The sequence below is a fragment of the Neofelis nebulosa genome, chromosome 2 (genome assembly GCF_028018385.1).
Source record: "Neofelis nebulosa isolate mNeoNeb1 chromosome 2, mNeoNeb1.pri, whole genome shotgun sequence".
Classification (NCBI taxonomy): Eukaryota; Metazoa; Chordata; class Mammalia; order Carnivora; family Felidae; genus Neofelis; species Neofelis nebulosa.
Genome location: NC_080783.1, coordinates 135378150 through 135450238, shown reverse-complemented (window position 1 = coordinate 135450238; position 72089 = coordinate 135378150). Strand labels below are relative to the sequence as shown.

Genomic DNA, 72089 nt, shown 5'->3' with positions numbered 1-72089 from the left:
AGACCATGGAACATGCCTCACATACACAAGACAAAACCATGGCAGCACCCGGAAGTACACAATGGAGAGCTACCACACTCATTAGAAACCATGCACTATAGGTGTTTATTAGATACTTTTTATTACATCAAGGAAACTCCATTCTATTCTTTGTATAGCACTTTTTCTCCAAGATGGATCAAGGAAAGCAATGATGCAAAATAATGACCAGGAATAAAAAATGGGACATTATTGCATATCCTGCAGTATCAGAAAAGATGATGATAGGATATTATAAACACTTTATGGAAAATCTGAAAACTTGAATGGAATGGAGACACTCTTAGAAAATTACCATTTACCAAAATGAACATAAAAAAATAGAAAATGAGTAGTTGTGTAACTGTTTAAAAAATTGAAAAGATAACTTAAAAACTTTCCATAGAGAAAGTATCATGCCTAGATTACTTAATTATTGAATTCCGTCAAGCTTTTGGGACACAAGTAACTTCTATCTTTTACAAACTTTCCAGAGACTAGAAATACTAGTCTCATTGTATACGAGACAGCCAGCATTAACCCCATTCTCTTTTTTCAATTCTTCCTCATACACATGATACATATATCATAGTTTTAATAAAAAATCTGAAGGACAAGAAAATAAAATAGGCAAAAATCTCCTATAAATGTAGATCAAAATATCCTAAATAAAATATTAGTAAATCTAATACTGTGATAAATAAAAGGGATAGTATATTGTGACCAAGTTGAATTTATTTCAGGACTATGTGGTTGATATAGAAAATTAATGACATTTATTACATTTGCAGAGTGAAAATGGGAAAATACTCTATGGTAGTTTTAATAGATAAACAGAGAAATTTTTCAAAATTCAGTATTTTCATTAAATTAAAAAAACGACCTCAGCAAAGTAGGAATGGAATGGTAATTCTTTTATTTGATAAAAAGTATTTAATAAACACCTACAGCATATCATTCTTAATATTTAGTCGTTTGATGCTAGAGCTTTGTAGAATTTTCCCGTTTCTCTTTTTTAAGTTTATTTATTTATTTTTGAGAGAGAGAGAGAGAGAGAGAGAGAGAGAGAGAGAGAGAGAGACTCCTAAGCAGGCTCTGCATCATGAGCACAGAGCCTGATACAGGGCTCAAACTCATGAGCTATGAAATCATGACCTGAGCCGAAATCAAGAGTCAGATACTTAACCGACTGAGCCACCCAGGCGTCTCTTCCTGTGAGTTTCAAAGCAAGACAAGGTGGCTCATTCTCACTAACTGTATAGGATATTTTTTTCTTGGAGGTTTTATCTGGTACAATAAAACAAAAACAAAAAACTAAAAAACAAAATCATCAAAACAACAAAAGTTATATGCATTTGAAAAAAAACAACCCCAAAATTTGTATTATTCTTGGATGATACAATGTTATATGCAGAAAATGTGAGACAATCTACAGAGAAATAATTAGAATTAATGATCATTTGGCAACGTAATATACAAAAGTACTTATACACACTACTGGCAGTCAGAAACTGAAGTTTAAATAAGATACTTGGTTAAAATGTCAAGTACCTTGAAGTAAACCTACAAATAAAACTATGAAACTTTATTAAAATAAACTGAAAACACTGAAATAAATGGAAAGATAGACACTGTTCATGGATTTTAAGATTCAAATTTGCCAAAATGTTACTTTTCCCTAAATCAATTTATAGATTTAATTCAGATCCAATAAAAATTCCACTGGTTTTTTGTTTTTGTTTTTATAGATTGTGAAATCTTGATTCTAAAGTTTATATGGAACTACAGTACAAAGATTAAAGAATAGCCAAGTTAATATAAATCTACATTAAGTTATACTGTGTACTGTTAGCACAAGGGGAATGAATAGAATAGAGTATCTAGCAAGAAACCAGGCATATATAGACACTTAATTTATGATACAGTGACATGCAGAGCAGTGAGGGAAAGGCTAGTATTGTCAATAAATGGCATTGGGACAGTTGGACATCTTTATTGTAGAAAATGAAATTGGATTTCCTGTCACACCTAACACAGAAATCAATTCCAGGTGGATTATGGACTTACATATAAAAATCAAAACAATAAAACTTGTACCAGATAATAAGGAGAATATCTTCATGACCTTCGGTAGGAAATAATTTCTTAAACATGACACAAAGTTCTTAAATATAAACATTAACTAAAAGAAGATCGATAAAGTTGGTTTCATTAAATTTAAGACGTTCTGTTCATTGACATACACCATTAAGATAATGAAAAGGCAACCACAAAGAGGGAGAACATATTTGCAACAATTGTAACCAAAATATTCAGAATACATAGAGAATTATTACAAATAATTTTTACAAAAAAAAAAAAGACTATCAATCCAATAGAAACATGGGCAAGAGACTTCACAGATGAGGAAATCTAAATAACCAATGTACATTTTAAATGGTGTTTGGTGCACCTGGGGGGCTCAGTCAGTTAGTGTCTGACTCTCGGTTTCGACTCAGGTCATGATCTCATGGTGTGGGGTTCTGGTGCCGCATAGGACTCGGTGCTGACAGCGTAGAGCCTGCTTGGGATTCTCTGTCTCCCTCTCTCTTGGCCCCTCACCCACTTGTGCTGTTTCTGTCTCTCTCAAAATAAATAAATAAACTTTAAAAAGTTAATAAGTAAAATGGTGTTCAGCTCCACTGGTAAGCAAATAAAACCTGTCAAAACTTCAGTGAAAAACAATTGCATATCTACCAGATTGGAGAAAATTTGAAAGTAGGACAATTCCAAAGCAAGAACATGGAGAAATAAAGGATTCCAAAAACTGGTGGCATTGAACATCGATCCACACACTTTGGCAAATGCTTTGGCATTATCCGGCATGTGCAGATGTACACAAGCAGAAATTCCTCTCTCAGAGAGATATTTGCTATTAACTGAAATGCATACTTATGGGCACTATGGTACATTTGCCAAGAATGTGCAATGCTGCTTATAACAGCCCCACATAGGATCCTGCCCAAGTGTCCAACAACAAAATAAACAAACAAATTGCTTATTCATGTAATGGGATAACATTTAGCACAGAAAACTTAAAAACTACAGCTATGTGCAACATATAAAAATTCTAAAAACATGTCAACAAAAGAAATGAGACAAAAATGGACAAAAGTAAACAATTTTTTTTGTAAACCAAATTGATTAGAGATTCCTGCTTTTGTGGCACAATTATAGAGCAAAGCAAGGATGAATTATAATAGGATACTAGGTAACCCAGAGTGGGGCTGCGCTTGAGATCAGGAAGGGACATGATAGAGGCATTTTCTGACACTGATGATGCTCAATATTTTGAGTTTGGTGAATGTTACACAAGGATCCATTTTGCTATAATTGTTAAATGGTGCAGTTTCTTATAATTTATTAAAGTGTATAGCAATATTTCATATATTTTATGCATGTCATATTTCACAATTAAGAAATATTTAAGTAGCTGTGGGATATTGAGGGTATACAAAGAAGGGAAGGGTCAAATGTATGGGAGGAAGGGATGAGGAAAGTCCTCTTAGGAGGTTTCCCCTGAGTTGAGATTTGGAAGTGGCTTAAGGAAAAGGACCTCAGTTTTTAATCCCAGTCATAAATGCTTATTTGTTTGTTAAAATGTCCAGATTGAAAGGACTTGTTCAACTCGGCTATATCTGGAGGTACAAGTTGGGGTGGTGAGATGCTGGTGATAAATACCCTGGCTAAAACATTCAACCAGTATAAGGTCCATAGGCAACAGATACAGTTAAGTGTTGTCCTGGGCAATATGGTTTAGTTGCATGACAATTATTAATCTATTCATTCAAAAAGTTATTTTCTGAACATCCACTATGTGCCATGCACTATTCAAGGTTCTGGGGATATAATGGTATATGAGACTAATGTGGTTTCATTGACCATGATTAGCATGGGTTATTGTGGGCATCTGCCTATTGCCCAGGGTAGGTTGAGTGATTTGTGATCCTAGAATCACTGTAGAGTAGAAGTGTGCTTCTTAATCTCCTCCAAAGTTGCCCAAATAAAATATGTTCTTTGATGTAAGGTCTATTAGATCAAATGGGTTTTCCTCAGCCCAGCACATGCTATCTGAAGCTTCGCCTTGTCCCAGATTTGCAGCCACAGAGCTCAGCTGAGATTGGCCAATGCTTTTAGTTTGGGAGTTTGGGGAAATAAGGTAATACTTATACATAGTACTTCTCCTATGTAAGTACTTAGATTTATCCACCACTTTACATTCCTTTAGATTTTAACTTTACCTTCAGCAGAGTTCACTGGGACCACAATAGAGGGATTTTTTTTTGTTTGTTTGTAATGGCTTTCTTTACAGAGGATAATTTCAAAAAATAGTGAAAAGTAAAATGAAACTAATCTGAAGACCAACTCTGAAGTAACTGCTGTTTTAAACTGTTGCTTTCATTCTAGAAGTTAGAAAGTGAATTCTCAGAACATTTTACCCTCCAATAGTATAACATTTGTTGTATGTTGGACTTTATCAGATAGACCTGAGGAAGATTCTGAGGTAGAATTCTTGAACAGAAATTGTTTTTGCACATTTAGGTTAAAATATGGATGGTCCTCAACTTATGGTTTGACTTATCATTTAAAACATTTTTTAATGTTTATTTATTCTTGAAAGAGAGAGACATAGAACATGAGTGGGGGAGGGGCAGAGAGAGAGAGAGAGAGAGAGAGAGAGAGAGAGACGGAGACACACGAATCTGAAGCAGGCTCCAGGCTCTGAGCAGTCAGCACAGAGCCCAACGCGGGGCTCAAACCCACAAACTGTGAGATCATGACCTGAGCCGAAGTCGGACACTCAACCAGATGAGCCACTCAGGAGCCCCTGACTCCTCATTTTTTGACTTTACAATGGTATGAAAGCAATGTGCATTCAGTAGAAGCCATTCTTTGAATTTTGATCTTTTTCCAGGCTAGTGATATGTGGTACGGTACTCTCTCATGATGCTGGGCAGTGGCAGTGAGCCACAGCTCCCAGTCAGCCACACAATCACGAGGGTAAGCCACGAGTACACTGAGAACCATTCTGTACCTGTGTAGCCATTCTGTTTCTCACTTTCAGTACAGGAGTCAATAAGTTACATGAAGTCTCCAACACTTTATTATAAAATAGAATTTGTGTCAGATGATGTTTCCTGATTAGAAGCTAATGTAAGGGTTTTGAGCATGTTTAAGGTAGGCTAGGTTAAGCTATGATGTTCCATAGGTTAGGTCTACAATTTTCAACTTTCAGTATTTTCAACTTACGATGAGCTTATCAAGATGTAACTCCATCATAAGTTGAGAAAGATCTATACATGTATATAATGCATGATATGTCTTTACTTCATATTTCAATGATGTACACTAATTCTTTATTTTAGTTTCAGTAACTTTGGCTTTTATCTGATCAAAAACAGGCCTCTTAGTTTGGTATACTGCTGACCTTCCCAGAATTTGATTGACAAGACAACTGATTCCTTCAGTTTCATGGCATATTCATTTCTCAAAGGTTACAAATACCCTTATCGTATTGGACCATATGTATTAACTAGAAGTGGCAATTTCTGAATTATTTGTCCTGCTATGGCTGTTTGTCTCAGCCTTAAAAGAAAGATCTTTTTCCAAAACCAATGGCTATTTTGTCTCAGCATTCTCTTGAAAGAAAGATCTTTTTCCAAAACTCCTTCTAAGAGACTGTAAACATACTAGCTAATTCAACAGATATTTACTGAGTGCCTGCTGTGTTCCAGACACTATGCTAGTTTTGCAAAAAAAAAAAAAAGACAGGCAAGTAAGATGCAACACCTGACTCCAGGACTTCACAATTAGTTGGGAGATTGACAGACAGAAATTGTCAACAGTGATGCGGTGTGATAAATGTGATGGTTGGAAGAGAATGCTGGTAAGAAAATAGGAAAAACATTTAGCTTAGGTAGGAAGCAAAAATGAAGGTGTTTCTAAGTGGATGTGACCTGAGATGAGAACCAAAGATGGTTTAGGTCTGAGTCACTCAGGTAAAGTTGATAGGATGAATAGTGACCTGGGTGGAAGGAACAGAAGTCGTAAGACCCAGTGTGTGGAGGATGTGGTGAAGTCGGGACTGCAAGTCGTTTATGGTGGCTGAAGTGGCTGTGAAGTATGAAGTGGACAGGGAGCGAGACTAAAGGGGCTGGTAGAATCCAGGAAATCCAGGTAATTAAGGGCCTTATATACCATTCTGATGAATGTTAACCTTATCCTGAAGATATCAGACAATGCCATGAAACAGTATTAAGTAGAGAAGTGAGAAAACATTTGTATTTTAGACAGACTTCTCTGGTGGTGATTTGGAGAACAGCTAATAGAGTGAAAATCTGGTGTTTGGGGATAAGGCCATCTGACCAGAAACAAGGTTAAAACACTAAACTGAAGAAATTAAGTAGCATAGGGAGTTAATTTTATCCCAACTATCTACATAGTTCAGATTTATCTTTGAAAAATCTTCAGACCAGGGGCGCCTTGATTTTGGCTCAGGTCATGATCCCAGGGTCACAGGATTGAGCCCCATGTTGAGCTCTGTGCTGAGCATGAAGCCTCTTTGAGATTCTCTCTCTCTCTCTCTCTCTCTCTCTCTCTCTCTCTCTCTCTCTCTCTCTCCCTGTCTCCCTCTCCCTCTCTCTCCCCCTCTGCCCCTCTCCCGCTCTCGTGTGTGCACATGTTCACACAAACATGCACTCTCTATCTCTCTCTCCGTCCCTTGAATAAAAAAAAAAAGAAAAATTTCCAGGTTATTGCTAACTCAATTTGCCTATAAAAGGTCAGCAGAATTTATGTAAATGAAACAAGATATATTCCTTCTTTGAATAGGGTACAAGATTTCAAAGACAAAAAATCTATAATGCTTTTCTAAGAATGTGAGATATAATGAGAAAAAACACAATGTCAAGAAAGCCCTGGCTTAAATTATTAATAAGCAAAGGTTAGGTGTTAATACAACCTGAATATTGTTTCAACAGTCACCAATATTTGGTAGCTAGTGATTTGTTCAATATTTTTCCAAAGATGAGTTAATGGCAATTTTGTAGATTATGGCAGGTGTTGAATCAGTTCAATCAGATTATGGCAGGTGTTCAATGTTGCAGGTGAGCAACATATAATGTTTCTGGTTCTGTTAGAAATAATGTAGGAAGAGTGAGAAGTTAAGTGAATCTTCAAAATATTCTATTAAAAGAGAGGACTTGAGGAAAGATTCAAGGAGAAGAATTTATGTGTATTTTCAGCTTTAGATATATTTGTAAATTAAAAGAGGGAAAGAAATATATATTGCTTATATATATAATATAGAAAGCAATATATATATATATATTTATAAATTAAGAGGGAAACAATATATATTGCTTTACATATATATTTATAATTATAATATAATTAATAATATATTTATAATTATAATATAATTATGTATATAATATAAATATACTATATATAATATAGTATATAAAGCAATATATATATAATATATATATAATATATATTATATATATAACAGATCTCCAAAGACAAGTTCCAATGTTTCCTCCTACTCGAGAACCATTAACTATTAACACTACATTTCATGGTGATAGCTTAGGTTGAGATACCTAAAAGCATGTATATCTTAATTTTAAAAAATGTTTATTTATTTTGAGAGAGAGAGAGAGAGAGAGAGAGATAGTAAGCAGGGGAGGGGCAGAGAGAGAGAGGGAGACAGAAATCCAAACAGGCTCTGCACTGCCAGTGCAGAACCCAACACAGGGCTTGAACCCACGAACCATGAGGTGATGACCTGAGCTGACATCAAGAGTCAGATGCTTAGCCAACTGAGCCACCCAGACACCCCAAAACATGTATGTTTTAAATGGGTGTCCTAATATTATATCTCTCATTATAAAACACAGAAAATATCAGGATTGTTTGTGAAGGCCTAGATATCACATATCTATGTTTAAGCCCCGTGTTGTCCAGCTCAACTAGTCAAAGCTGGAAAGAACCAAATGCGAGACGTCTTATTTTGAACAAACACTTGACGTTGCTATCAGATAAAATTACAAGCTAGAATTCTATACAAAGTCACATTGTAATTAAGCTGTTCTAATTGAATACTTTATCTTTTTTAATAGTTACCCTTGCCTTCAGTTTATTAGTAAACATTATCTAATAAAGTACTCTATTATATAGGAAAGTTTGAGCAAAAGGGAAATTGTTTGGGGAAATGAGTAAGCAATGAATAGAATCTGAAGTGAAATGTTGTCTTGTGGCAGCCAGGCAATTATGTTCCTTCACAGAGTAAGTGCTTAGTATCCATTTTGTTCATGTAGAGGACATCTCTAGTGATTCAGAGGAGATAGAGAAGCAGTTCTTGGGTCGCTCCAGTTCCCTATAAAATGCTGAATTGAAAAGATTAATAAACACATAGTTGGATATTTATAGAATGAAGTGATTTTATTTCCACTGCTGGTGATAAGGTGATGAGTGAATGAATGGGCTGTACTTTGGATATATGGTTTTTGGCCTTCGAAAGACTACCTTAGGGTCAACTCTGTTACATTCTGCTTGACTGGGCTTTCGTGTAAGGAGATAGACCAGTCCCTTGACTATAATGATTTGCTTCCCCAGTTTATGTATCAGACAAAGTATGTGGCTTCTCAGAAAGTGGCCTTTATTTCCATCTCAGGAATCAGATGACCTTCTTACACAAACAAAAATCAGGATATGTGTTTTGAAAAGTAAGAATGTATTTAATACTACAATAGAAGTTGCTAGATAATAATTACCTATTGATGTGCAACAAATTATCCCAGAACTTAGTGGCTTACAACAGCAAACATTTATTATCTCAATGCTTATGTGGGTCAGGAATCTGGGTGTGGTGTGGACGAGTGTCTCTTGTTCAGGGTCTCTCACGAGGCTGAAGTGAGGGTGGTCAAGGTCAGTTATCTTCCAAGTTCACACAAGTGGTTTTTGGATGGACTCAGTTCCTACTGGGTTGTTGGACAGAAGGCTTAAGCTCCTTGCCATATGAGACTCCACAGGGCAACTCACAACATGGTCCCTGGCTTCTTCAGAGTGAATGAGCAAAAGAATGAGGGAGTGCCGCCAAAGATGGATGGCCTAATCCCAGAAATGATATCCCATTACTTGTGCTATAGCATAGTTGTTAGAAACCACTTACTAGGTGCAGCCCACACTCCAGAAGAGGGGTACTCAGAGGCATGAATACTAGGGTAAAGGGATCCTTGGGGTCATCTTAGAGGCTGCCTTCTGCAAACTAGAAACCTGGCAAGTATGAGTTCTTCTTTAAGTCCCCCTCTCTTAGTCAAATTCCTGCAGCCAAGATTCTCGATATTCTTTTTTCATTAGGATCCCTGTCCTGAATCTTCCAATATTTTCACTTTTTATTAGGGGTGTTTCACCTAGATTGTTTTTGAGTATCTGCTCCTTAAAGCCATTAGCAGTGCCTAAAATTAGACTGTTATGACCTCAGAGATGAGTATACTAGCTATGGCCTATGTTCTCTTGACCCAGCAATTTTGAGGATTCAGAAAAGCTTTAGAACCACCTTAGAATGTTTAAACATTCATTATCAATTTTAAATTCAGAGGATATGGAATGTGGTTGAGACTCCAGGACAGAGGATTTGGAAGATTTAACCCCGGCTTTGTTTGACTTCTAGGCAAAACTCATTGTCCTTCAGCCTCACATTACTGTTGTTCTTGACCTGCTTTATGGCAGGATTGCACATGAAGAGGAAAAATGTCTTGGACCTGCTACCACCCAGGCTATTACATCTTTCTGATAAATACCAGGCTGCAGTAACTTGTGAACATTAATCTCATTACGTTTGGGTAATTAATTGCTGAGTCTCGCTGCTTTCTTTTGAGAAAGGGCCAGTATATAAAACACATTTTGTAAATAAAAATATGTCTGCTGCATCTGCTTTGAGAATAAATGCTGCAATTTGGCAATGTGGTCTAAGTTTGTCTATTCTGTTATGAATAGAGCAAGGTCAACGGTTTAATTAGTTCAGCATTTATCAAGCACCAGGGCCGTCAAGCACGATGCCAGGGCCGGGAGTATGAGGATGAGTTATACACATTCCTGCCCTTGTAGAGTTCTCAGTCTGTTGGGAGGAACGATCAGGTAAACCAATAATAACAACATAATGTGATAAAATAGAGCTGCACATGGAGAGCAAAGAGGGCATACAGAGGGCGTGTCTAACTCTGCCTGGGGATTTGTGTTCTAGAGCATCCCTTGGAATATAAACCTCAGAATATGTGATGTGTTCAGGAGGAGAAGCAGGTATGCTTGTAGGCTGTGCAGGCCTATCTTCAGGGGGAAAGGAGAATTATGTCTTCACTGAATTTTCCAGTGTTTTGTAATTACTAAGGTATTATCTCTAGAAGGTGGAAAATAGTTTAATTTTACTTTGGTGATTGTGTCTTTGAAATCAACTTCTACGTGGGAAATGGCAAATTGAGCCTTTCCAAGAAACTATTAGCCAAGAAGCTCTTTCACGGGAGATGCTTTATTTACATCTCTGAAGGGGGTCCTAAAAGAGGGCAGAGGGTAGGTATGAGGACTATTTTGTGTTTAGCAGCATGCACAGTGATGTCAACTGCCTCACAATTTAATGCATTCACGTGTGCCTATAAAGTTTGTATTGACTTTCATGAAAAATAACAGTTATACTAGTATGAGTATAGTGTTATCGCTATGAGTACAGTGCTAGCGTTAGTTTCATAGGACTGCCAAACAAAGTACCATGTACTGAGTGGCTTAAAACAGGGTGTTAACAGAGCCATCCTTCTTCTGAGGTTTCTAGGGGAGAATCCTTCCTTGCCACTTCCAGCTTCTGGTGGCTCCCTGGTGTCTCTTGGTTTGTAAAGCATCACTCCGGTCTCTACCTCCATATTTCCATGGCCTTCTTCCAACCCTGTGTCTCTGTATTTTCTCCTCTTGTTATAAAGGCACCAGTCATTGGATGTAGGACTCACTCTAAATCCAAGATGATTTTGTTCTTGAGGTTATTAATTAATTTTATATCTGCAAAGATTCTTTCAAAATAAGGTCACATTCTCGATTCTGAATGGGTATGAAGTCTGGGGATCACTATTCAACTCAGTATAACTAGATTTATGGAAAAAGCAGAAGACATGTTTGTAGCTCAAGGCTAAAAGCATTATCCTTTTTCACACTTAAAAAAATGTGTATTTTTTCATATTGTTTTATACCTGGTGGTAAAAAGAAAACAAAATAGGGAAAGGCAGACTTTAAGGGCGGTTAGGAAAGATCATATAGAGGCAAGGAGATTTAACATGTGGAAGAATGTAAAATGCTTAGTACTGAAATATAAAGCACGGACTTAGCCTAACTAAGTTAGGGTGATATGGGGATTTTTGGATGTTGTCCATCCAAAAATGTTTACAGATGTTTAGAATGAAAGTCAGCAATTTGATTCAAACAGGTAAGTTAGATTACATAGGGATGGGAGGGTAAGGGCCATTGAACTTTCCTAAACCATTGAAACTCTCTGTATTGACTTGGCCTTTTGAAAGTCTGTCCAATTTTTTCTAAGACATAAGTCTAATATGCCATCTGCTCAGTCTTATTTATACCCATATTTAATTAAATCAAACCAAATCAACAATTAGTTATTGAATAACTGCTTGCAAGGGAAGACACTATATTGTGTATAAAGAAATAGGAAATGCAGTCCTTTCTTTAAGAAGCTTAGCTGTAGAGATAATCTAAATACAAATGGAAAGGTAAATGGAGATATAAGCAGTAAATAGCTACGTTAAGGCCTTTATTGCAGTTCAGAGGAATGAAAGCTACTGTGGGTATTTTGAGAAGGAGTTTAATGCAGGAAGTTGGAGGCTCATATAAATAGTGGGAGGGCTAAGGGGTGCTGGCTTTTAGCACACCTGGAGGTGAAGGGGCTGCAGGAAACTACTGCTGAGGAGCTCAGCTGTCTGCAACTTTGGAGTGGTAGGAGTGGCAGGTCTCAGCATTCTCAGTGGTAGGTTTTTATTCATGTGGGGTTCTGAGTCTGCTGGGGGAAATAATCAGGTAAACCAAGAATCAGATACAATGCAATAAGTGATATGATAGAGTTATGTACAGGGTGCAAAAGGGGCCCAGGGAAGGGAGCACCGCTGGCCAAACGCCACATTTGCCAGCCAAGAGTACCCACTCATCTACCTGTAGATGCTGCAGGGGAATGAGGACCCATTCAAATCTGCCTTCTGGTTCTGTCCCTTATTGGTAGAATCCAATGAATCCTGCTGAAAAGAGCCTGGATGTGTAATTTCCAGGATTTCATCCTCTTCTGTAGAGGAGAGGGCTTAGAAGGGCAGTGGTGTTTCTGAGAGTCAACAGAAACGTCTGCTACAGTGGCCAAGAAAAGCAACCTGGAAGAAGGACATAATGGGAGGCTTGAGGAAAGGTGAGATTTGGATTAAAAAGGAAGAATGAATGTATACAATTTAGGTGGAACTGGGGCTGCAGGTATCCCAGAATGTGGTCAGGGCACAGCGATTATGAGAAATTGACTGGAGTGATATGGGGAATATGAGTGAATGACAAAGTTGTAAATGTAGGTTGGATCAGATCAGGGAAAACTCAATGCTGGGTTTGGGGTATTGAAATTGATTTTAAGTCAGTGGAGTCCAGTTTGTGGGCCTGAGATCTCTGGGGACTCTGGAGTAATTACTGTAAGAGGCTCTCTGATCCATGTCTATAGCAAGCATAACCTGGACACTGAATAGATGGGTCTATTACATGTATCTGAGCTACTATTTGTACTGGACTATGAGTCATGTGAAAAATACAAATTAATTGTATATGTCTAACTGATAGCATTTTATTGTCTATATTTTCACTTAAAGGGGTTAATAGTAAAACTATTATCATGAGGTGATCTGTACAAAATTGTTGATATTGTCAAGGGGCTTTCATACTTCAGAAGTTTAGGATCACTATTCTAGGTGATACGAATCCATTGAAAGCTTTTGAGCAGCGTAAAGACAAAGTGAAATGATGGTTTAGGGAAATCAATCTGATCGCGCACCATAGATTTCAAAGTGGAGACTAAAGGCCACTAAACCAATAAGAAACCTCCTGTGGAAGTTCAGTTTGGGAAAACCAGTGAGCTGAGAATAAGCAATTCCTAAGCATGATGTGATGTGTGACAGTGGGTACACATTAAGAATGGTGCACCCACCATAGATTTATTACTTCTCAGCTACAAATCCACACTGTAGTGTCTGCTCCATGAGAGAGGAGCTGACTCTGTTTGCCAGCTGACAAGGTGTTACGATTTGTCAGCGAAGGGTGCTGTAGGGACACCAGAGGAAGGACTACCTTTTATTGGTCCCAGTGTGTGTCTCGCTCTGGATTCCTGCGGCACACATGGCTTCTCCAAGGTCTGGCTTTTGTCAGTGTGCAACGTCTCTAGCACCTGGTTCCTGTAGCATGAGTTCCTATAGCATGGTTCTTTTTTTTTTTTTTTTTTTTTTTTGAAGAGAGAGAGGGTGCGCAAGTGAGTGAGGGGCAGAGAGAGAGAGAGAGCAAGAGAGAGACAAGCATGGCTCACTGATGCAGGACTTGAACTCATGAACTGTGAGATCATGACTTGAGCTGAAGTCAGATGCTTAACCGACTAAGCTACCCAGGTACCCGCAATGGCATGGTTCCCTAGGCACCCCTTCAGGTGGCTTTGCAGCACAGCCACCAGTGAAGAACTACCATGAGGATGCTTTCTCTCAAAAACTTCAGAGCGCAATATTCCAGCAAATTCTGCTGGCACAGCACTTCAGCAACTTCTCTACCATCCAACGAGCCGTGACTGCACCTTCTCCAGTGAGGTTTGGATCAGCTCTGGTGGGGAAAATTCTTCAGCGGCGCTAGGTTAGCCCTAAGGGTAGTGACTGCTTCTTTATCTGCTCTGTTTTCCTTAGTGTTTCTTTCTTCTTATTAGTCAATACCCTCTTGAATTTAATAAACATTTATATTAAGTGTCCCCAAATTCCTGTATTTCTGTCTCCTGCTCTGTCCCTGACTGATGTAAATGGTAACTAATTTTGCTGGACACCCGTAATTAAGCAACATCTTTCACACCACTCTTTATTTGAAAATACAAAAAGCTATGTGTTGTAGTCCAATAAGGTCATGTTATTAGCCATATATTTCTTGCTGCTGGGGAGCAGTAAAAGCAGTATCATATAAGCTTTTTGAAGGCTGCAAACATGATGAGTTTCTTGAACAAGTTCCTTATAAATAGAAAGGAACAAATTAACATTGTTTTTGAAATCTTTTCTATGGTTGATAGCAGGGTGATAGGAATTTTATTTATTAATTCTTCTAGTCATTAATCCATGTCTTCTCAGTTATATTGTGGCACTTTTTATTGTTATTGCAGAAATCCATCTGGGATTATGATGCTCAGGATTTCATCATTAAAACATATTTTTATACCCTCCTACTTTGGAATTTTAGCAGCAAGGTATCAGGTATTGTATTTTCATATGTTTGATGACATTTATTTATACCTTATGGTCTCAGAAGGCCAAGAGACTTCTGAGTTTAACTCATTCACAGATTTGCACTTAAATACATACTTCTGCTTGAAAATTCCTGTGTAGCTGAGGCTTGTATAGATTGAAAAACACTACATATGAATATATATTGAAAATATCAGTAAATTGAGGTGAGTGTGTGTGTGTGTTGGGTGGAGGCTGTTTCTTTTGTTACCTGTTACTTTGATGACTAAAAATAGTCCAGATCACAAATTAGCAAACTTAGCAACATTATGCTTTTATTATGAAATAAAATGATACCAGTTCTCTTATGAGGATGAAGGCATGTACATATTATCAAACTTATACAGGTATCTCCTGCTTTCTGAAAGTTCATTGTTGCTCTACTTTGCTTTTATGAAAGACCTTCATTAGTATGGTAGTGGCTTTTTTCATAAAAGCAAAAATCCTCTTCAGATTTCTTTCAGTTAGAGAACACAGGTGCCAATCAATGTAGATCTTCCGTAAAAGGAAAGCGGCTTCACCTAAGGTGCGGAGGGGCACCTGTAGTTAACTGGTGTTCATTCTTTCCCAAGACACCATTCTATACTAGGCCGGATAAAATTGAAATGTGTTTTTTGGCCCTGCCTTTGAAAGGGCTATATACCAGTTTCAGAACTTTAGAAAATCTAAGGAATGCCTGAGTGGGATTTTCAAGACTGACAATATAGAATTCGAGGACGCTTCACCTTGCTGTGTCAGATCTGTTATGTTGGTGATGTTACCCAGCATGTTTGCTAGATGGCGCTAGAGTTCATGCCTCTTATCGAGACTTGATTTCACAAGTCCTCTGTCTAAATGTAGAGGAGTTCCTTAGTTTTACAGTCATTATTGTAGGATTTGAAAACTTATCACCTTAAAAATATTATCCACAGAGTGTTACTTTGTCTAACATCATTTAACATGCTATATTCCTTTATTCTTTACATTAAAAGATCTGACAATACAATATAAAAACGCTTTCTTTGAATATTCATGTTAAGAGGGAGGCCTAAACATGTCCAAAAGGAGCTTTTTCAGAAAATAGTGAAAATTGAGCTTTCTGTATGGTTTATACTTGAAATTGAGTTGGGGAATTAAATAGTTACATGCTTATTTTAAACTTAAAAATATCAATTTTTTGCATCAATTATTTTAATGTTTTAGTTGAAAGGCCCCTATAATCCATATATGCATATAAACACATATAGGGGGATTAGAAATGAAGAAAGAAATTAATTTTAAGGTGTAGTTTTTGTGTAGTCATAAATAAATGCCACATTTTTGAAGAGGCAATACCTTACATTTGTTATTTTCTTCATGTTTCGATTTAAAATTATATTATAAAGATATATATATATATATAAAATAAGTCCCCTGCCCATTTATTTCATTTTCCCTCAGCTAGGCTGACTTTGTAGAGGTAACTGCTGTTAACAATTTGATGTCTGTTCTTTAATAAGTTTTTTTGAACAAGACATAAATATATGTTTTTTCATATTTGTGGATTATCTCTCTATATCTTTATAGGTTATCTCTGATCTGTCTATAATACAGTTTTAATCTTAGAATACCCAACTTTAACCTTTGTATACCCAGTCTTGCACAAAAATATTCAAACAAGAGAACATTCCCAACACATCATAAAATTTCTTTCAAAAACTTTTTCCCCTAAGTCTTTATTGTCAATATTGTTCTCACTTACAGTAATAATTTAAAGACTCACTCCATTCTTACCCCAAGCTTTCTAAATTTTTCCACGCAATTCACTCAAGACCAACCCTCTTCTCTGTCTTTTCTCCTCTCTCTGCTGTAGTTCTGTATTATGTCAGTAATTTTTTTTTCTCTTTGTTCAACGTCTAGATTTTACAAAACAAATTAGAGTCTTCTAGCTGACTGAGGAAACAAGTCAGTCATTTTCATCTCTCTTGTAATAGAGACGAAAAGGGTAACATATGGTTAACATTATACCATCTTTTCTTTTTATCCCTCTCAACACACACACACATATATGTGCACACACACTGATGCTCACATATCCAGATTTCTTGATCTTTTTTAGTTACATAAATGAAAAATCATACTACACATATTGTTTTGCATTTTGCTTTTTCTGCTCAACAATTTATTATGGACATTTTTAAATGTCCATATATATACATCTACTTAGAAAACAAGATCATTCCTTAACAAACTAATCCATAGTATTCCATGCATTGGTAAGTATGGATGCACTTTATGTAACTGTTTCCCTACTGGTATTTGAGTAATCTCTAATTTTATGGTATTATTCTAAGAATACTCTGCTAGACACATTTATGTATTTTCAAAGACACATAATTGGAATGGCTGGTGTGTAAATTTAAAACGTAATTGACGATGCCGTATTGCTTTCCTAAAAGGTCCTACTGATTTATGTGCCCATCAGTAATGCACAAGCATGTTCATTTTCCAGTTGTCTTGCAAACACCGCTTAGCATCAATTCGTAACATTTTCCAATATGAATATTAAAGTTATCTTATTAAATATTTTCCACCTTTTAATCAAATTAATGAATGTATACATTTTATAAAGTAAAATAGGACCATAAATTTATATTTAAAAAAAGCATTTTGGGGGCACCTGGCTAGCTCAGTCGGTTAAGTGTCTGACTTTGGCTCAGGTCATGATCTCGCGGTTTGCGGTTTGTGGGTTCGTGCCCCTCATCGGGTTATGTGCTGACAGCTCAGAGCCTGGAGACTGCTTCATATTCTGTCTCCCTAGCTCTCTGCCCCTCCCCCCACTCACGCTCTGTCTCTCCCTCTCAAAAATAAATAAACATTAAAAAAATTTTAAAATAAAATCATTTCTTCCCCCGTTCTTGTTCTGACATTCCCGCTAGTCAAATGTTGAATCTCCTAGATTGACTTTTACTTGGATAGGCCAGATTTTGCTATGATAAATTTCTGTTGTGAAGTCTCAGTGCTTAAGCCAACAACTGTTTGTTTCATATTCATGTTCAAAGCGAGCTGAGTGAAATTAGATCTGCTCCACATAGTCACACACGTGTCCAGCTGATGGAGGCTCCACCACTTGCTGTCGGTTGGTTATTTTGACAGGAAAGAGGGTGGAGAACTTTCTCTCTCAGCCTAGAGGTAACACATGTCACTCTGCTCACATTTCATTGGCCTGAACTAGTCACATGATCCTGCCTTTTCCCAAGGATTCTGGGCACATAGTGGAATATTTAATGAGTGTAACTATCTTTGCCACAAACCTAGAGGGCTCTCATCCTTTCTATCTAGTTTTTCAAGTCTGATGTTTCTTATGATATAGCCAAAATTTAATCTTTCCGCCTTGAAAAACTAGTTCTTCTAAATTTTTCAGTCACATTTTTAATTTCTAAGAATTCTTTTCTTTCATGGTCTTTGTTTTTTTTTTTAACATTTTCTTCTGATTTCATGAATTAAATTTTTTTTCTTATTTCTCAGATTTTAATTTTGGTTTTAACTTCTTTGCTTTTTGCCACCTACCGTGACATTGCCATTGTTTCTTCAAATTCCCCCTTTCTGGTTTGTGGTGGGGGTGGGTTGATGGCGGTTTTTCTTTCCTATGGGAGGCTTTTCTAAAGTGGTGATTCTTGACTCTTTGTATCTAAGTCACTACAAAGATGATTAAAGTCTCCATGCAGCTGGGTGGGAGGGCTGGTGAAGGGGCTTGCTAAATGATGTGCAGGGCAGTCAGATGTGGGATATGTGTGGGAACCCCTGAATATTAAAGCTCTGTATTTGTGTGTCTTTTTTCTCTTGAACTTCTCAGTTCCTCCAGAAGACACTCTTCTAATCCCTGAATGTTTGAAGTGAAAAAGCCTGCCTCCAGTGTTCTGGTAGTTAATTGAAGAAAAAGAGAATGCAAACCTCTCATTCAGTACAAATAGTTTCACTTGACTGTCCTATTTTTAGTCTAGGATTGTGGCAGAATGACCAACTTGCCACCAATATTCATGCTTTCATATCCATGGTATATGGAGTTATTATTAGAAACAGCTTCCCAGCCAGACCTATATTTTCCAGCCCCTGTTATATCTAGGCACCTAGTCCATACAACTCCGCATGGGAGATGCTTTATACTCGTTCTTTTTTTAGTTGCTTGTAGTGGAGCTAAACCTCAGTCAAACTTTCAAATTTACATTTTGAAGATGGCAGTGTTTGCACTTGGACGCCTAGCTGACTCTGCAGAAGGTGTATTTATTAGTTTCTCGTTGCTGCTATAACAAATGACTGCAAATTTAGTGGCTTCAAACACTACAGATTTCTTATCTTACAGTTGTAAAGGTCAGGTGTCTAAAATGGGTCAGTAGGGCTATGTTTCTCTTAAAGGCCCTAGGGGGAGAATCTGTTTCCTTCTTTTTCAGCTTCTAGAATTCCTAGGCTCATAGCCCTTTGCTTGGTGACCTCTGTTTCTGTTGTCACATCTCCTTCTCTCACTCTGATCCCCCCTGCCTCCTTCTTATAAAGACCCTTGTGATTACACTGGGCTGACCCGAATACCAGAATACCCTCTTCATTTCAAGATTTTTAAATTGGTATTATCTACAGAGTCCCTTTTGCCGTGTAGGGTAACCTATGCATAGGTTTTGGGGATTAAAATGTCGATGTGTTTAGAAGGTTGTTAGTCTGACTCCCGCAGAACAGGCCTGTCTTCTTCACCGTTTATGCACTAACTCCTGTTACATGAGCAAAAAAAACAAGACAAAAAATCCCAACCAACCAACCAAACAAACAAAAAAAACCCAACATCTATCATGTAAAAGTAACAAAACTGGGGTAATTATCTGCTGTAGCTTTTTAGCAATATGTTAACAAATACAGAATTGATGTGGGGTTATATCATAACCAAAACTTAAAATAGTAACATTGAGTTGGGGGTTCAATAGTGAATGGTGAGAAAACACAGATTTTGTGAAACTCTTATCTGTGATAACATGGAAGGCAGTCAGACGCAACTCCTACTGAGTCCATAACTCTGGTGAGAATGGCTGGGAGGAGCAAGAATATTAGTGTGCGTTGATCATTTATTGATGCATTTAGCACAGTGTTTAAAGAAAGAAATGAGGGGGCGCCTGGGTGGCGCAGTCGGTTAAGCGTCCGACTTCAGCCAGGTCACGATCTCGCGGTCCGTGAGTTCGAGCCCCGCGTCAGGCTCTGGGCTGATGGCTCGGAGCCTGGAGCCTGTTTCCGATTCTGTGTCTCCCTCTCTCTCTGCCCCTCCCCCGTTCATGCTCTGTCTCTCTCTGTCCCAAAAATAAATAAAAAACGTTGAAAAAAAAAATTAAAAAAAAAAAAGAAAGAAATGAGTTTTGTGCAGAATTAAAGAGATTAGACAAAGTTCAGAAATTTGTGGACTTTCAGACGTAAAAGAGGCAACTGCTTCTAGACACGAGACTTTAGGAAATAAAGACTACAAAAGACTTTGAATGGCAAAAAAACCCATTAAGAGTTCCCAGTTAAACAAATGATTCATCCTGGCAGCAACTATCACATTAAGGATATTACTTTCCCTTTATTTCACATGGCCTCAAGGTAGATCCCATTAAGTTGGTAGAGAAAGAGAAATAGTCCTGAGAAGCAACAAATTATAGGAGGCTTGGATTTATGACTTTGGGGGTGGTTATGGGCACTAGGAATTGATCCGAAACAAATAGATCAGAAGTCTGTTAAGATTTTTGGAGAATTGTATAACTTAAGAAACTCTTATCTTGGCCTAAAAAAAGCATGTGTTGGTAAAACAACCACAGAAACCCCAATATTTCACCTCAGACTGAGAAACTGATGCCCAAAGTACATAATTCCTAGCGTCTTTATTTGTATTCACTTGCCTTTGCATGCTACCCATCTTCCTTTGACACCGGTTCCAGTTAGTTTCCTGAGTTAAGGAGATTCAATTGCACTAAACAACTTTTTATTTGGCAAAAAATTACAACAGGCCAGACAAATATAAAACCTTACACTCCATTATATCTAAAAATGTAGGTTCCTCTTTAGCTCCTATGAAAGGTTCCTATGGAGACCTTTCATAGAAGCTAGACTTTGCTACAGAACTTCCATAGAATTAGAGCTTGGAAAGAGCTACAGAACAGATGGTATGTGTTCAGAGGTTGTCTCGCTTTTTCAGACTTTATAAGAAATATGTGCCACTTAGGACGACTCTACGTACTTTTTTGCTTTAGAGTTACCTGATCTCTGTAAGACAGATTTCATCACCTGGCACAGGACCACTCCCAATGAGCGAGTGCTACTAAAACATTGCCATACTATATGACAACGCCATAAGGTATTGGGCCAAAAATAGATTAATGGTGGATTCCTAGTGACTGGGATTGGACTTGTGTTCTAAAAGTTACTGATTATACCCACAAATTTTGTATAAAACTCTCATCATGAGTATCTGATGACCACTTTCAGAGTATTCCCTGACATTACACAAGGTCCGTCTGGCCCACTGGTTTCTCTACTCAGAAAAAAAGAGAGTTGTTTAGATAGTTAAACTTAAAAATAAGAAAAATTGGAGCCTAGTTTACATTCACACTGTTAATCATTGAAAGATAATTTTGGACAGTTTTCTCCTACCCCCAACCCTCTTCAATTTATATTTTACAAAAGCCCCCAAAGATGTAAATAATCCTACATGCAGTGGTTCAAAGTATAGCAGAGGGGCTAGACAATGTAACTGAGGCTTGAAACCTACAGGAGAGTCTCCTGAAATTAGACAGGTGGTGGTCCAAAATGTTTAGGATACTGGCGTCTAGAGGTGGAATGTATGTTATCTTAGGAGAAAAATGTATTTACATTCTGACAGACCTCTCTCTAGGGTCTTTTATATTACTAAAAATATCCAGGAAGCCAAGAAATGATGACATCAGGTAATTTGGCTTTTACTTCCATATCTGGTTTTGTGGGCTTTTTGGTTTGGGGATGGGATCTTTCTCTTGGTATAATTTGGGCAGTCTTGGCTCCTGCATTATTAGTGAATTACACATTCTGATTACTATCCTTCAGCTAGTATTTGTCTGTTTTCAATGCACAAATGTATGGTTTTCAGAGCCTTAAATGCTGTGGAAAAGTCAATGTCCCAGCAAATGATCCAATTAATGCATTGTCCAGCAAAATAATAAGAAAATCTGACATTTATTAGTGTTGGAATGACTACCATAAGAAGTTCTACACAACCAAAACATGTCCTTCAACCATGTAGAACTGGATTAATCATGTGTTTATATGATAATGCTTTATCCTTTATCTCAGGAGGCAGAATGATCTAAAAGGGGACTATATTAGTTCTCTATTGCTATGTAACAATATTGCTATAAACTTAGAGGCTTAAACAAACACACACTTATTACCTCAGCTTCATTGGGTAAGGAATTTAGGAATGGCTTAGTTGGGCCCGTAGTACTTCAGAGTTTCACAGCATTGTAATCAATGTTTCAGCTGGGGCTGCAGTCTCATGTGAGGCTTGACCATGGAAGAACCCATTTCTGAACTCACATGATTGTTGACAGAATTCAGTTCCTGGTGGGTAGTTGGATTGAGGTCCTCAGTTTTGCTGCCTGCCCTCTGGGGGCCCTTGTCTCAGGTCCTTGCTGAGTGGGTTTCTCAACATGGTGGCCTGCTTCCTAAAAGCCAGTAAGGAAGAAAATCTAGCAAGAGGGATGTTATAATATTTTTTTTTAAGTTTTTAAAAAAAATATTTATTTATTAAATTTTTTTATACATTTATTTTTTTTTGATAGAGACAGAGCACAAGTGGGGAGGGGCAGAGAGAGAAGGAGACACAGAATCTGAAGCAGGCTCCAGGCTCTGAGCTGTCAGCACAGAGCCGGAGGCAGGGCTCGAACTCATGAGCTGTAAGATCACGACCTGAGCCAAAGTCAGACGCTTAACCAACTGAGCCACCTAGGTGCCCCCAATCTATTTATTTTGAGAGAGAGAGAGAGCACGCATGCAAGCAGGGAAGGGGCAGAGAGAATCCTAAGCAGAATCCATGCTGTCAGCACATAGCCTGATGCAGGGCTCAAACCCATGAACAATGAGATCATGACCTGAGCTGACACCAAGAGTTGGAAGCTTAACCAACTGAGCCACCCAGGTGCCCAGGATATTATAATCTTATGTAACATAATCACATACATCCCATTGCATTTGCATATTCATTTGATTAGGGGAAAATCATAGGTCATGCCCACACTCAGGAAGAAGAGATCATAAAGGCATGAATACCAGTAGTTAGGGATCATTGAGACCACCTCATAAAACCCAGGGGATGAGAATTAGAACCAATTAATGTCCTGTTTCTGTGTCAACTTAGACTATGACTGAGGATACTTCCTGCCCATGTTTAAGCCATAATAGGACTGGAAATATTTTTCTGCTTCTACCTTACATAAAACTGAGAACAAGTAAAAGTAATTTAACTACTTGATTCAGGAACTACTTGCTCCCGGAAGTTAAAACTCTGAGCCAACTTACTTACCAAAACCAGCAGTTTGTTTATCATGACTCTTAATTACAACCCTCACCTCTTTCTGCCCATGCATCTGGAACTATTATGCCATAAATGTCATTATGTCTCTCTTACTACCAACCAGATTCTATCAAGGTGTGGTTTGCCTTACAGCAGAAAGCCTAATAAACTTAGCTTTGTTTGATCATCTTTGTTCTGGTGGTCTTTTTTGAAGGGTTAATAATCAACATTATAACTTATGGTTGTTTTGGTGTCAAATGTAGTATGTATCCCTTGTATTCTAAGAAAAAGACTAATATCAAAGCAATTTTATTTAGTCATACCTTAAAGATAAGGCCTTCTCTTCATGTTATCTTAGACCTTCAGGGTGACTAAGTTCCCTATCTTCTGTTTTGGGAGGAAAGCTTATGAATATTCTGAGATGGGGCATTGCCCTCATAGGAGAGGAATTAGGTCAGTGTCTTGGAATTCTTCCACATTGGTTGTCTGATAAAAGAAAGATCTTCTCATGACTGAGGTCCTTTGTGGGTGGCAACGAGGAGAACTGACTCAGCTCTCACACAGCCTCCCTTGCTGAGAGTGAACTGTGTCCCCGCTCCAGCAGGTGCTTGGTCTTTCACTTTCCTTTTCTTAGAGTAATGGGTCTTGCCCTTCTGTGGTCAACTTTTTATCTAGTGCCTCAGACATAAAAGATGTCATTTGGAAAGAGGCATCGGACTACTTTTGCTTGTCTCAGAGTAGCAATGGTGTTTAATAGTCAGATGTTTCTGATGATGCAATGAGTCACTCAGGACTAGCTGTCTAAGTTGGGAAGCAGGATGGGGGACAAGGGAAGAGGCTCCAGGAGGAATGTGCACATTAACATTTCAAAATATTTGACCACACTATTTCCTCTCTACTACACTCCTCCCTCTTTATCGTGGCTGAGCATGTACATTTGAAGTCATGTAAGTTAAATAAATGTTCCATATGACTGTGTAGTTTCTTATTTTTTAACTTGAAGACAAATTTTTATTTTTTAAATTTTTATTAAAAATTTTTTTAAGTTTATTTATTTATTTTGCGGGGGAGTGGAGAGAGAGGGAGAGAGAGAATCTCAAGTGGACTCCGTGCTGACGGTGCAGAGCCTGATGCAGGGCTCAAACCCACAAACTGCTAGATCATAACCTTAGCTGAAACCAAGGTCTGGATGTTAACCAACTGAGCCACCCAGGCACGCCTGCAGAAAAATTTTTAAACAAACTGCTTACTTAAAAAAAATTTTTTTAACGTTTATTTATTTTTGAGACAGAGAGAGACAGAGGGCAAGAGATAGAGGGGCAGAGAGAGAGGGAGACACAGAATCTGAAACAGGCTCCAGACTCTCAACTGTCAGCACAGAGCCCGACACGGGGCTCTAACCCCCGAACCGTGAGATCATGACCTGAGCCAAAGTCAGACGCTCAACCGACTGAGCCACCCAGGTGCCCCAACAAACTTCTTATTTTAGAACAATGTTAGGTGTATAGAGAAAGGGTGACACTAATACTGAGAGTTCCATTTATTCCAGACCCAGTTTTCCTTATTATACATTATTATTATGTGAAGTCCATACTTTATTCAGATTTCCTTAGTTTCTCCCTACTGTACCTTTTCTGTTTTGGTGCCCCATCCAGGGTACCACATTGTACTTTGTCATCATGTCCCCATCTTCCTTGTTTTTGATGATCTTGACAGTTTTCAGGAGTAGTTGTCAGGTATTTTCTAGAATATTCCTCAATAGGGGTTTGTCTGGGGTTTTTGTCACAATTAGACTGGGCTTATGAATGTTTTAGAGGAAGACCATAGAAGTAAAATGCCACTTTTAATCATTGAATGAGACAACTGTGTTTGTCAGTTTTCTCTGTTGTAAAGTTACTCTCCCTCATATTTCTATACTGGTTTTTATTTTGTTTTGTTTTGTTTTGTTTTTTGTTTTTTTGAGAGAGAGCACAGGTGGGAGAGAGGGGCAGAGGGAGAGAGAAAGAGAATATCAAGCAGGCTCCACACTCAGGGCAGGGACTGACATGGGGCTTGAACCCATGACCCTGGGATCATGACCTGAGCTGAAATCAAGAATCAGACACTCAACCCACTGAGTCACCCAGGCACCCCTATGCTGTCCTTTTTGGAAAGAAGTCAGTATGCTTAGTCCATTCCAAAAGGATGAGGATTTATGTTCCATCTCCTTAAGGAATACTTACATAAATTATTTGGAATTCTTCTGTCTCTTCTTGCTCATTTATTTATTTATTGAATTAATCATTTATTTCTGTCAGTATGACTCAGGGATATTTATTTTATACTTTGGGTTATCATCCAATGCTACTTAACTCATTTTGTTGCTCAAATGGTTTCAACTTTGGTCATTAGGAACTCTTTCAGTTGACTCTTGTGTCCCTTTGACATACTCCACTATTTTCTTTTTTAAAGCACTTCCTTATTTTCTGCTACTACAAACTACGAAATGCTCCAGGCTCATCTTGTATACTTCCTGTATTTTCTTTTTAATTAAAAAAAAAAAAAAGATACTTGAAAGAGCTATCAAATGAGAGAAATTCAGAAATGCTCATTTTGCCCCAACTAAACTATTTACCTTAATACATATACTTTTTCTTGTAGAAATTTTCCTATTCTCTCCATCTTAAACCATTATAATGTGAAATCATTGGTAACATCATAAAAATAATATGATAAATCAAATTCAATTAACTTCAGAATTTAGGAAACTTGGTGGATCTGAAATAGTTTCGTGTTGGCTATTGGTGAAGTTGACCAAGCAACTAGCTTTGAGTACTTAAAGTAGTCTGTTCCTGACTATTCATACCCTGATCCCCTGTAACTTTTGGCATAAGGTTTCTACTTTCATATGTACCTAAACTTTCTTGCCAGGCAAACAGGTAGCCTAGGGCTCTGAGTGGCCTGCAGTATTGGGAGAGATGGCTTCTTCTGCTTGAAGGCATGAAACCATGGGAAATTAAAGTCACCATTCTGGGAAGAGACTGGATTAAGATGCTATGTAGGACAAAGAATCAAATCTAAAAAGCAAGACTTCATTCTAAATCAAAATATTTGCAGCAAAACAGTGCAGAAAATAAGGTAGTTCTGGAAGTGAGGACTGGAGATACTCTCAGTCCAACAGTGTGAAGGGACAAAACCTTTTATCAGGTGCTTGATGCCAGGAGATAACTGTTAGAAGAAATAGCCTAGAAATAGCCTGGTTTCAGATCTGGCTATTTCTCTTACTAATTATGCATTGTTGGGAATTCTATATACCCTCTCTGAGCCTCAGTTTTCTCAAATGTAAAAATGAAGCAAATACTGATACCTACCTCATTACATTGTTAAGATAATTAAATGAGATAATATGAAGAACGCTTAACAAGATATTGGACACCTAGGAAGATTTCAGTAAGTCAGCCATTGTTTTATTGTATATTATGTAGAGTCGTAAGTCTCTTCCAACTAGCCCTTTGTATGATATAGCTCATTAAAAGAAATTGAAGGTGCGAAGATACAAAGGAACAGTTAGCTGAGAGTGCTAAGTAGCTTTTAGCATCTTTTCCATTTCCTACAACTTAGGTCTTGTTTATATGTTGAAAATAAGATGGAGATTCCATCATTCTTTAGTTAATTGATCAGTGTAGATAGGTATACTAGTTTTAGCAGGTTTTTCTGTAGTTGATTTATCTTATATATTATAAAACTTATCTAATTTTAATTTTTAGTTGATATTTTCTTCATTAGAAAGTTTCCTGTTTTCTTTATTAGAATGGTATTTCTTAAAGAAAGAAACATGGATTAAGGTAACATGAAAAATAATGGAGTGTACAAAGGACATTTAGTTTACTAAGCATTTTCATATAAATTACCTCAAGAGAAGCATCTTGGATATATGAGATCCAATGAGTGAAAGAGTGAAACTTCCTTGTTACATTCCTGATAGCAGCCTAGCTACAAAATACAGAGTTTAATTGTGAATAACCTTTGTGTATTTAGTCAGGGTTCCCTATATATGTGTATGAATATATATGGAGAGAAGGAGAGGGAGAGATGTATTATAAGCAGTTGGCTCACATGGTTATGGAGGCTGAGAGGTCCAGACCCAGGAGAGCCATCTTTTATTCTATTTAGGCCTTTAAAACATTGCATAAGACCTGCCCACACTGGGAAAGGCAATCTGCTTTACTCAATGTATGGATTCAAATGTTAATTTCATCCGGAAACATCCTCATACACACACTCAGAAATTACGTGTAACCAAATATCTGGCCACCTTGTGGCCCAGTCAAATTAACACATTAAATCAACCATCAAACTCAAGCACCAGCTCTTTCATGCTAGTGCTTTCAACAGAGCTTACTTAGCCTCGAATCTCAAGAGATCAAGGAAATAATCTGTGGCAAGATGGTAAAGTACTATCATTTGTAAAGGAAAAAACAAATACATAAGCAGTCAACAATTGAAATATCGATGAAGACATGTGACCCTTCAAAGTCCTGCTTTGGTTTAGCACAACCCTTTTTCATTATGGGTAGAGAACATACCAACCAAGGCAGCTGACACTTGGTTGACATGGTGCAGGGTTTTGGACAGTATCCTCAATTTCCTCCTGGGGAGTTATGATTGTAAAGTGGGATCCAAAGAATCTTATATAATATGATTTTGGAGTACAATCAATTAATATCAGCTAGGTCTCATATTTCTTCTAGTTTCATTATCTCCCCCACCCCCGATCCCAGGATCCTTCTGTTAATTAGGATAATATAACTCCAGTATGGCTTAAGGACCCTAAGATTTCATGCCTATTTCTTCTCAGTGACTCCGAAATCTGTATCTCCATCTTGGACATCACTTCTCAGCTCAAGACTCTATACCCAATATCTGACCCTTTCTTGTCACATTCACTATGCATCATGTAGGTAATGCAGTGATCCTCAATGAAACTGAATTCTTGATTAGGAAGCTCCTAAAGCTATTGTATAAAGTTCCAGGCAGTTCTAGAACACAAGAGACAGAAACTGCCCAAAACTTTGCCTGTGCTTTGGATACTTGAGATTCCTTTAGAGACAACTGTATTTGTGTTCTGGGAAAATGAAGCACAAGTACTGAGCACTTTTAGATATGGTGTTGGATGTGCCCTAATGCAAGCCCCTAGTGATCCCCTCCTCTTGAGTGTGCATGGAGACTGTGACTTGATTGTAACCAGTAGAATATGGCAAAAGTGATGGGAGTTAATTGTATTTCATTCTTTATGAGTCCATTTCAATAGAGTCTGCTGGCCTGGAGGAAATAACTGCCATGTTGTGGGTCACTTGTGGAGAGGGTCACATAGTAGGGAGCTGTGAGTTGCCTCTAGAACTAGAGGGGGACTTCCAGATGATAGCCAGTAAGAAATGGACGTTCAGTCCTACAAGAGCAAGAAAATGAAATCTGCCAACAACCTGAGAGAGCTTTGAAGTAAATTCCTCATTCAAGCCTCTAGATGAAGATATAGTCCCACCCATACCTTGGTTGCATCCTTGTGAGTGTCTGATGGAAGAACCCAGCTAAGCCATGCTGGACTCTTGATGACACATGAAAGCTGTGAGATAGTAGGTGTGTGTTGTTTGAAGTTGCTAAGTTTATGGTCATTTTGTTACTCATCACTAGAAAACCAATACACACATGTAGCTCTAAAGAAATTTCCTATCTTATGTTCCTGAGAAGATTAAAAAAAAAATTTATTGACTTATGAATGCACATCACAAAAATACAGTTCAGTAAAGTTATGCAAACTGAACACATCAGCACCCAAATCCAGAAATGGAACATTACCAGTCCTCCAAAATCCCTTGAGGAAGATTGGAATGCCAGGAACTAACTGGATGCAGGTGTTTCAGATGGAGAAGTTAAGTGCTGTGTGTATCGATGTTAATTGGGTAAAACTTTTAGTCATCTGTGTCTATGGAGTTTATATTTAGGGAAGATATTTTATAATCTGTATTTATTTTTGAGAGATCACAAGGGGGGCAGGGGGAGAGAGACGGGGAGAGAGGATCTGAAGTGGGCTTTGTGCTGACAGGCTGACAGCAGTGAGCGCAAACCAGGAGATCACGACCTGAACAGAAGTTGGAGGCTCAATCGATTGAGCCACCCAGGTGCCCCAAGGAAGATTTTTTTTTAAATGAAGATGTAGACTGTGTTGAATCTGAAAGTTGATGCTTGTTTTTGGGAGCTGTATGTGTTTGAGGAGCACTGATTTTAGAGTCTGTATACTCTTCCTTCATCTCTGTAATGCTTTATTAGCATGCCATCCACTTTCTTAGTCATTATTTCATTGTATTCTCCCAACAGCCCTGCTAACTAGGTTTGTCAGATATTCACCCTGTAAGTGAGCCTCAGTTATTCCTTAGTGCTTAAACATGTTTGGTATGAATCTCAAAGTCAGTACTGATTCCCACTTGGGAGGTGGGGACATAGGTTAGGTTGGTTTAGGCTGACAGATTGATACCCATACTGCGTATGTTAAATGTTTTGACTACCACTCTTTTTCTACCTAGAATAAATACCTAGAATAAAATAATTTCAATCTGAACGAGTCCGCGGAGATGATGTATTTCACTTGTTTTCAGTAGTGTTCCCCAGATTTCATGGAGGAAGCAGTGGTAACAATGAAGGTGAAATGGGAGGTAAAAGAGAAGGTTGGAGAGAAGAAAACACCACACTCCATTCAGCTTCAACTTGAGCCATTTCAGTCTTGGCTCTTTTAAATATTGGTTTTGGGTAAGTTTTTACATGAAATAAAGGATTCTGCTCCTTTAAAAAAATCGAAAACCACTTAAGTATTGTAGCTGTACCATCTTCCAAATTAAGAAATTGAAACTTACAAAGGTTAAGTGACTATGAGAAAAATTACACAATTATATCATTAGATTGTAGCAAAGTTTGGATACGAACTCAGGTTTTTGAATCTCAGACTTTTTCACGTGCTCCATCTTTGATGCCTAGAGAGCACAGGATAAAGAACTATAAACATATAAACATATATGTAAGCATATATAAACGTAAGTCTAATATTATCTTAATATGTTTCTTCATGAACAGGTATGCATATTTGCAAATTATTTGTTTATAGTGACCCTTAATTCGTGAAGAATTGACATGGCTTACAACAACAAATTAGGAATTTGTGGGAGGGAAAGAAAGATGGACGTAAAGGCACAAAATACCAGTACTAAGGTCTAGATGGTTGTACGGGTGGGCTATGGGTGGACTGTGAGCTTGGTAGAGGTCCGTGCCTAGGAAACCAATTCTGCACAACCTAGATTGGGTTTCTGGCATCTGGAAAACACATGAGATCAACAACTGACAGAAAAACACTTTCAGAATCTGGACAAACAAAAGTAACTGCTCCAGACTGTCAGCTCTTACCGTTCTTGATGTGCATAAGGCTTACTTATTTCCCTTTGCTCTAACATACTCAGACTCCAAGTGCCTGAACATAATGTGGAGAGTTAAAATAGGAGTGCCTCAATTCCCAAAGTGCCTTACATCTGTCAGTTTAAGAGGAAACCATGGTATTGCTTTAATGTGTGTGTGAGTGTGTGTATGCGCCCGCACACACTTTTATTAAACATATGCTTCCAGCCACATTCCACTTGGCAATATCACAAGTACATAATAGCTACAAGCTGTAAAGAAAAAAATAAAAGAGAACTTAACCAGTGTTTTTAAAAATAAGATAAATACGACCTCCCCAGCTACTTTAAGCATTCATTTACACTTTCTTTGAGTGTGCACACTAGCTTTTCTTCTGTCTCCAAGTCTCTATTTATTCACTCCTGCCCAAAGATGAATATTGCAATTGTACATGGTGCAAACATTGGAAATCTGTGTTTACGTTTGTGTTTCCAACTGAATATGCTAATGGTGTTTAATCAGCAGTGATGTTGCTTTATATCAATGTTTTGTGCCACGTACAGCCTCAGTGATAATGTTGTGATAACCAAAATTTTCCCCACATCAAAACTTGGAGACCATCCCAGTTTTTTTTGAACAGCCATTTGATTTCAAAATGTGATGAAATCCTTTAATCGTCTTCAGGATTATTTCTGTGTTTTCAGGAAGCATTCAATATCCCCTTAGTTTCAGTAAGGGGTGGAGGTGGGGCTTGAAACAGATTTGCCCTTGCAGCAGTTCAGAGATTTTGGTATTCCAAACAAGCTCACCAGTTGTCTCAGAGGACCTGCAGGAGGAGGCTCCAAGGTTGGTGATGCCGTAGAAGGAAATGGCTGCAGGCTACTTGGAGTGCGATTTGGGATACTCTGTGGTGAAATCCAGCAGCACACTGGCCAGAAAAACAAGAATCCAGGGGCAGTTGAGTGCGATGGAGGTGGGAAATGACAAGCTTTTAGTCACAAATTTACAGAACATATTTCTAATCCTCTAATAATCTAGCTAAGGCATGAGAGGGCCTGCACAAGATTTGATGAGTGTCTGACCCTAGGCAAAGAGCTACTCTGAAGATAAAGTATGTACTTTTTTTTTTTTTTTTTTGGCAAATATATTCCCTTATTCAATCTGGGCCACAAAGACAGAAGGTACACAGAGTTTTTTTCTTTTGTATCCTAATGCAAACCAAAAGAACAACAGCAAATTATTTAAGGTCTATCAGTAAATGCAGTAAAGGGTCATACTCTTGAGTCTTAAGACACACACATATCCCTCTCCTCTCAAAAAAAAAAAAAAAAAAAAAAAAGGGAAGAATAGCAACCCCAAACCCCAAACTTCCTTTTATAGAGTAGAAGTATTTCTTATTCTTTGTGTATGTTCAAAGTTGGGACTGCTTTTTTTTTCCCCCCCTCAGTGAGTCTGTGAGAACCCTGCTGGGCTTTTGTTAACAGAAACATGACATACCTTTTAAGGAATACTGTCATCTGGAAAACAACCCACCCTTTGCATTTTAACCTTGTTAAATTGTATCCAGATTCTCTTTAGTGCTGCTTCTCTCACAGGACATAAAACATTTTGGTTCTTAAACACTTATGAGAGGTACACTGCTTGAGATGTACAGATAGCTTTCATTAGCACTAATGGGAGCTATGCTTCTGCAGGAGAGAATAGAGCCCGAAGATTTTAAATTATGCTTGATGCAGATCTTCCAAATGGAATAAATTACGAGGGATGCTTAGGGGGAAAAGGTCTAAATATCCCCTAAAGCCATAGTTTAATAGCAAAGCAATACTTCTGAGTAACGGAAGTGAAGTCAACAGTAATGGCTTTGCGCCTATCACCATGCTAAGTAGCTGATATTGACTCTTGAAAATTCTTTATTGGATTAGTACTGCACTTGAATTCCATTATTTTCCAAAGGACCTGAGAGATAGTTGTCTGTCTTGAATAGTCCACTAAAATGGATTCAGTTCAGTGCAGTTTTCAAGGCCATTTATCTTAAAATCAGTAAGTTTCCAATTGGCGAGCATAATACCAAGATCTTTATTTTTGTTTCTTAATGACCCATTCTGAAAATAGTGCTCCCTGAATCTTTCTTTTTGGGGCATATCTTTTATTTTGTTTTTTTAAAAATGTCTACATTTCATTTTTCTTTGAGAACTATTGCCCACATCCCTGAAATCACTGGAATTGTTTCCTATATTGTTCATTTTGTGACATATCTCCTGTCTTCTTATTTTAAAATTTGTCACATTTTCTTTTATTTGAGACTTTTTGTTTTGTGAATTATTACCTCCCTCCCACCCCCAAAATAACTGAAAAATTGGAGGTTTTTTTGTTGTTTTTAAATTTTATTATTTACCTTTTTTCAATATATGAAGTTTATTGTCAAATTGGTTTCCATACAACACCCAGTGCTCATCCGAAAAGGTGCCCTCCTCAATACCCATCACCCACCCTCCCCTCCCTCCCACCCCTCATCAACCCTCAGTTTGTTCTCAGTTTTTAAGAGTCTCTTATGCTTTGGCTCTCTCCCACTCTAACCTCTTTTTTTTTTTTTTTTCCTCCCCCCCCCCCCCCCCATGGGTTTCTGTTAAGTTTCTCAGGATCCACATAAGAGTGAAAACATATGGTATCTGTCTTTCTCTGTATGACTTATTTCACTTAGCATCACACTCTCCAGTTGCATCCACGTTTCTACAAAGGGCCATATTTCATTCTTTCTCATTTCCATGTAGTACTCCATTGTGTATATAAACCACGATTTCTTTATCCATTCATCAGTTGATGGACATTTAGGCTCTTTCCATAATTTGGCTATTGTTGAGAGTGCTGCTATAAACATTGGGGTACAAGTGCCCCTATGCATCAGTACTCCTGTATCCCTTGGATAAATTCCTAGCAGTGCTATTGCTGGGTCATAGGGTAGGTCTATTTTTAATTTTCTGAGGAACCTCCACACTGTTTTCCAGAGTGGCTGCACCAATTTGCATTCCCACCAACAGTGCAAGAGGGTTCCCGTTTCTCCACATCCTCTCCAGCATCTATAGTCTCCTGATTTGTTCATTTTGGCCACTCTGACTGGCGTGAGGTGATATCTGAGTGTGGTTTTGATTTGTATTTCCCTGATGAGGAGCGACGTTGAGCATCTTTTCATGTGCCTGTTGGCCATCCGGATGTCTTCTTTAGAGAAGTGTTTATTCATGTTTTTTGCCCATTTCTTCACTGGGTTATTTGTTTTTCGGGTGTGGAGTTTGGTGAGCTCTTTATAGCTTTTGGATACTAGCCCTTTGTCCGATATGTCATTTGCAAATATCTTTTCCTATTCCGTTGGTTGCCTTTTAGTTTTGTTGGTTGTTTCCTTTGCTGTGCAGAAGCTTTTTATCTTCATAAGGTCCCAGTAGTTCATTTTTGCTTTTAATTCCCTTGCCTTTGGGGATGTGCCGAGTAAGAGATTGCTACGGCTGAGGTCAGAGAGGTCTTTTCCTGCTTTCTCCTCTAGGGTTTTGATGGTTTCCTGTCTCACATTCAGGTCCTTTATCCATTTTGAGTTTATTTTTGTGAATGGTGTGAGAAAGTGGTCTAGTTTCAACCTTCTGCATGTTGCCGTCCAGTTCTCCCAGCACCATTTGTTAAAGAGACTGTCTTTTTTCCATTGGATGTTCTTTCCTGCTTTGTCAAAGATGAGTTGGCCATACGTTTGTGGGTCTAGTTCTGGGGTTTCTTTTCTATTCCATTGGTCTATGTGTCTGTTTTTGTGCCAATACCATGCTGTCTTGATGATGACAGCTTTGTAGTAGAGGCTAAAGTCTGGGATTGTGATGCCTCCTGCTTTGGTCTTCTTCTTCAAAATTACTTTGGCTATTTGGGGCCTTTTGTGGTTCCATATGACTTTTAGGATTGCTTGTTCTAGTTTCGAGAAGAATGCTGGTGCAATTTTGATTGGGATTGCATTGAATGTGTAGATAGCTTTGGGTAGTATTGACATTTTGACAATATTTATTCTTCCAATTCATGAGCACGGAATGTTTTTCCATTTCTTTATATCTTCTTCAATTTCCTTCATAAGCTTTCTATAGTTTTCAGCATACAAATCTTTTACATCTTTGGTTAGATTTATTCCTAGGTATTTTATGCTTCTTGGTGCAATTGTGAATGGGATCAGTTTCTTTATTTGTCTTTCTTTTGCTTCATTATTAGTGTATAAGAATGCAACTAATTTCTGTACATTGATTTTGTATCCTGCAACTTTGCTAAATTCATGCATCAGTTCTAGCAAACTTCTGGTGGAGTCTATCGGATTTTCCATGTATAATATCATGTCATCTGCAAAAAGTGAAAGCTTGACTTCATCTTTGCCAATATTGATGCCTTCGATTTCCTTTTGTTGTCTGATTGCTGATGCTAGAACTTCCAACACTATGTTAAACAACAGTGGTGAGAGTGGACATCCCTGTCGTGTTCCTGATCTCAGGGAAAAAGCTCTCAGTTTTTCCCCATTGAGGATGATGTTAGCTGTGGGCTTTTCATAAATGGCTTTTATGATCTTTAAGTATGTTCCTTGGAGGAGTTTTTTTCTATGACCCAAAGAGTCATTTCCTTTATTTCATTTCCTGTGACAGCACTGTCTTCACTTGAAAATTTTCTTTTGTCTTCCAGGGGAAATCAAGCATTATTTTAAATCAGTATTGATGACTTTTATGGGTAGGAAAAGGGTAGGGCATAGGGGTAGTGAGAGGAAGACAAGATACCATGCACCAGGAGAAGACGAGGTGACCGACAAAAGACCAAATTGGCTGGTGAATTCATTGTGATTCACATCACCTCTGAGATGTTCAGTATCCCAGCATTCACAGGACTCACATAAGTAATGCCAATCAAACTTAAAAAGACTGAAGTAGAGAACCCAGATAGACAAGTCATGAATATACAATGGGAGATACTATTTTCTAGAGTGGGATGGTGGTGCCTGCTCTTCAGGACACTTCTTTCACCTCTGGAATCAATGTAACCAGAAGCCAAACGAATAACCAGAAAGTTGTTCAGTAAGCACGAAATCAGCATAGAGGAAGAGGAAATAAAGGAAAATGAAGGATAATTCATCCAAGTCAGTTGATGCCCAGTGAATCATACCTTCTCTACAATAGGGTAATCTATGTGAGGGGTTCACATGCTCTGTATTCCTGATCACTCTCCCCAGGGTAGTCTGGAAACTACTACCTATCTCGGGGATGTTGGTTTCTATTTTTTTCTTCCATCTGACCATCTTCCTGTGGTTTATTCAGTCTTTCTTCTTTTTTTAAATACTCAGTCTTTCTTTAGACATGGTACAAATTCAATTGCAATGGCTCTTGCTTGTCAAATTACAGTTACTTTGATTTCACTTTTGAGCTTTTCTAAATTATTTTTTAAACATTTATTTATTTATTTTTGAGAGAGAGAGAGAGAGAGAGAGAGAGAGAAGAGGGTGGAGGGGCAGAGAGAGAGGGAGAGAGAATCCCAAGCAGGCTCTGCACTGTCAACACAGAGTCTGACAGGGGGCTCGAACTTACAAGCTGTGAGATCATGACCCAAGCTGAAATCAAGAGTCAGACACTTAACCACCTGAGCCACCCAGGAACCCCTAAATTTTTGAGATTAGTTAAAATCTATAGTGAGTGCAACCATCATATGTGCATTTTTCTAGTTCAGAGGCATATTCATTTTCTTCAGTTTTAAGTTCACGGAAAGAGAATGCCTCTCTGTTAATCACTGTATACTGCCACACATCTGCATTATGATACTCTAATAATTTTTTTGAGTGCCTATGATGGACTGGATACTCTGCTGGTGTTCTACCAAGTTCTAAAAGCAGTCTATTTTTATAGGTTAGGAAACCGTGGGTCACAAGAGGCTAAGAAACTTTCCCCCAAACCTTATAGGTATGCAAGAGTGAGAGTTGGGATTCACAGCCAGTTCTTTCTGGCTCTTTTCACTGTGTCCCTCAGCCTCCCATACTTTGTTTTTGATGTTTTGTTTGAAATGACTAAAATGGAAAATGGCATGAAAGGTGGAAGAAGATACCGCTTTACTGTTTTCTTTTTAGGTCTTTTTTGGGAAACCAATGTCATCTATTCCCTGAGCCTTACATTTATTTTAATTGTGTCTAGGATTTGGTTAGTATCCATGTCTGCAATCAAAGAAAACACAATGGAAAAATTCTGAAAAGGTGAGGATGCAAGTTGCATATTTCCAGGTGAAGGAGGCCAATCTGGAAAGGCCACAAGCCAAATGATTCCAACTATATAACATTCTTGAAAAAGCAAAATTATGGAGACAGAAAACGATCAGCGGTTGCCAGGGGCAAGTGGGGGAGGAAGGGGTGAAGAGGCAGGTAATTTTTAGGGCAGTGAAACTGCTCTGTATGATAATATCATGGTAGATTCATGTCATTATGCATTTGTCAAAATCTATAAAATGTACAATACCAAGAGTAAGCTCTAATGCAAACTACAGACTTCGGATGATAATGATGTAACAATACAGGCTCATAAATTGTGACAAATGTACCATTCTGGTGGGGATGTTGATAAAGGGTGAGGTTCTGCATATATAGGGACAGGAGGTATATGGGAACTCTCGGTACCTTCTGCTCAATTTTGCTGTGAACCCAAAACTGCTCTAAAAATAGAAGTTATTTTTAAAAAGTGCAGTGGAAAGTAGCAAGAGGAAGTGGGTGTTCTTTGGAAATGTTGCCTGCTCCCTCTTTAAGTAGATGTAGCACATTCAGTTACACAATCACTTCTCTACCCTCATGAGCTTCCTTTCTCTTCTTCCACTCACCCATCCTCATCCATTTTCCTCACAAAACCTTCAGCAGAGAGTAAAGCATCTTTGTGTGCGTTTGTGTGTTGATCTGCGGTTGTGGAAAGGAAGGGAAATATGATTAGTGTTTGGTCTGAATGAAGAAAGAATCGTTCTGGTTTCTCCCCTCTCTCCACGTCAAGGTTGCCTTGGTAGAATTGGAGATCGTGAGGATGAATTGGAGGGGCTAGTAGCATAAAAATAAAATTCTTGAAATAACTGTGAAGAGCTACTTTCTTGTCACCTGGTATTTTTCTATCTCATAGTATCTGTTATATTTCATAAGCATTAATCATCAAGAAATACAACTCCTAGGAAGGTTTTTTTTTAATCCCCCAAATAACTCAGTCCTAGAGTTTAAAGGCTCTATGTGACATTTTATATGTCAAAGATTGCCGCTTCAAAAATCCATCAAATCAGACAGCTCACACTGTTACTGGAAAGGAACATTCGAATACGTGAGCAAGCTTAATGGCCTCTGCTGCCTTTTAAGAATATAAATGGACAATTCTTCACATGCACAGTGCTAAAATTAAATTAGCAGCATGGGATGGCAAATGGGAAAATAATGACATGAAACACCCAGGGTGCCTGCTACTTGCTCAGTGGGGAGGTGAAGACTCCATAGGAGGCAGAAAGAAAAAAAAAATAGGCTGGGCCATCTAGAGCATGTTCTATGGTTGGCATGGGCGAGGCAGTTGGGCAGCACTGACAGCTGGCCTGCAAGTTGAAGAGGATGGGAGAGTAGGAGGAACAGGCAGGCTTGACTTCAAGCTGTTTTGTGTGCATATGGCCACAAGCTGGCTCCCTGTCAATCTACTGCCCACACCCTCCTCTCTTCATCCTGAGTAAGTATCCATTTTGGAATGTAGTCTGTCAGCCAAAGCCACTGGACATTAAGTAGTTGATCTGCTCAGACAGAATTTGTTCCAACTATAGAAAAAAAAAAAAAAGGCAAAGGATATAGTGCTCTGGCGGTTTTTCCTTTATTGAGATACTATATTTCAGTCTTGTAATAAAACTGACCTCTTAGGTCAAGGCTGGTGAGGGACATTCCAGGATAGACAAGGATGGATTTCAGGAGAGACCTAGAATTTAAATCCATTTTAAATCTGAATTTAAATCTACCCAATCCATTTTAAACTAATTGTTTGCTGCTATTTTGTTAAAGATTATTTCTGAAAGCTATTGAGGAACACTGGGAATCACTAGGAATTCTATCTATCTCTGTGATACTATTTTAACTATGCATAGAATAGTTTCTTAACACTTTAAAAAGAATAGTTGAAGAAGTAAAAAAAAAATAATTGTTCAAATGGGATTTAACTAAACAGCTACAGACATCTGTACTCCATGAGAAGTATTAGAAAATTTTGTGCACGTGTGTATATGCATGTGTAAGTATGTGTGTGTATTTGTTTTTGGTGGAATGATTGAAAAAGAAGCATGCCAAATAAATAAGGTATTTATGTTGGTGACCTGTTTTTTTTTTTTTAATTTTAAATTCCAATATAGTTAACATACAGTGTTATATTAGTTTCTGGTGGACTGTTTGTTGAAAGGATAATGGCTGTGCACATGTTTGGTAGAAGGCTGTCAACATTTTTACTTGTGGTAATAAGACCACAGATTTGTACATTTTAAAAACATGGCTTTTTTTTCTTTTAATTTTTTTTTTTCAACGTTTTTTATTTATTTTTGGGACAGAGAGAGACAGAGCATGAACGGGGGAGGGGCAGAGAGAGAGGGAGACACAGAATCGGAAACAGTCTCCAGGCTCCGAGCCATCAGCCCAGAGCCTGACGCAGGGCTCGAACTCACGGACCGCGAGATCGTGACCTGGCTGAAGTCGGACGCTCAACCGACTGCGCCACCCAGGCGCCCCTAAAAACATGGCTTTTATCATCTTCTCAGGATCCACATGAAGGAAAAAATTGGGATCATTCACCAGTCATAAGCCAAGTGACTATTCATCTCAGTTCTGAATATATCGGTTTTACAAATTCTCTTTTACACAGGAATGCTACCCAAGAGCAACCCTAACTTTTCCCCGCCACACACTTCCAGAAATTCTTTTGAGATCCATAGAAAAGGGCCTTCTGTATTTACAAATAAACAAATTTACAATATATATTGGAGAAACAATTCAAGCATATATTTTGAAAATAGGGGGAATAACAGTAAGCAACGGTAAATTATGAATCTAACTGGAAATAGATATATATTTTAAAACCAGAGGATCACAGTAAACAGGTGCACTTGGTAAGAGAGGGCATGACAATATCAGAAGTTCAAAAGGAGAATGGTATTAAAATTGTAAATCATTAAAGATAACTTTTATTATTTGAACTTTTAAGTTTCATAATATGTAGCATAAGGTGGGGATGTGCATTTATGTGGATTTCCCTTAAACCACCACACTGAACATTTTTAGGCTGGCATAATTTAACTTTATAATTTAAAATAATTTGGTTTATTTTTCTCCCTGTTTCAGATCAATGGATCAACATTACTGCATTTATTTTAAATGGTGGCATGGGGAGCTCAGGTGATCTGTTAGCTGGTTCCAGAAAGAGTATTAGACTTTGAGAGAAGCTATGAATAAAAACTCCATTCTGTTGCCTCAGTGATTAGCTAAGCCATATTGTAATCTCATGGTTTACTACATGTGGGGCTGAGTGCTTACTGCTTAAAAAAATGAGAGTGACTAAAATGTCTTTAGACAAGAACTGATTGGAGGGCACTTGTTGGGATGAGCACATTATGTAAGTGCTGAATCACTAAATTCTACTCCTGAAACCATTATTACACTATATGTTAACTAACTTGGGTTTAAATAAAATGAAAAAATAATAAAAGAACTGATATTTTCAAACATTGTGATCTAATATTTACAAAGTGTTGGACATCCAGGAGGTGGTAGTAGTGAGTAATGATTAAGAGTATGGACACAACCCAGGCCGAGAAGATTGATTACCTTTCCAAAACAGGAGTAACCTAAGTGGTTCAGATGTGGCAGATACACGAAGGCATCTAAACAAATGAGAGACATTTTTCACAGACTGATAATGTTAAAGTCAGCTGGAGGAGACTACATCTCCTCAAACCCTAGATTGTGTCTTTGATTCATTGGAACAATATGACTATTGTAAAATATGACATCATGGAGACATTTTCTGAAATCTGCAAGAGAGGGGTAAGGCATGATAATAGGATTAGTCAGGCCAGATTAGTCTCATATTGGCCTTACTGGAGTGACTGGTGCAATTTAATTCAATATTGTCAAATGGTCAATCTGATTACACTTGAGTGTGTGTGTGTGTGTGTGTGTGTGTGTGTGTGTGTTGCAGGAGCATTTGAAGGGAGATGCTGGCCAATGTATTTATGGGAATTAGCTGGCAGGTAAAAACACTAAAGGAGAGGATTATATGTGATTGTATGTGTGTTAGTTATCTGTTGCTGTGTAACACATTGCCACCAAATTTAGAAGGTTATAAACAACCTTAACCATTTAGTATCTATCACCTTTTCTGTGGGCTAGAAGTATGGGAACAACTTGACCAAACCGTTGTGGCTTGAAGATTCTCATGAGATAGCAGTCAGATGTCAGGTGAGACTACTGGGATATGAAGACTTGACTGAGGCTGTAACATCCTCTACAAAGGTAACTAACTCCTATGATTGGCAAATTGGAGCTGACTATTGGTGGAAGTTCTCAATTCCTCTCCCGGAGTGCCTTTCCATGTGGCTCGTTGACTGTCCTTATGATATGGTGGCTGGGTTCCACCAAAGTGAGCCAATCAAAGAAACTGAAGCTTCAATACCATTGGTAGCCGATCGTTGGAAGTCACACTGTCATGTCTGCCTGTACTTTAGTTATCACATAAGCCAGCTCTGATTCGTATAGAAGGAGACTAATATACAGCATGAATACAGAAAGTGAGGATAATCAGGGGCCATTTTGGAGGCTGGCTGTCACAATCCATTAAGAGAAATTCCCTTTCCTTTTTCAAGTAATTGGGATAGAACATGTTTTCACTAGGAAGTCCTTGTGAATACTTGTCATCAGACTGTGATGTTGAATCACGATATTTATTATATGCAGGAGTACTGACAGAAAGTAGAAGTACATTGGAATTACCCTGTGGAGTAATTATGGTAGAATTGCTATCAAATAGTGGTAAGAGAGAGAAAAAAATCTGTCCCCCAGTCAGATTATCACATTAAAAGAACAAACTGAACACAAGCAAACAAAGCAAAAAAACATAATGACTCTGGAATGGCTAAAAAAAAAAACAAAAAAAAAAAAACTGGGCTAACTTTTTGTATTAGAGACCAATCTGAAAAACCTGTCCTTTTTTGAAAAATATATATTTTCTACCTCAAAAGAGAAAGGAAGAAGCATATAGTCTGCGAACATTCAAGAACATGACACAAGTGGATTGCCAAGAGGCTCTCTTCTGTTTTCTGCCAAGTACCTCAGTGATTGAACTGTACTCCTCATTTGAGTTTACTGTATTATTGAAACTGTCATGTTGTGTTAAATGGAACCATTTGTTTCTCCACACTGGCTGATGAGTGTTTTAGGTTGGCATTGTACTTGGCTGGCCTATATTCCAGTGTACGATGACTAATTAGCCTGAACTTGAGTGACAGAGTTGGGAAGGGAGTAGTGAGTGGTTAGCGAGATGTCAATCCACTATTGCCAACTCCTACCTCAAAATTTCTTGTTCTAGGTCTCCATTTATCATCCACGTCAACTTTTCTGCTCGTTGGCTCCTGCTTGACATCTAAATCACAATTTGGGTGACCAAAGGCATTCTGACACGTAAACATTCCTTTGACCAAGTTGAGTATGTAATAAAAATAAGTCCCATAAGGGATTCTAGCCGCTGTGATTGATTGGAAACTATTCTAGGGCTGCAAAACTTGTGGCATTCAAAATAATTTTTAATATGGGAGGACTTCAGAAATGTTGTAAGAGAACTCTGCAAATTCAAGTTGTATTGATTCATGGGTGAATAACAAACCCAAGCACCATAGTATTTTCTTCCTCTCTAGATCTGTGCTGTAATGATATCCAAGTTTCAAAATATTACTTGTCTTGTAATCTACCCAGATTCTTGGCATTTTAGCGGCTGTGGCCTAGATTCGCATTGCCCATCCTAATATCCATCTCCTCTTCTTAGAACTCTAAGGCACGTGATTGTCTGGAATAAGGACAACATTTGCAGTTAGATATGGTCGTATGCCTAAAGGTCTAGCCAAAGGCATATAAATGGAAGTGCATGACAGTTTCTGGGAAACTTCTGTAAGATAGATTGTAGGTGTGCTTTAAACCTGCTTCCCCCTTACTTGCTTCCTTCTGTTTAGAACTCAGATGTGATGGTTGGAGCACCATGTTGGACCAAGTATAAGTAATCATGAAATGGAACTGAAAGCAGTCCAAGTCCCAGGTGATGAGGAAGCCACCATATCAGCTCTTGCTTGCCTATCCTGGACGTCACGTGAGAAGGAAATTTCTATTTGGTGAAGGTAAGTTACTTTGGTAGAGCTCCATTGCGGGATCTTTATGAAGTCTTAGATTTAAAAGTGGTCTTCTACTATACTGGTAAACATGTGGCATTGCCAGTCCCTTTGTAAGCTGTGTAGAAATAACAATGGCACTTTCCATGTGATAGTCAGAGATACATCGCTTTAGTAGCATCGCAGGGGAGAATCACAGTACCTCAATGCAGTATGCCTACACAGAAGCTCCAGATGCTGTCACTTCTGTTGCCAAGAAAGCAGCTGCCTCTCCTGATTCCCTGTTGGTTCCAGTGCACATTCCTGGGTGATTCATCTTGGGACACATGTGTTCATTCTGTGCCAGAATGAGGAACACCAATTTCAACTTTTGCAATTCATTAATGTTTTCACACATGTGAGGTCATGGAAAGTTTTTGTAATGGCTGTTTTATGGCATTATGACTTCAGTGATAAAATACTAATTTTTTTTCATATTAGAGGATAAAAAATATGAGAAATTTAGCGTCCTATATGTGGCCAAATGAGTCCAAATTTTTTGCAAATAAAAGATAGAAAACAGACTTGGAAATAAATATTCAAAACATGAAACCTGTAATTATTTAACTCACAAGCTGTAATCCTTTCTGAATTAAAGCTCTGGCTTAATATGCATGTTTCAATAGTATCATACCCTTTAAAGTGAATTCATCCACAGTTTGATTAAAGAATTACATTCGTGTTAACTGTGGCTATTTTTGTAAAGTAATTATGGAATACTTATTATGAATAAAACACTGAATTATACCCTATGAAGGGGGGAGCACAAGTGTCTAAAGTAGAGAAAACAGCATGAATATGTCTTACTTAGTATGGTATTAACGGTATACACATATCGTAATTCATTGAAGACCTGAAGGAAATGTGCTGAACTTTTAGCATTAGTTTTGAGTATTGTGCAGGGTATTTGGTGAATCTTTAGTATCCCTTGGTAGCTTCAATAGGTGTTTGGTAAAAAGCTATGTTTTTCAAAATCATGGCTATTATTTGATTATTCATGTTTTCATCACTAGACACTGCATATATGATGTATCTTATAATCTCTTCTAATTAAAGAAATGCTGCTACTGTAAACATGGCTGGCAACTCCCTTTATGTGCACGTTTTGCAAGTGTGAAGAATGGCTGTTCATTTGCAGCTGTAATCAGTTCACTGAAAACATTTGTTTCTCTATAACTGACAGTTCTGAAGCCTGTGTTAAAATAGAGTCAAAGTCGTTCCTTAACAGAAGTGCAAGAGACAGTTTTCTACTGTTTCCTATTATCTCTCAAATGTGTTTTCTACTCAGCTTACATGTTCTATACAGGTTTGCAAGAGAGCAGCCGCTTGGGAATCCTGATGCCGAGAGTGATAATAATGCCTATTAGACGTCAGGTATTTTACATATATTTTTTGTAAACTTCATAATAATTTAAAGGGCAGTTATCATAGCTCCCATTTTATTAATGATAAAACTAAGACACAGAGGGGCGCCTGGCTGGCTCAGTCAGTTAAGTGTCCGACTCTTGGTTTCAGCCTCAGGTCATGATCTCAGGATTCATGGGATTGAGTTCTGCATAGGGCTCTCACTGACAGCGCAGAGCCTGCTTGGGATTCTCTCTCTCTCTCTCTCTCTCTCTCTCTCTCTCTCTCTCTCTCTCTCTCCCCTCACACACACACACACACACACACACACACTCTCTCTCTCTCTCTCAAAATAAATAAACTTAAAAAAAAAACAAACCTGAGACCCAGAGATTTAAGTTAACCTTTTAAGATCAAAATACTAATTAACGGAAAACGTTGGTTTGAACTCAAGTCTGTCAGCAGCAAAATTGTGGTTTCCACTGTATGATACTACTTTCCATGTGATACTAGACTTTCACTATTACAGTCCCTTTACAGCAGTTGGGATATTGGAATGAATCTGCTTCATTTTTAGTGGGTTGAAATATTTCATGACTTTGTTGTGAAGCCCAGTTGATTTACTGCTTAATGTCAGGTAGTGTCCACTGACAACACAGGTGAAATTACCTAAGAAGCCAAACATACACACCATGATTATGACCGTTTACCATCTCTTTTCCCCAACGATGCTTTTATTGTTAAAGAGCATGTGCTGAAATGTGATGTTTTAAAATTAAGCTCATTGAGGAGAGATATATATATATATATACATACATATATATACTATTTCTAGGAATAATTTATTTCTAGGAATTCCTGGTGATGATATTTTAGGGAGTCTCAATTAAGAGAAGAGGATGAATATCCTAGTCAATGGATGCAAACAGTCCTGTAGAGATGGGTGAAAATGACCACATGATAATAGACTGTCAGGGGGATGGTTTGTAATGCATGAACTGGTTTGTGGCGCAGGCCGTTCAGCCGGTAATGAGGCAGCAGATACTGCCTGTGGCTTGCACGTTTAAAGCTTTCTGCCTAATTTGCAGAATATTAAAGGGAAAACCTGGTAGAATGTTAGAATAGTATTCCTTTAAAGGCAAACCCCAAAGAAGTCAGATCTACTGCCTGTTCCTCAAGGTATGATTCAGGCCTGTTTAGAGACACGCCCTTTCCAGGCCCCAATTCATTGTATTGTGTTGCAAATATAAGGCAAACTCCCACTACCAGAGAGCAAACTTCACCCAAAGGCTCCATTTCTCTCTCTTGTATAAAGCCTAAACCTTTTGATACCTCCCTGAGGCTTTTAAACACAGTTAAACAGGTGATCTCATGGTTCCTGAGTTCAAGCCCCCACGTCGAACTCTGTGCTTACAGCTCAGAGCCTGGAGCCTGCTTCAGATTCTGTGTCTCCCTCTCTCTCTCTGCCCCTCCCCCACAAATGCTCTGTCTCTCCCTGTCCCCAAAATAAACAAACACTAAAAAAAAATTTTTTTTAAATAAATAAACAACAGTTAAGCATGGCAATGTTGGGAATGGGTTGTCCAATGAGATACTTAGAGATGACAAAATCCTGGGATCCTAGAATTGCTTGAGCTCGGAAAAAGCATCTGAAAGACTGACAGTTTTACATACATAGATTTTTAAATCTCACATTTTGTAAGAGACAAGCCATTTAGCTCTTGTTTTATCGCCAGCAATTTGAAGCTATCATTGAGACAGAAAATATGACCTGTGAAGTTTCATGGCATATGTAAAACCTTTCCCATTTTTCAAGTTACTCTCATTTGCTTAGTCATTTACTGAAATAAGATTTCTTGTGAGATAAAACACCACAACCACCACCTACACAAACAAATAAATCAATAACTAACTCTTCCCTCAAATACCTTATCACAAGAAATTCATTTGCTTCTTTCACAAATCAATTATTTGTATATTTGGAACTTGATGTCTTTGCAAGTTAATAATTGGTTGTTTAAATCAGGAGTAACTGCATTTGAACAAAGTTATTCCCATATTGGACCCATTCTTTTTTGAAGTTGGAACTTCAGCAGTAAGGAGTTGATTATTCTTTGTTTGTATTTTGCTATTGTTAAATAATTTAAACAAGGAAGCCTTTGGATTGAGATGGCTTTAAGGTCCTAGCAGCCTACATGCATAAATGAAAATCTAAGACTGTAAATGCCTCAAGGTTATGAATTTGAAACCTAAGGACAACCAATCATAACCAACTGAGACGTTAAACTACAGCCAGTCAAGAATTTCCTTACTTTGCTTCTACCTTTGCTATAAAGTCTCTCCCCCAGCTGCTGTCAGTGGATCCACCCTAACCACTTCTGATTTGTTGCTGCACTGATTCAAATAGATTTTTGCTTAAATAACCCTTAAAATTTTTGACATGCCTCAGTTTCTCTTTTAACAGTATGAACTGTTTCCCACTTCCCACTCCCCAGTCGGGTTAAGAAGGCGTTTGCAAAATCATATATTCTTAGAATTTCCCCATGATTTTGAACAACGATTCTGAGTAAGAGATGAATTCTTGTGCTGTGTAAGGTAATAATGATACTTACCCTATGGCACTGACATAAGGATAAAGTGAGTTAGTATGGGTGAAGTGCTTTTTAAAAGAGTTCCTGACACATAATAGGTGCTCAGTGTAAGGTGGTTATAATTATTGCCTCATTGCTTTAGTCCTGATCATCATCACCTTTCACCTAAATAACAGCAATAACCTATTAATTTTTTTTTTTGCCATCAATCTTATCTCCCTCTAGCCTTTTTCCACAGAACAAGCCAGAATTATCCTTTTTGAGGTACAAATATGCTGCTCCCATTGCTTTACTTTAGTAGCTGCCTGTTACTCACAAGATATAATCTAAACTCTTTACTATTACAGTCTGGTTTCTCCTTAGTTCTCTTGCCTTATCTTGTAATCCCTCAACCTCAAAATCCACATCTTTTCATTTTATTTGTAAACCCAATGTTTAAAAAAAATGAATTAGAAGCTTCAACTTGGTTTTCTTTTATTAATAATCAATTCATAAATTAGTGGATTAAAATTTCCCCTGCAATTCACTCCATTTATAAGTTGAGTTATTTTATATTCCCTTGAGTGTTTCAAACCACATTAAAAATTTTTAAATCTCTTGATCTTAGGCACCTTAAAAAACAAGTAAATGTGCTTTTTTTAATAATGGTAAAAAATACATAACATAAAACTTGCATTTTTACCATTTTTAAGTGCACAGTTAATTCAGGGTCCTTAAGTGCATTCACACTGTTGTCCAGATATACTTTTAACTAGAGCTTTAAAAATAGTCTAAGGGCTTAAGCATATTTTGTAAGTTTGGTTAAATCAAACTTATAAATGTTGAAAATTGGGTCTCCAAAAAATTCATATTCTGTCCACAATTTAGTTATTTTATATCCTTTATGTTAAAATAAAGATACCAATTAGATATTTCAATGTGAAATCACAAGACTTTTATGTCATGTTCTCTTAAACATTTGGAACATAAAAAATACATTAAAGAAAACATTTCAAAAATTTACTTGTGAAAATGGGTAAGGTTTTATTACCATCTTGATGCAAAGGAACAGCATCCTAGTAGGCCAATTAAAATAGTCATCTTCTGCAGGCACATCATACAGGAAATGAGAATAGTCACATAACCGTTAGACTTGTCAAGAAAAAAAATTCAAAGATTTGGAAATGGGCAAGAGAGATGATTGCCCTTTTAAAGGAATGTTAGGGATTTCCTTCAGAGATTATCTGACATTATAGGGCTATGCACCTTTGATTGTTTCTCTGTGACAATTTCAAAACCATAGGGGTAGAAATTAAGTTATAGACAACTGGTATTTCTCAAGTGATTCTCATGCATAGCAATACAAGTGAATTATGTCATGTAGAGATATAACTTGTTTCTACTATGTGGAAAAAATAATTTCAAATATTATGTTTTAAGTTATTAACCAGTTTTCATCTATTAGCAAATTCATTTTAGCGATCTTGATTGCCTACACATATATATCTATCTGTGCTTTAAATTCACCTTTCAACCAGTTTTAACACCTTATTGATTTGCTCACTAATTAATGAGCTAAAATAAAGTGTTTGATAGTATTCATTTCATACTTTTATGAGTCATGTTCTTAATTTTGTAAAAATATATACTTCAGAAAATTAGGTTTTTAAAATGGAATGTCTGATTAAAAATATCCTGGGGCGCCTGGGTGGCTCCATCAGTTAAGCTTCCGACTTTGGCTCAGGTCATTATCTCAAGGTTCCTGGGATGTGACGGGCTCTGTGCTAACAGCTCAGAGCCTGGAGCCTGCTTGGGGTTCTGTGTCTCCTCCTCTCTCTGCCCCTCCCCTGCTCATGCTCTCTTTCTCTCTCTCTCAAAAATGTATAAACATTAAAAAATTAAAAAAAAAATCTTGACTGACAATTGACAGCATGCTGAGAGTGAACTATTCACTAGTTGAACAAGTCATAATCCCTATGTTCTTTAGAAAATTGTTCACACAGTGGGGATTTATTCCCAGAAGAAGTCATTAATTACTGCATGGAAAACATTTCTGTTCTAGACAAGTGTTGAGAAAAGTTACAAACTTTTAGAATGTTTCCAAAAATTATTCACAACATTCTTGAGGTTACACAACTACTTACCATTTCTGGCTGTCCTTGGAGAAGAGACCCAGGATGATTCAGCCAAGCCGCAGGTAAACATGCTGAGTATTCCCATCTCTTTCCAAGGAATTTTTTAAGATATGCTTTTTTGGTGTGTATATGGTATGCATCTTTGCTTTTTTCCTTCCTTCTTTCTTTCCTTCCTTCCGCTCTCTCTTCCTCCCTCCCTCTCCCACCCTTTCTTTCTCTCTTCCTTCCTTCCTTCCTTCCATCCTCTATTTCTTTCTCCCTCCCCCACCCTTTCTTTCTCTTTTTCTCTCTCTTCTTTTCTTTTTATTTCTTTGTCTCTCTCTGTCTCTTTCTTTCTTTTGCCTTTCTATTTTTCATCCTCTGATTTTGATGGATAGAATCAAAATCTTACTCGTTTAACTAGGTAGTGCTAATCTCTTTGCTGAAAGTTTAAATTCAACAAATCTTTCTATTGCCTGATTGGTTTCTATTTCTCTTGCTCATTAGATACCATTCTTTCACTGACACCCATCTTCACTCTTTTCCAGCTCATACAGAGAACTACAGACATTGCCCCTAGTACACTAGGTTGTCTCTTGTCGTTAGATCTTTGTACCTAAACCTGCAATCATCCTGCCCCTACTTCTGAGATGAACTTCTCTGGGAGGTTTTTCTGCTTTGAAACTCAGGGTTAGGTTTCTTTTGTGTGTGTGTTCTCATCACAGATGTATCTATCTCTCCTGCGGTGCTTATCACACTGCATTGTAAATACCTGTTGCCTTGCCTGCTATCTCTCTTAGATAATCTTGAGGATGGGGACAACATCTTGTTCACTGTTGGAGCTTTCACACTAAAGAGAGGCCCCATAGAAGGTGCTTAGTACATACTTATGAGAAAAAAAACAGATGAAGTTCAGGGAACAGCTCTGAGACTTCAACACTATATTCTGATGGTGGAACAAAGCTCAAACACTAGAAAAAGAAATCCATGTTGTCAAAGCTCCTAAGGAATCTAAGTCCACTTTAGTAGCATTTTGCTAGTCTTGTCAGTTTACTGACCTTATCTAATTCATTCTTCATCAACCACTTTTATAGAAATATCCTGAGAGGACCAATGGCTAAAGGTACTTGTGACCTTATTAAAAGCACTTATGGTTGCTGGATGAGTAACTTTAAAACAGAAATCAAGTTTTCTGTTGTCATAGAGAATGACACCAACTCTCCTCTGCTCATACAAAAGATTTAAGCCGCGATAAATGATGAAACAATTTTAAGACATCATATTCCAGCAGCTGCTAGTTTGGTGTTTTCTACTGCAGGCAGACACGGTTTCATAGAGTCTTTGCTGGTGTTAAAGGGAAGCCCTGACTCCAGCCCTTTTCCATAGGTGAGGTCTCGTTCCTGTCTTTTCGTTTTGTTTTGTTCCTTAGAAAATTTTTTTGTAAAGTTTACTTTGGACTGTCCAAGATTTCCAGTGTTTCTGTTGCAATCCAGTTGGCTATGACCTAGAGACTTATAAAGAAAACAATTAGCATTTTATGTTTAGCTGCAATTTTCAGTGTATCAACCACATGTGATTGTACCATATTTCTGCTCAGTGACTCCCTAATTAGTGACAGTCACAGATGCTCTTGCTGCATTCTTGGAATCACTATCTGAACAAAAATAAAGTTAATGTGCTCTATTTTAGTTATAATAAATTTTCAGGTACCACACAAATCATGAAAATAGTCAATGACAACAGATGTTACCAATTACTTTGTAGTTCTGTATTTGGGGGGGGGGAGAGGGGGTTGAATATGCATACGACATTTCTTTCTTTCTTTTATATTTATATTTTGTGATAAAATGGTAGCTAAAAGAAGTGAGATAACATAAAATTATTAACAGTATGTGTGAAATTGTACAGAATACTTCTATAATTCTAATGTTAAGGAAAGAGTTGATACTAATATATTACCTTAGGTAATTATGACTTATGTTTATTGTGTTTCAAGGGATGTGATTTGCTTTTAAGAGCCAGACAGATGCTACAAATCTTTCTTCCCAAGAAAAAAACATTCTGAGATTCCTCTCAACAATTGTGAATTATTTGTTTTGAACATTGTGGATGTCTGGCATTCATTTTGTGTTATCCTGACCCTTTTGTAGCCAGGCATCAAAATCTGTTTTTCTAGTACTGTGGTTAGTCTGCCTGACAAGGATTTTAAAATGCATTTTAGTTTGGAACCATAGCTAATGTAGTTAATGAAAGTACTTTCTTACTTTCTATTCTGATGATGAGGAAAATGTCTGTGCAGTGAAAGTAGTTAGCTAGTAAAGAGTATCATCTCATAGCCCATTGATATGTTATTTTATGAAATTAAGTGAGGTTTTCTTCTTTCTTGTAATTACTGTCTATCTTATTCCATATAGAATGTCAGATACTAGGAAGAATAATAGATACTTTAATTTTACTTTTTTAATTATCAAGAATTAAAAAAAATATGACCTAACCCTTCAAGGGTGGGTATGATAAGAATGTTTACATTAAGTATTCCAGGTACTAGAAAAAGCTAATCTGAAAGTTAACAACTACTTTTAGAAAGAATTATTGGGTTGGGGCACCTGGTGGTTCAGTCAGTTAAGTTTCTAACTTTGGCTCAGGTCATGATCTCACAGCTTGTGAGTTCAATCTCTACCCTGGGCTCTGTGCTGACAGCTCAGAGGCTGGAGTCTGCTTTGGATTCTCTGTCTCCCTTTCTCTCTCTGCCCTTCCCCTGCTTGTGCTCTCTCTCTCAAAAATAAACATATAAAAAAATAAACATTAAAAAATTGCTGGATTTATTTTAACTTATATACTATAGATGTATATTACACATATAATTAATGTTGACTTTTAATGTACCCGACTTCACCCATGAGGGGTTGCCAATTAGGGAATTGTGTAACAGTGTCTAAGATGACAAGAGTAGCAAGGGTTTTTGCTTTTTTTTTTTTTTTTTTTTAAATTATCATTTATTTTGAGAGAGAGAGAGAGAAAGAGCACGATGAGGGGAGAGGTAGAGAGAGAATCCCAACCAGGTTCTGCACTGACAGCATAGAGCTCAATGTGGGGCTCGAAGTCATGAACCACAAGATCATAACCTGAGCCAAAACCAAAAGTTGGACGCTTAACCATCTAAGCCACCCAGGTGCCCCTGTTTTTAAATTTTCACCCCTACTTTAGTTTTTTTTCTTTTTTCTTTTTTTTCTATTAAAATTTTTTTTTAACGTTTTATTTATTTTTGAGACAGAGAGAGACAGAGCATGAACGGGGGAGGGGCAGAGAGAGAGGGAGACACAGAATCGGAAGCAGGCTCCAGGCTCTGAGCCATCAGCCCAGAGCCCGACGCGGGGCTCGAACTCACGGACCGCGAGATTGTGACCTGAGCTGAAGTCAGCCGCTTAACCGACTGAGCCACCCAGGTGCCCCAACTTTAGTTTTTTTTCAAGACACTAGTCAATTTGGGGACATTGTGAGCCATTGTGGTATTGATGTTAGCTTCTTGCTGAAAAGGAGATTAGTTGGCTATAATAGGAATCTAGACATACCTTTTTAGTAGATTAATTGCATCAGTGGTTCCAGATCTTTACCCCTCCTCTAGTCCATGAACTTTGCTTTGTGACTTTGAAGTTGCCCTTACTTAAAGAGGTAAAGTTTCTCTCTGTCCCTAAATTCTGAATTTGGCCACATGATTTGCAGATTTGGTATGTGTAGACGTTTGAAAAAGTGCTTGTATACTCCTGTTTCTGCTCTTGACCCTCTGCCTTTTCCACAGGAACACACCCAAGCTAGGCTGCTGGAGGAATGTAAGGGACATGTAGACAGAATCAGCCACTGACAGCCAGTCAACCCGACATGCAGGTGAGTCCAGTTGTTAGCAGAAGGCCCACTTCGTCTAACTTGCTCACATATAGACTTGTGGACTAATTAAAGGCTGATTTCCGGCATAGTTCATTCATAGTATCATTGTGGCAACAGGTAACTGATATAAATCTCATTCAAGATTTGTTTCTTTTGGGGGGAAATGAGAATTCCCAACTAATGGCTTCAGGGACACTTTCTTTTTCTTAGATTCAGACAGTTCAACCACTGGATAACAGAGGCCTGATAATTCCAGTTAGATAGGATTATAATTGTAGCTTAACCGTGAGGATCAATAGAGCATGTGTTTTAGGCCCCTGGTGCCTGCCTCAGGTGCAAGAAGAAGTATTAGGCTGAATGCAAAGTATTAATTACCAGAGAACACAGAGTCAGGCTGATATTTTTTGCTAATGGAATGTACTAAAACCTGATTACAAAAAATCCTAGGGGACTTGGGAAAAAAAGCTATAAGGGACATTTTATAATGTCTCACTTGCACTGAGTTCCAAGTTAGGTCAGGGGGATTTAAAAGCTTAACATTATCCAAAGACTTTCTTGGTACATCAGGTGTTTATAAGGAATTTTCAGCATATTATCTATTCACTATATAATCACACACATAAATATATTTTTGCCCTCTCTAGAAAATTTTAGAGGGAGATTTATTTTATTTTTTCTTTCTTTTTAGTTTCTTAATACTACCACTTTTGGCTTTGGTATTTCCTTCCATTAAACAAAATACTAAGCTCCTACAGTCTATAATTTAAAAAAAATATTTCAATGTTTATTTTTGAGAGAGAGAGAGAGAGAAAGAGAGAGAACATGCGAGAGCATGGGGGAGGGTCAGAGAGAGAGGAGGAGAAAGAGAGAGTGGGAGAGGGGCAGAGAGGAAGACGCAGAATCTGAAGCAAACTCCAAGCTCTGAACTGTCAGTGCAGACCCTGACTCAGGGCTGGAACTCACAAACCATGAGATCATGACCTGACCCGAGGTCGAGCGCTCAACTGACTGAGCCAGCCAGGTGCATCTGCAGTCTACAATTTTAACCTCTACTTTTAAAATTAAAAATACTCTAGAAATTTATCATAAGCATGATATTTAATGGTTGTATAATACTTAGTTGCATGAATTTAAGCATAATTAACCATTTCCTCTTCTTTTCTACTCTATCACTATTCAAAGTTTCGCTGTAGCAATATTTTTTGTTTGTATTTCTTTCTGATTACCTTTTTATGATGGATTTCCAGAAGTGAGGTTACTGATTCAGATGTTATCAGTATCGTAAAGGCCTAAACTTCTGAATACACGTAGCCTAACTTTTTAAGAAAGGTTATGTTGCTTCTTGAAGTGTGTGAAAATGCTTTTCTTACAACAGACTTGCCAGCATTGAGTACATTCTTGAAAAATTACCCTATGATAGTATGCATATATTATGAAATTTACAAAGCTCAATAATGCTAAAAAATAACAAAAGTGTAATTGTTTTCAATTGCAAAAAATAGTAACTTTTCTCAGATTAAAGATTATTATGTGGCTTTGAAACTGTGATAGAGCTAGAAAGGCAACATTCTTTCCCCCCCACCCCATGCTTCTCAAAGGACCTAGAACAATGATTCATGATAGGATTCTAATTTCCAGCTAATTGAGGGCATGTCTTGAGGCTTTTAGTTTTGGAACTCTAGGTACATAAAGAAAAGGGAATGAGGTGACAAATGCCACAGGGAAAGTAGCAACTGGCCCCAAGAGTGTGTGTCTGAAACTTCACAGTATAGGGGGAGGTACAGTTGTGGATATTCAGACCATATTGTAAGGCTTGAATGCTTGGATGTTGTGATGCTTGAAAACAGGAGATGGTGAGATAGAGTGAGACTAGTAGAAGATTGAGGATACAATGGGCCTTGTTAGAATCCTGTCTCTGTCACTTATGAACAATGTTGTCTTGGGCAACCAATCTGAGCCTTATTTTTCTCATTTTCTAAAAAGAAGATAATATTTTTCTTATTTTCTAAAAAGAAGATAATTGTTTCTAAAAGAAGATAATAAAGTGTTCTGATGTAAGTAAATAACAGCACAGTTTAAATGCACTTGGTGGGGCCCCTGGGTGGTTCAGTTGGTTGAACCTCCAAATTTGGCTCTGGTCATGATCTCTGGGTTTGTGGTTTCGAGCCCCGCATCAGGCTCTGTGCTGACAGCTCAGAGCCTGGACCTGCTTCAGATTCTGTGTCTCCCTGCTTATGTCTGCCCCTCCCTGCTTGTGCTCTGTCTCTCTCTGTCTCTCTCTCTCCCTCTCAAAAATAAACATTAAAAAATGAATAAATACACCTAGTAATAAGTTATCAAAAGGAAATGATGAATGGATTGGGTGTCCTGGCATAGATTTAATGATGGGGTTCTGTAAAATTTGAAGCATCAGGAAGCCGAAGAATAACAGAAATTTGGGGGGACCTGCAAAACGTTGTGGACTAAGTGAAAAAAAATTTAGGGCTCTGGTGGGCACTTGGGCATTTTTACTTTTATCTGCATGATAACTCAGTCTCCCAGTGGTAATGCTTAATGGAGCAGTGACCAGATGTGAATACCTGGGCTGCCTTGCCTTGCTACATCTTTAATTTTATCCTCTAGTGAAATTACTGTTATCAGAAACCGTGTGTTTGGAACTACGAAATTAGAGAATTTTGGGCATTTATTGGGATTGCTCTAATTGAGGGCATCTAGGAGAAAGACAATAACTTGGTGTGTCAAGCTGATATGGAGGTTGGGTCTGAGGGGCACCTGGGTGGCTCAGTGGGTTAAGCATCTGACTTCAGCTGGGGTCATGATCTCGTGGTTCTGTGAGTTTGAGCCCCACATAGGGCTCTCTGCTGTCAGTGTGGAGCCCACTTCACGTCCTCAGTCTCCCTCTCTCTGCCCTTCCCTTGCTTGCATGTGCATTCTCTCTCTCTCTCTCTCTCTCTCAAAAATAAACTTAAAAAAAAAAAAAAAGTTGACGCTGAGATATGGCTATGGCCAAAACCTGGTTTCAGAGAAATTCTGCATCTGTATTTGGGAGGCTAGAAAACAACACAGATGGTCTTTGCCTCAAACCCATTGTGGCTAAGAGACTGTTAAAAAAAACTTTGTGGTTAACAGTTATCTAAAAACTGATAGAGAGGTAAGTTGTAATGAGACACAAATGGTTTGAGTTCTAATGCCCATATCCCAGGTCTAGACCTATCATTTTATATTCACAAGAAAAGAAATGTAAAACATGTGCTGGCATGTAATGCCACATTTGATTAATTTTGACTATTACTAGGATTGTCAGTAATTCCTGCAGCTAAATTTACTGTGTAGACATATGCATTGATTATTGAGATGGGCACATTGATGTGTCAGCTATGCCTGCCACTGGCAAATCATTTCAGCTCAATATAGAAAGGCAGAGTTTGATATCTTGTAAAAGTCTTTTAATAAAACCCTCTATTGGAACTAGCCCTATTTAAATGGACCATTATGATTAGGAAAGGGACTTTGGTTTCCCCAAAGAGGAGTCTTCTACTAATGAGGATTAATTTGAGAATTAGGGAAATTACTTAGAATCAGAAACAGCTGAGAGGAAATGGTTTTAAAGATTTGAATTGGGTTGAATGACTGTGGCTCAAAAATTGGAATTGTTCTTTGTAAGAAATGCCATTAACCCAAACTGAAGGATTAGCAGAGGATTGTGAAAAAGTAAATGAGGCAGTTCTCATTAAGATAGTTTCTTTGGACTGAGTAAAGACGAACGAAGCACTGTTCTTGTATTACTCACTGGTAAAGTGTTAGTTGGACAGAAAGATCCACACAGATTTAATTTGTTTTTTTCTTATTTTTTTCTCTTGTACATTACATGTATTTTTCATTCTGCAAGGGGATGTTTATAGGGCATCACTAAAAATGACACAGGAACTAGGACCGTATACTTCTAGAGTGGATGGGATTTTCATTTGACTTTCTACCCTGTGACAGTCTTCCTGATAGTAAGTTGGTGTCTGTGCTGGAATAAATCCAGGTCGGAGAAATTCAGGATCTCACGAATCAGTCCATTTCCTTCGCTGATAGCACCAAATGTTAGCAAACTCTTCTTTGTGGGGCAAGAAAAATGGTTGCTGCACACCACCTGGGGTTTGCTCTAGGTAGCAGGAGAATCAATCTTCTGTTACATATCTACTCTGCTGTTCTGGGAGCAATAGTGATGGAGGAGAGCACAGTGACCTTAGAGCCCCTCTAAATTCTTAGAGAATTTCATTAGGAATTTGTGAAGTCCTAAATAAAAGCTTAAAAGTTAGGATTTAGGTGATTCTTTGAATAGTTAAGATGAAAGTCTGGCTAGCAGGCTTTTTTCTTTAGGAAAACAAATTTTCAAAAATTATGAAAGCAAGACCCGGGCTATATTAAAGGGGAGGAAATGCATAAAAGAGAATAAAACTTAATAAAGGAATAGGGATTTGGCTTTGATCTGGGGTGATCTAAAGGCTGAGTTTGAGGTTCTGGGACTCAGGGAAGAAATCACTTTATAAGTGGTGTCCAAAAACACGGTGTGGGCAAATTAACTCTAAGAACATTGGTTTTGATATTTAATTACAGGTTTTTGGTTCAGTTGGTTAGTTTCATACTGTAAAGCTTCTCAGCAAATGGAAGATTTCAGCAAAAGTATGTTTTGTAACAACAATAGATAATGGTGCTTTGTGAAATGAAAGGGGGATGGCATGGGGCAAAAAAAAAATCCAGGACAGTTGTAGAAAGAGGGTGAGGCAACCAGAGTAGCCTATGAGAAAACATCAGAGCAGGGGCGGCAGGTGAGAGCAGAGAAATGGCTTGTAGAATATAAGCACCTTCTTCGTCCCTCCAAGAAATCATGGAATTGTGGGGACAGGAGGAGTGTTATTTTGCTTGCCTACTAAAGAAAAATAAGAACACAGAAGCTCACAGAGGACTTGGAGTCATTTGGGTTACAGTAGCCAATGATTATATAGCACTAATTGATTTTAGTTTTTAGAAGCCTTCTCGAATAAGTTTAATACTATGTGCACAAGGACTTTTCTCAACCAACTGAGCCACCCAGGTATCCCTTGCACAAGGCCTTTTCTTAAATATTTAAAAGCTGCCCTGCCTGTCCCCAGTTGGACAGATACAGCTCTATCAAGCATTCCACAAATACTTGGACTCCAGATCTTCTCCCCTCACCATCTTGGACTTGGTTCTCTGGACGTGCATTCTTTTCTCAATATCTCTCTTAAAATGTCATACTTAAAATGGAGCTTGTATCCCTAAGCTAGGGATAAGACTAGTCTATCCAATGAGATTCAATGAGAGAAGAAGCATGTGACCTCCCTTTTTCGGAGCTTTGTACTTCTAGCTTTGCATACTGAAACAGAATCAATTATAATTATGGACCCCTTATCACACTACTGACCCATATTCAACTTTGGTTTTTTGACACAGAGATATTTTTTAAAATATTTTTTAATGTTTATTTATTCTTGACAGAATGAGAGGGAGAGGGAGAGAGAGAGAGAGTGAGCGGGAGATGGGCAGAGAGGGAGAGGGAGACACAGAATCCAAAGCAGGCTCCAGACTCCGAGATGTCAGCATAGAGCCGGTGCAGAGCTCAAACTCAAGAACCATGAGATCATGAACTGAGCTGAAGTCAGACGCTCAACCAGCTGAGCCACCCAGGTGCCCCAACACAGAGATATTTTTTATTCATATCTCCATTATTCTACAGTTGTGGAGTTCATATTTTTTAAGACTAAATTTTATTGTGCACATGTGGTCCATCTTGTTTCTTGAATTCACTCTGGGTCTTGATTTATGCCCTGTAAAGATTTTATAAGGTTGCAAGATGTATATGCTTTCTTTTTCCCTTTTCCAGCTTTATTGAGGTATAATTAACAAATTGTAAGATATTTAAAGTGTACATCATCATGATTTGATGTGCATGTACATTGGGAAAGGATTCCCACCATCTGGTTAATTAACACATTCATTACATAATTATGTAATTACTTAATTGACTTATTGGTGAGAATATTTAAGTTCTCCTCTCTTAGCAAATTGTAATGATAGAACACAGTGTTATCAACTATAGTTTCCATGTTATACATTAGATCCTCAGATCTTACTCATCTTACAGCTGCAGACTTGTTCCTTTTACCAACCTCACCCTATTTCCCACACCTGCCACATTTTGGCAACCAATTTTTTACTTTCTGTTTCTATAGGTTTGATTTTTTTTTTTTTTTTACCATGAAGTATTTGTCTTTCTTGGTCTGGCTTATTTAACCTAGCATAATGCCTTTAAGTACCATTCGTGCTGTTGCAAATGGCAGGATTTTCTTCTTTCTCATGGCTGAATAATATTCCATTGTATATATACACTACATCTTCTTTCTCTATTCATTCATTCATGAACACTTAAGTTTTTCCATATCTTCGTTATTGTAAATAATGCTGTAATGAACATGGGGGTGCAGGTATGTTTTCGAGTAGTGTTTTCAGTTCCCAAATATGAGTAGAATTAGTGGATCATATAGTAGTTTTATTTTTAATTTTTTAAGGAACTTCCATACTGGTTTTCATAGTGGCTATGCCAATTTATAATCCCATCAAGGGTTCACTTTTCTCTATGTCCTTATTGACATTGTGATGTCGTTAGCTCATCTTTTTGATGATAGCCATTCTGACAGATGAGGCAATACCTCATTGTGGTTTTGATTTACATTGCCTTGATGGTTAGTGATGTTGAGCACCTTTCCATGTATCTCTTAGCCATTTGTATGACTTCTTTGGAAAAACATCCATTTGGTTCCTTTGTCCTTTTAAAATGGATTATTTTGCTCTTGAGTTATATGAGTTTCTCATATAGTTTGGGTATTAACCCTGTATTTGATATATGGTTTGCAAATATTTTCCCCCATTCTGTGGGTTGCTTTTTCACTTTGTTGATGGTTTCCTTTGCTGTACAGAAGCTTTTTAGTTTGATGTAGTCCTACTTGTTTATTTTAATCTACTTTCTTGTTAATGTTGAAAATACTGAAAAGAACAAGGCAGAAAATAAAACATGGCAGGCCATTGTTTAGACACAGTTACTCAATCAACTACACATCTGTGTAAACATGCAACATTTGGCTCTCATGGTCTCTTTTAGTCATCTAGAGATTCTGGAGAATAAAACAGCCTCCATAATCAATAGAATCTCATGCCACATATTCTACAGTTTCAATTTCAATTAACAAAGAGATATAATGTTTCATTCAAATGGGAATATACTGTAACCTGCTTATGGATCTTCAATTTCTTACAAATACTATGACCTCTTTCAAATTTATGGTATTAGGATTGTTTTTAAATAGCTTTTTTTGACATTTGCCAACTTAGGACTTGGAGGTTCATTTTCTTCTCTCCTCCGAGTAACAAGAACTTTCACCTTCCCTGAATGTCATGAGATCCTTTCTCCCCTCTGTTCTCAAGACAATTCTTGGAAGATGTCTCAGACTGTGCTCTTATACTAAAGGAATTTTGTAATTTTAGTTTGTGAAGAACTAAGATGTGGTGTTTGCCCAGCTTCTGTCTGTGATTACTTTCTTCATCTTGCATTTAAGCCTTCAGTAAAATATACAATCTTATTTAAAGAATTTTTAAAAAACTTTTTACCCCCTCCCCATTATTTCAGGCCAAGAGAACATTTTAACTTGCTTAATATAAATTTAATTTAAATGTAATTTACATACTCTATGTTGTATAAGCAATATACAAACATGGTCTTGTAACAATATAAATGTTATATAAACACAGTTTTATTCTGTCAGAGTCTCAGCTATATTTACATCACTATCTCCTTGTATTAGTCAGTTTTCTTAGGTATAGTCAAATTCACTCTGGTGAGTTTACACGAAAAGGAATTTGTTACAGCATGTTAGTGGGCTCAGAGAATTTCTAGGTGTACGTTGAATCAAGGCTGTATTAATACAGACAGGAGCAATGTGAGTAGAAGAAATGCCCAAACACATCACGGCACTATTCCCAAAGAAAGCAAGAAATCTTACTACAGTCTTCTGTTATTCTATACCTATTCACCAAAACCTCCTCTAGAGATACTGATAAAAATCTTAGGGCCTTCTTGACCATGAATGTCAGATCTGTGCAACCCCTGCTCACAATCTTGTCTCTGTCAAAGTCTCGTTAGTGAGTCTGTTAGTGGAATATAGTCAAATGAAGAACCTACCTACAGGCAACTTGGGAAATGCAGACGTAATTTTCCCACCCCTAGGGAGCAGGGAGATACACTGTAAGGCTGCTGGAGTGGTGTGAAGTGAATCAATATGCAGTATCTGCTGCGGCCACCTCTTGGGTCATCTAACATGCTTATGTACTCTCTTTTCCCAGAGTACAACTTCCCACAGCAATGGGAGCCAGCAGCATGCTCTATGTATAAAGAACCTAATATAAAGGAACAATTCTTTTTGGAATTGAAGAAAGGCTGACCTTCTCCCGAAAGGGGAGGATCACTATATCATCAGTCATTAAGTGATGTTCATAATTCTTGTTCAGTCATTATTCTGGCTTAATATTCTTAATTTTGTACCAGATTTATAAAGTTTATCATGGTCAGCTTATCTTATATAAACTAGTAGGAGAAATGTAAAGGCAAAAAAAATAGTCAATTGGTAAGGGAAGGGAAATTCTTAATTCCTGATTCATTTCCCTGTGTATCCATTATCTAATTTTGTCACCCTCAGCCCTGTATTGAGTTGTAGCTTTTCTAAAATTTATTGCTGGATAAGGTGGTACTAGGAGTCCATTGGTTTCATGCTTACTCCTCCTGCCTCCCCTGCACAGCAGAACCTTTATTTCCTCTTGAAAATCAGCACTGGGGGACCTGGGTGCCTCAGTTGGTTAAGAATCTGACTCTTGATATCAGCTCAATTGTGATCTCATGGTCATGAGATCAAGCTCCACGTTGGGCTCTATACTGAACATGGAGCCTGTTTAGGATTCTCTCTCTCTCTCTCTCTCTCTCTCCCTCTCCCTCTCCCTCTATCTCTCTCTCTCCCTCTCTCTCTCTCTCTCTCCCCCTCCCCACCCCCCTTCCACATTCTCTCCCTCTCTGTCTCACACACACACACAAAATAAATAAACATTTAAAAAAAAGAAAATCAACATCAATTATCCTAGTCTATATAGTAATATCCAGCCTATTGGTCCAGGACATCAGAAAAGAAGATTGGGCAACTGCCGGTTCAACATAGATTTCAGTAGAACTAATAATTTCCCAGAACCTGGACAGCTAATATTTTCAGCAAGTCAAATAAAATATTTGTTATATTCTCTGAATTGGCCTGAATAAACTTCCAGCAGATGAGCAAGAAGGACCTTGAATCAGCTTGTTATATGTTTAGAATCTCTGCTAATCATATTATGATTACTTCCAGCTAGGTTTATGATGATGTAGTTTTGTTTTTCTTCTCTGTCTCCACATGTTCTCTGTCATTCTCTTCTCAAGTCAGTGAATCTTCATGTAGATGTCACTCTAGCAAGATATAGTGCTTGGTAAATAATAGGTGATCCATACATGTAGAACATTGTTTTTTTAATCCTGACTTCAAATTAGGTTCACTTGGACAGAAGTTAGAGAGAGAGAGAGAGAAAGCATGGAAAAAACTTCCTCCATCCTGGACAAAAACCCCCAAACAAAAACAAGTAAAACTCATACTGGGGCTCTACTTAAGACCATCTATAGGGCCATCTGGGTGGCTCAATCAGTTAAGTGCCAACTCTTGATCTTGGTGCAGGTCATGATCTCATGGCTGTGAGATTAAGTCCCTTTGGGCTGAGCATGGAGCCTGCTTGGGATTCTTTTTCTGCCCCTCCCTTGATTGTGCACACTCTGTCTTCTCTCTCTCTCTCTCAATAATTTTTTTTTTTTTTTTGAAGATCAACTATATGAGGAGTTCTTTGAATGAGGCCCAGGCATCAGTATTTTTAAAAACAGTCTATGTCAGGGGCACCTGGGTGGCTCAGTTGGTTAAGTGCCCAACTTTGGCTCAAGTCATGATCTTATGGCTCCTGAGTTCGAGCCCTACATTGAGCTCTCTGTAGTCAGCATGGAGCCTGCTTTGGATCCTCTGTCTCCTTCTCTCTCTGCCCCTCCCCTGCTCTCTCTCTCTCTCTTTTATCACTCTCTCTCAAATAAATGATTAAAAAATAAAAATAAATAAAAATAGTCTATGTCATTCTCATGTGCTGCCAGATTTGAGACATGCTATACAATTGTAGGCCTGGAGACAGCCCCCAAATCTCTTATTATCTAATTTCACCTTTGGGTAGAAACACCTAAAGCAGCTCAGCCAATGAACACTAAAACCTTATAAATACACAAACATACTTTAACTGTTATGTGTGTGTTTAATATTATCCATTTATTGAAGACAATTTAAAAAAAATTTTTTTTTTAACGTTTATTTATTTTTGAGACAGAGAGAGACAGAGCATGAACGGGGGAGGGTCAGAGAGAGGGAGACACAGAATCCGAAACAGGCTCCAGGCTCCGAGCTGTCAGCACAGAGCCCGACGCGGGGCTTGAACTCATGGACCGTGAGATCACGACCTGAGCCGAAGTCGGCCGCTTAACCGACTGAGCCACCCAGGCACCCCAACAATTTTTAAAAATAGAGGTAAAAAATGAAAACAATATCATTTGTAATCCCCTCACATAGAGGCCACCACTGTAGACATTTAGATTCATATCCTTGTTTAGAAACCCATCCACAAGTAATTGGGGATCGTGATATATACTTAATTTTTATCCTGCCTTTTCTCCTTATGTTGTTTTGAGCTGTTCTTCAGGTTACTAAATGTTCTTTGAAAAAGGGGAGTTTTAGAGGCCACAGAATACTCTACTATGTGGCTGAACCAAAGTATATTTATCTTTAAATATTTCTCATGGAAATTTTCAAAGTAGAGATACAGTGGAAATGAACCACCACATACCCATTATGGGACTCAAACTTTACCATCCTGATTTAACAGCTTAATTATGGTTTATGTCCCCCTGTAGATACAGGGGAATAGTTAGTTACAAGGCTGTCATTCCTAAATGATCACTTTGGTTTGTCCTTAGGACACCTTCCTGTCAATGGCCACCGTGGATGTTCGTACATAATTTAACCTCCAGATTCAGTTTTGTATTTTCAGTGCAGGCCTGGGGAAGTTCAAAGCATCCACCCCCAAATGTTGGACTCAGCCTATCTTAATGCCTTTGGTAGTTTTTTCTTTCAATTATTGTTATGGCTTTATGATTTTTGAACCATGTATCTTTACCTGGAATTTTTGCAAACTGATGGATTTTTAAAATAGCTTTATAGAGATATGAATGATATATAATAACATGCACATATTTAATCTATACAATGTGATAGGAATTTAAGAAACAAAACAGAAAAAATAGAGAAAAAGACAGACTTTTATCTATTTCTTTTATTTATTTCTTTTTTAATGTTTATTTGTGAGAGGGAGAGAGACAGAGTGTGAGCAGGGGAGGGGCAAAGAGAGAGGGAGACACAGAATCAGAAGCAGGCTCCAGGCTCTGAGCTGTCAGCATGGAGTTCGACGCGGGGCTCAAACTCACGAACTGGGAGATCATGATCTGAGCCGAAGTCAGATGCTTAACCGACTGAGCCACCCAGGCACCCCTTTTTTTGTTAATATTTTTATTTTTATATATTTTTTAATGTTTATTTATTTGTGTGAGAGAGACAGACAGAGTGTGAGAAAAAAACCCAGACTTTTAAATATAGAGAACAAACTAGTGGTTGTCAGAGGAAGGTTGCTAGGGGGATGAGTGAAATAGGCGAAAGGAATTAAGGGTAAATTTATCATAATGAGCACTGAGTGATGTAAAAATGAAAATAAGAAGAAAATAAAAATAATAAAGTGCATAATGTGATAAAATGTGGAATATGTATACTGCATGGTCTGAATGTTTATGTCCACCAAAATTCATATGTTGAAATCTTAACCCCACAGGTGATGTGGGAGGGGGTGTGGACTTTGGGAGGTGGTAGTACCTTTACAAAGAAGGCTCCAGAGAAACGCCTTGCCCCTTCTAACATGCAAGGGCACAGCAAGAAAGCACTATCAACCAGGAAGATGGCCCTCATCAGAATCTGACCATGCTGGAGCCTTCATCTTGGACTTCTCAGCCTGCAGAATGGTGAAAAATAAGTTTTTGTGTTTTATAAGCCACCCAGTCTATGGTATTTTGTTATAGCAGCCCAAATGGACTAAAATATGTGCACTCTTGAAACTATCACCAAAATCAAGACAATGAACAAATTCATCACTCCCAAAAAATATCCTCATACTGTTTGTAATATCTCTCACTGGACTCATCCCTGTCCCTCTCAAGTTTCTGGACAACAGTGATCTGCTTTCTGTCCCCATAGATTAGTTTGCATTTCTTACAATTTTATATCAGTGGACTAATACAGTATGTACTCTTTTTTGTCTTTTACTCAGCATTATTATTTTGAGATTCCTCCATATGGTAGTGTGTATCACTAGTTTATTCTTTTTTTATTGCTGTGTAATATTCAATTACATGGATAGACCACTTTTGTTTATCCATTAACCTATTGATGGCATTTGGGTGGCTTCTAGTTTTTAGCTACTATAATGAAGCTGCTACAAATATTTATGTACAAATCTTTTTTTTAATGTTTATTTATTATTATTTTATTTATTTACTTATTTATTTTTTTGAGATAGTGCCAGTGGTGGGGAGGAGCAGAGACAGAGGGATACAGAGGATTTGAAGGAGGGCCTGTGTTTACAGCAGAGAGCCTGATGCAGGGCTCAAACTCACAAACCTGAGATCATGACCTGAGCCAAAGTTGGAGGCTCAACCAGTTGAGCCACTCAGGTGCCCCTCATGTACAAATCTTTGCTTTCATTTCTCTTGGGTGGGAAAGCAAAAATGAAATGATAAAGTGAAATGGCTGAATCATATGATAGTGCATATTTAGAGAAATTGCCAAATTGTTTTCCAAAATATTGTACTGTTTTATATTGCCACCAGCAGTGACAATGTCCTCCTTATCTTCACCAACATTTGCTATGGCCATTCTTTTTAACTTTAGCTATCTTAGGAAGTATAAAACATGTGTAGTATATCTCAGTGTGGTTTTAAACTTGTATTTCCCTGATGACTAATGATGTTGAGCATACTTTTTTATGTGCTTATTTGTCACCTATGTATTATCTTTAGTAGGTGATTGTTCAAATCTTTTGACTAGTTTTCAATTAGCTTTTTTCTTATTGTTGACTTTTGAAAGATATACTTATATATATGCATCTGTATACAGGTCTGTATACAGATGCATATATATATATGTATATATATATACACACATACACATACATATTCTAGATTCAAGTCCTTTATCATATGTAAGTTGTGCAATTATTTCCTTATGGTCTATGGCTTGTCTTTTATTATTTTAGTAGTGTGTTTCGAAAAGCAGCTTGAAATTTTGATGAAGTCCTGATGGATTTTTGACAATACTGAATAATCTCTGTGTAAGATTTGCTTTAGAATTTGTTATGAGCCAGCTATCAAAGTTATTACCAGTGACTGAGAATGTTCTGTGTTCTTTGTGAGGAAAAACAGAATTTTAATGAAATGTTGAGTTTTTTCCTCTGGAAAAATATCTTGATCAAGAAAAAATTATTCTGTATAATAAACATTTCCTTATTTGATTAGCATCAAAAAGGAAGCCATACTTTGCCTAGAGATAACACTGAGCTTTTCCTTCACCCTAAGATGAGAATACACAATGAGAAATTTTACCCCTCCTTGGATTATACCTTTTGTCATGTGTATCAACTAACAACGCATCCTTCTTGTCTTTGTTTCTTGTGGGAGACTTGCCCCCTAATCATGATGGCCTATGAAGTCATAAGTAAGAATGTTTTGGATCTATTCTATGCACATGGATCTAAGTGGGCAAATCTATACTTGTGTGTGGTTTCCTGTTCTGTTCCTTAGCATACCTTGGCCAATGCCTCCCATTTATAGTCAGGATTCTATTCAGGACAATACTCTGCACTTTGGGCCAGTTTGTATACATATGGCAATGGTGATGGTGATGACAGTAGTGTAGAGAGATGAAGATTTGTAGCATAGAGCTTATTTGCCTTAATTTTAACATTTTCCAAAGTGTGTATTTATGGAAAATTCCCAAGGAAATTTTTTTTGAGGGGAAGAAGGGTTTGTTTTTTTTTTTACTCTTTAGTCTCTCTGCCAAATTAATCCATTTCTATGTTTGTAATAAATATCTGATATTTTTGCCTTCAAAACATTTCTTTTTCTCATGACAGCAGTCTGAATTTCCTTTGGGGGAACTAACTGCCTCTTCTTTATTCTTAGTTCATGTATTTTAGATGGCTATGGTTTCTCCTTCTGGTTCTAGGTGAAGATCCATCACCCAAAGCCTGGACTGTAATAACCCTGCATCCTCTTGACCACAACGATGGGTTCAAGGGCAGGAATCTGATTCTTATGACCTTTGAAAGCCTTCTTCTTTTTAAAAATTGAAGTATAGTTGACATTGAATGTTGTATTAGTTTTGAGTGTACAACATAGTGACTTGACAGTTCTACACATTGCCATTGCTCATCACAGCAAGTGCAGTAAGTGTGGTTACCTGTGTCACCACATTATTACAGTATTACTGACTATATTCCCTGTGCTGTACTCTTCATCTCTGAGCCTTATTTATTTTGGAACTGGAAATTTTCTTAATGGTATTATTATTATTTTTTTTTTTAATTTTTTTTCAATGTTTTTTATTTATTTTTGGGACAGAGAGAGACAGAGCATGAACGGGGGAGGGGCAGAGAGAGAGGGAGACACAGAATCTGAAACAGGCTCCAGGCTCCAAGCTGTCAGCACAGAGCCCGACGCGGGGCTCGAACTCACAGACCGCGAGATCGTGACCTGGCTGAAGTCGGACGCTTAACCGACTGCGCCACCCAGGCGCCCCTCTTAATGGTATTATTGAAAGTGCCTGAAAGGGGTCCCCAAGACATGCCGAAAAGTTAGAAAAGAAGTATGCAACTGCTCATGGCCATTTTGCCACCATGTGGGAGGGGTATTCCTGAGAATGAAACCAACACAGAAAATGGCAAAGCCAAGAGGTAGGTGAGATAGAGGTGGTATGTTCCAAAGGTTCCAGAGGTGGTATGATATTTTTTGAGACTGTGAACTCTGCCTTCATATTAAACTGGTTTTAATTTTTGAACTCAATAAGTTATCTCTTACTTAAACTGGTTTGAGTGGATTTTTCTCACTCTAACTAAAGGAATTCTGGCAGAAACAGTGTTTGAATAAAATTAAGCCCTTGACATAGAAGTCTCTTATTATAGAGAGTTCTGTTGTATTCTCGTTCTCTGTGACCCACTTCCACTAAAAATATTTGTAGGTTCTATTAATAGGATTTAATTTTTTTTTTGGAATCCAAATAGCCTAGAACTCTAGATGGATTTAGCTATTTATTTTTCTTCCTGTGACTATCTTCTTTCTCACTTTTTGAGTAAGTAGGAAGATATGGATGGAGAGAAATTAATACTTGGGTTAGGATAAGTTGTTGGAGATGTTCAAGTATAGTCTAGATTCTCCCTCGGCAGATCTGTGGAATGCAGCTGTGAACTACCTGTGGTCCTCTGCCCTGATTATTGTGTTCCTTGTCTTTATGCTCACATTCAGGTTTGCTCTTCTAGTTTACTATACTCCTAAACTGATATATAAAAAATTATTTTTAATGTTTATTTAGTTTTGAGAGAGAGAGGGAGAGAGACAGAGCACAAGCAGAAGAAGGGCAGAGAGAAAGGCAGACACAGAATCAGAAGCAGGCTCAGGCTCTGAGCTGTCAGCACAGAGCCTGACACAGGGTTCGAACTCATGAACTGCTAGATTATGACCTGAGCTGAAGTCAGACACTTAACTGACTGAGCCACCCAGGTGCCCCTACTCCTAATCTTATTTCAATTCACATCTCAAACATCTCTTTCAAGAAGATTTTTCTACCCTCTGTAGACTTTAAGTGCCTTTCTTCTTCTGTAATACTCCTTTGATACCCTCTGCTCTTTGTTAATTCTACATCTTATGTCTGTATCTTTTAAATGGTGAGCTCTTCAAATGCAGCCATTGTGTCTTATTCATCTGTATCCCCAGTGTCTGGAGCTATTTATTCCTAGTACAGAGCAGATGCTCGATAATTGTTCTTTCAAAGACAAAACAGAACAAAAAAAAAATGAAACAAAGCAAAAATGAATGCATAGATAACTGGATTTAACTTCTGGATGGTGGGGTTGATCTAGATCTGACCAATCATCAAAATCACCTGGAGACATTTTTTCCTTAGCTTTATTGAGATATAATTGACATATAATATTGTATAAGTTTAATGTGTATAATATGTTGATTTCATACACTTAGATATTGCAAAAATGATTACCACCATAGCATTAGCTAACGGTTCTGTCATATAATTACCATTTATTTTTTGTGGTGAGAGCACTTAAGATCTATTTTCTGAACAACTTTCAAGTATATAATGCATTATGGCTAAGGGTAATCGCGATGCTGGATCAGTAGATTCTGCAGAACTTATTTATCTTCTAACACCAATATCTTTCCATTTCCTCCATCTGCTCAGCCTCTGGCATCCACCATTTTAACTCTCTGTTTCTAGGAATCCAGCATTTTTAGATTTCACATATAGGTGGTATCTTACAGTGTTTGTCTTCCTCTGACTTATTTCATCTAGCATAATGCCTTCAAATTCCATGTCTGTTGTTGCAAATGGCAGGATTTCCTTCCTTTTTTGTGGTTGAACAATATACTCCACTGTATCTATACATACATCTTCTTTATCCATTCATCTTTGGCAGATACTAAGTTGCTTTCGTATCTTGGCTATTGTGAATAATATTGCAATAAAAATAGATATCTTTTGATATCCTATTTCCATGTCATTTGCATGTATAAACCTGGAGATATTTTCAAACAGAAAAATTATTCGGCCAATATGTAGAGATTGTGATGTAGTGGGCATGTTAGTCTTCTAGGGCTATATGAACAAAGTGTTACAGACTGTTATTTAAGCAATAGAAATTCATTTTCTCATGATTCGGGGAGCTAGAAGTCTGAGATCAAGGTGTTGGCAGGGTTTTTTTTTTAATTTTTAAATGTTTATTTATTTTTGAGAGAGAGAGACAGATTATGAGTGGGGGAGAGGCAAAGAGAGAGGGAGACACAGAATCTGAAGCAGGCTTCAGGCCCCGAGCTGTCAGCACAGAGCGATCATGATCTGAAGTCAGATGCTTAACTGACTGAACCACCCAGGTACACATCAGGGTTGGTTCCTTCTGAGGCCTTTCTCCTTGGCTTTCAGATGGCTGTCTTCTGTTTTCACAGGAACTTTCCTCTGTGTCTGTGTGTTTCCTAATCTCCCATAAAGATACCAGTTGTATTGCTTTAGGACTCACTGTAATGACCTTATTTCTCCTTAATCACTTCATTAAAGACCCTATTTCCAACTACAGTCATATTCTGAGGTACTGACAGGACACACAAATTTTGGGGGGATATAATTCAGCCTGTAACAGTGTTTCTGTCTGGCCTGGGAAGTAGAATGGTGAAATAGCTCCATAATAATTCTGAAGATTAGTCTCGTTTGGAGATCCTGGATCTAAATTGTCTTCAACATTTCTGTTTCTATTAAAAGTCACATGTTTCACTCTTCTTGCAGCTATGAAAGCCAACATTGGTGTTCTATTTCTTTGTTATCTTGAGACTCAGGTTATGCCAAAATATCCACATGCAAAATGTACCTATTTATTCAATCTACAACAATAACTATGATTCTTATTTAGTGTATAAAATTATTAATATTTTTGACAAAGCTTCTCTGGAAGACCAAGACTGATTATATTAGGGAACTCTTTTGTCAGAAATGCTATGGGTCTGGTTTCTAGGGTAAAATCATTTGCAAAATCAAAACTTTTTTCAATTACAAACCATGAGAGCCTGTGCATATATCTCCCATATATGCTTTTTGAGTCTATCCAATGCCCACACAATGCTATGTTTCTGAAGGGCTTACTTTCTCAATTGTCATTTATTTGCTTTGTCATTCCAGAGTGATGTATGGTATGGATTTAATTCCCAACACCACACATTAAGCCCAGCTATTCATAGGAAAGGGGACTCTGTCCTTCACCAGGGCAGCTGGAGCCATTATCCCCCCACGTACGCTTTCTTAGAGTTTTTTTGTTCATGGAGTCTAGTAAATGTTTGCCTCCCCCATTGCTTATTCAAAGTCATTGAATATTGTAATTTCTTTCCATTAATCAGCATTATACCTATACGTATGCTGTATGAACAGTGGAAAGGAGTAATGAGGCATGATGTTTACTCTGACGCTTTTGGTGGGAATGTTCATCTTATGAAGAAATGAACTGAAACCTAAAGCATTCTCCCAAGGAGCACCTATTATGCATTCCACTGAATTTGCTTTTTAGTTTTCTTCTCCTTAGGAGAGAGGGCTTCCCCCACCCTTTGGTCAATCGAGTATGGCACAAGGGTAATGACAAGTCTAATAGATGCTGTAAACCACTACTTCTAATGCACAATGTAATTGAGTCAGAATATAGTGTCTATACTGATGGAGTCCCTGGTGCTTTAATGGCTGAAATTATGATTAGAAAGATCCAGATAATGCTGACTTCTATTACATTAAACCACAGTATTATATGATTTTCCTTGCTGAAGCATATCCTTTTCTTTTGAATTATGCAGTGTTGTCTTAAATGGTTTAATATTACTTTGGAATAGAATTTTAAAAAATTACTGAGAGAATTTAACATTTTTGGTAAAACAGATGCAAGCTCAATTTCCAGCAGTGTTTTTCAACAATTTCTTTCTGGAACTTTCACGGGAAAGAGCCTTTTTAAATAGCACTCTATGGCAAACCTTCCTAGCCAACTAAAAGGGGATCATGTAGGGGGCAGTCCAATGCCCTGGACATGGAAAGATCATTATCCTAATTGCTGTGTGGCATGCGGAAGCTGTATATGCACTTTTCACGTTGTCAAGGGTGCGAGGTGAGAAAAC

The 72089-nt window shown here is 37.8% G+C and overlaps 1 long non-coding RNA gene and 1 other non-coding gene across 4 annotated transcripts; one reads left to right on the top strand and one right to left on the bottom strand.

The window, feature by feature from the left end:
* Positions 1–31680: 31680 nt before the first annotated feature.
* Positions 31681–31804, bottom strand: LOC131505897 (small nucleolar RNA SNORA31). Its single transcript, XR_009258649.1, has one exon. It is a non-coding gene; the product is annotated as a small nucleolar RNA SNORA31 (small nucleolar RNA).
* An 8119-nt stretch (positions 31805–39923) lies between these two features.
* On the top strand, positions 39924–65611 carry LOC131504294 (uncharacterized). 3 transcript variants are annotated; one of them, XR_009257906.1, is made up of 8 exons: positions 39924–41080; positions 42790–42951; positions 44288–44355; positions 48958–49092; positions 50328–50395; positions 51006–51091; positions 52809–52894; positions 64940–65611. It is a non-coding gene; the product is annotated as an uncharacterized LOC131504294 (long non-coding RNA). The 3 variants fall into 3 exon arrangements; XR_009257907.1 differs by having other exon boundaries at positions 39924–42951; positions 49023–49092; XR_009257905.1 differs by having other exon boundaries at positions 39924–42951.
* The last annotated feature ends 6478 nt before the right edge of the window (positions 65612–72089 follow it).